The 72,089-nt window shown below is 41.1% G+C and overlaps 1 protein-coding gene and 2 long non-coding RNA genes across 3 annotated transcripts; all 3 read left to right on the top strand.

The window, feature by feature from the left end:
- Positions 1-22,827: 22,827 nt before the first annotated feature.
- On the top strand, positions 22,828-24,081 carry LOC143414711 (uncharacterized). The gene is made up of 4 exons (XR_013095398.1): positions 22,828-22,940; positions 23,270-23,332; positions 23,547-23,609; positions 23,721-24,081. It is a non-coding gene; the product is annotated as an uncharacterized LOC143414711 (long non-coding RNA).
- Positions 24,082-33,469: 9,388 nt separating this feature from the next.
- Positions 33,470-40,054, top strand: LOC143416962 (uncharacterized). Its single transcript, XR_013097202.1, has 4 exons — positions 33,470-33,555; positions 34,787-35,044; positions 39,313-39,570; positions 39,800-40,054. It is a non-coding gene; the product is annotated as an uncharacterized LOC143416962 (long non-coding RNA).
- A 5,610-nt stretch (positions 40,055-45,664) lies between these two features.
- LOC143414710 (uncharacterized) lies at positions 45,665-71,032 on the top strand. The gene is made up of 12 exons (XM_076879547.1): positions 45,665-45,954; positions 46,456-46,713; positions 46,968-47,216; positions 47,384-47,491; positions 50,165-50,227; positions 50,326-50,385; positions 64,538-64,597; positions 66,327-66,389; positions 67,022-67,081; positions 67,419-67,481; positions 67,735-67,800; positions 67,906-71,032. The coding sequence occupies exons 2-11, from the start codon at positions 46,605-46,607 to the stop codon at positions 67,785-67,787; spliced, it is 888 nt and encodes a 295-aa protein (XP_076735662.1). The 5' UTR covers positions 45,665-45,954; positions 46,456-46,604; the 3' UTR covers positions 67,788-67,800; positions 67,906-71,032.
- Positions 71,033-72,089: the final 1,057 nt, after the last annotated feature.

The raw sequence follows: 72,089 nt of genomic DNA, 5'->3' as shown, positions 1-72,089 counted from the left end.
TATTTATTTATGGTGAAACAGTGGTGGAATATCGCTGTTGCTTTCGTATACATGAAGCGGACATACCTGCGTGGCCGCGATCTAATCCTGTTTACATAAAGTAAACCTGCTCCCGAGCAGGTTTACGCTTACGGCTCTGTTGCTATGGCAGCAAGTCCCGGATGAGCTTCGGGGAACCGAACGATCCAAGATCACGCGAAATCGTCAACAATCAAATCCAGCTAACTTACTTAGCGAGGTACGAAGAACGGGCCCCAGGTCAGAGATACTAAGGTGCCAGGGTATTGAGGGATTTGTAAGTAAGCTCAGAACCTTGGGGCACACAGTGGTTAACTGGAGCAGAGATGGAGCTGAAGTCTCCCATGGTGACAAAGGCAAACTGTGCTCTGTTGGAGAGGTTTGACTGATAGCAAGAGAGCACGGTACCAGTGAGAAGATTATGATTGATTACGCAGGAAGGAAGGATGGTGTGAGGGCTGCAGAGAGGTCCAGGAGGATGAGGATAAGAACAGTCTCAGTGCTGTGTCGTGTTCTGAAGCCAGATTGGAAGAGTTCATAGAGCTCATGGTATGACATGTGTTGATGTGGTGGCCACTGCTCTTTCCAAGGATACACAGGCATGGGTACACCTGCACAGGAACACAACAGGGTCAGTCATAGAATAAAGTGATGCAGTCATCATTCAGGAAACTGCTGAGTTTATAAATTCAGAAGAAAAAAAGATTCTCCAAACAGATGAGGAGATTGATTTAGAAACCAGCGTTTATACCAGCTGTAAATGTGCACAGTTCACTGAATGATGTAAGTTCAGTAAATCTTCTTGATGCTATCTTCAGTTCATGCGTAGACACATTTGTGTATTTGAGGATGACTTTACTTGTTTCAAGAATTTTACATTTGAATATCTGCAGCCACTTCTCATGTTATTTGTGCTCCTTTCCCTGATACAGAAAATATTCAATCATGTGTTTCAGCTGTGAAGTGTTCAGGATAAGACATAAAAGGCAACTACAGGGGATTATCATGTTTAAACTACAGGCAAGTGTCTCGATTAGCTGAGACACTGTTAAGTAACTGAATCCTCATAATATTAATAAAAGAGTATGTTTAAAAAGGCCTCAAGAACTCCTGAAAACTGTGGTCATAAATGTAAAGATGAAAATGCAAAAATAACGGCTCAACGTTAATAAAATAAAACTTCCTGTTACAATTTAAAAGTGGACAGCTCACACGGACAAATAACAAACTTTGTGTGTTTATGTGTTGATCTCAGCCTCACAGATCTGTGGAGTCACTCTGTTGTTTTATCCAGAATATTTATATGGTTTAATTTCTTTCATGAAAACACATCTTATTATTTTCAAGTCCAAACATCACCAGGATGCAGTAAATCTTTTGACTCTTAACAGCAGCAATAAAAATCAGGACATCTTCAAATTGACTATATGCTTCCATCAATCTCTAACTTGATGTGTTTATGTGAACAGTTCCCAATAAGCCCACCGTGATCCTCGAACCACCCTTGACTCAGATATACAGCAGTGAGACAGTCACTGTCAGATGTGAGATTCAGGAAAGTGATGGAAGCCATTCGATGTTTCTAATGTCATCAGCCAAGTTAGAACCACCGTCAACATCTGAATACAGAATCAGCAGAGCTACAGAGTCTCACAGTGGAGAATACAAATGCTGCACTTTTACATTGTGCGGTGACATCATCACACTGACTGTATCATGTAAGTTGGACTCATTTCATTCAGTAATATTGTTCTCTGTTTTATCTGTTTTATCTTAGTAGCAAAATCAGTGAGAAACAGTTGTAAATGTGGTGATAAAAAAACACAGTTATCACCAGAGTGAAAAAACTTTGTAACATAAATATTAAACACAGATGTGATGAACTCAGTGTCTTCAATATGTGCATGTGTGTGGTTTTCACCACTGCAGCTCTGAATTATGACACAATTATTGTATTTGTTTGTTTTTAAAATTTATTTTAAGCTGAACAAACATGATCAATAAATACAGAATGAGCAGAGCAGCTGTTTGAAAATACAGATGCTGAAAAAAGAAAAGGCTGATCATCAACAGAGAAGAGTTCTGTTATCACATCACAGCCCTGGTTGGGGTCGGGGATAGCATACAGTATGAATAACATCTGTATGAATTATGATGACTGATAAATGCTGCTGACTGTGCACTGGTTATGCATCTTTTACATGTGATCATGATCCTTAAAACAAGTCGGATATTTAACAAAAAGGCAGATTAACAAAAAATCTTGATGCTAAGAGCATCCACGATCAACTGGCCTCAGATCAGCTAACAGTGTATAGTTCACCTGTCTCTGCATTTAGGAGTACAGTTTGGTGGCAGAGCGTAAAAACACTCTCACCTGATTCTTGATTCACTCTGATTTTCATCATGTTATATACATCCAGTGTTAGCTCCTGGCTCTCTAGCTGGCTAACAGTTAGCTGAGATACCTGTGCTGTCCTCATGTGTGCTGCTGCCAGTTGTTGATTCTCATCAAATTTGATTTGAAGACAGTTGTTTCCTTCCATCCATCCATTTTCTTAACACACAGTTGTGAGCTCTTAAGCACTTACTGAATTCAACATATTACAAACTTCTTTATTTTTCTTGAATTCTTACTTTTTCTTTTAAAACTTAATTCACTATAAAGACATTATTCCTGAAACAAGTGACAATCTGATGCTTTCTCTTTTCCTGTAACTTCAACAGCAAGTAAACCCAGAGCCACACTGACAGCACAAAGTTCAGTCATACCAGCAGGGGGCAGTGTGACACTGAGCTGCTCTGTGGAGGGCTCTGCTGGCTGGAAGTTTGACTGGTTCAGACGTGATTCAGAGTTTTCTGGAGCTCAGAAAATAGGAGCTGGAACATCAGAGCACACGATCAGTATTTCAGAAGAAGGCATCTATTACTGCAGAGGAGGGAGAGGAGATCCAGTTTTCTCCACAGAGGACAGTGCTGCAGTTACAATTCAGAAACAAGGTGAGGGTGAAATTTTGTTGTGAAATAAAACAAATTCACGTTTAAATTAAAGTCAGACTTAATATATTTAAATTTATTTTTGGTCCCACATGATTTGTTTCTGTTTAATGTTTATTTGTGTTTGTTGAACAGTTTTGGCTGCTGTGAAACTGCAGCACAGCTGGTCTCAGATATTCACTGGTGACACAATCACTCTCAGATGTGAGATTCAGGGAGGTGAAGGAAAGGTGTGGAAATATGAATGGACAGCACCCAACACAAACAGCCCTCCAACATCCAGTGAATACAGGATCAGCAGAGTTTCAGTGTCCCACAGTGGAGACTACAGATGTCGGGGTAGCAGTGACTATCTCTTAACAGGATGGAGTGATGCCTTCACACTGACAGTTTCATGTGAGTTGGACCATGATTCATGCTGACATTTCATGTTTTCATGTTTACATCTGTCTTTGTCACGATGAGTTGTGTGGCTGGACCCAAGTGCAGGACTCGGAGACAAAACATTAACTTAAATGGCAGCTTTATTTGCTGGTGCGACAAAACTGGGAATACATAAACAAAAAATGCCAAGGAACTAAAGAGCTAGGAATACTAGCGATAGAAATCAAAACCAAGAGAATCAAAACACATCATGAAATCAAGGATAACTAATACAAACAGGAAAACACTGAGTCCACATACTCAGGACCGTGACAGTCTTAACAGGAAAACTCCAACAATGATCCAGCTGTCTGCAGGCAGCTCAGGACAACAGTTTTTCTCACTGTGCAAACAGAAAGGAGAGACACCATGGAGGCTCTTAAAGTATCAGCAGTTTAACCATCATGTTGTGTTCCGGTCAAATGTTACCGAATTGAAAGTTTTATCGCTGGGAAATTTATTTAATTTGAGCAGATTGACCTAAAATTCCATAACTTTGTCCACAAAGAGGATTTCAGCAGACACTAAAAATCTGCATTACATGAGTTCCTGGTCAAAAATGTTCAATCATTAGAAATGGATGGAGGACACAACAAGACAATGCATATACACACACACACACACACACACACACACACACACACACACACACACACACACACACACACACACCTGTCCCCACCTGAAATTCAAGATGGGCTTTCAGCCGAAAATCTCATCAGGATGATTACAGGACCTACAAAATGTTCTGTATCCTTGAGGACATCAAATCTCCGTTTGAATGGTTTCTAACTGTCTATCAAAACCAAAGAGGTAAACTTGAGCAACTTGGAGAAGAAACAGATTTACAAAGCTATTTGGAAGGAGGTAACCCAGAAAGACACTAAAGCACTGTAACGTTGGGTTGTGTTTAGTGGTTGAGAGGAGGCGGCAAAAACACTTAGCAGGAGAGTCAAAAGAATACACACTCACACTGGCGTTGGGAATTCCACAGCATGTTCTTTAATAACCCTTCTCTTCGTCAACCATATAAGCCCGGTTGAACGGCTGCAGCTTAACAAACATAGCGTGCAGTGTTCATACAACCCATAACGTTGCAAACAAAGGTGTCTGGAGAGGTAAAACATAAAATCTGTCCGTCCTCATGCACTAGCGTGCAAGCACATGTCCACACAATCACAGAGAGCAGTGGTGCATACTGATGACAACATTAACCCTGGACTTGGGTTGTCTTAAAGAGACACCACACCATTGTGACTGTTACAGCATATATGGGTCTTTTGATTTTGAGTGATGTGTACAGATCCAGAAATTAATTTACCAGCAGTTTATGAGATGCAGAGTAGTGGGACAATTTTTCAGGCCATCATGTCACCAGAGAAGTTTTACATGTTGTTGCAGGTGATTAACTTTGACAACAGTGATACAAGACCACGGCGTTGTTGACAAGACAAATCTGCAGTGATCAGAAAGGTTTGGGACAAGTGTGGAGCAGCAGCCACTCATCCATATCCCAAGTCTAAACGTGACAGTGGATGTGCGTCCGGTTGCTTTAGGGGATGCTGCCCTTTCAAACAGTATATGCCAAACAAGCTTCTAAATATGGCATAAAGATTTGGGCAACATGTGATGCCAGGACAAATTATACCTGGAACATGCAGGTTTATACTGGGAAACCTGCAGACGGTGTTGCTGAAAAGAACCAAGTGAAGTATGTGGATCTGAAGATGATTGGAGGTCTCAGTGACATAAGATGATAATTTCTTCATCTCCTACGCTCTTGGTCAGGAGCTGTGTCAGAAGCAAGTTTAACTTTGGGATCGTTTCCTCTACAAACAAATGAAATATGCCTCATCAGTTTGACCAGCAACACCACAGGTGTCACTTTGTGACTGTATATACATTTTAAATGGTTTAAAAAACAAATGTTCTTGGTAACTTTGACCCAAATGAGTCTGTGATAAACAGCATATTATCTTTTATCTGGTTATTTATTATAGTCAAAATAACCTGAAAATGATGTTTTTCACAACTCAAAGGTGCATAAACTCAGATTAAGAGACAAACAGACCATAAATAACAGACGTTCAAAAACTGTAATGCTCACAAGAACTTAAGTTGATAAAAAGACCAAACACAACAAGTGGTGATAATAAATCTGTTATTATAGTTTTATGTTTTTATAATTTTTATGATGATCTCAATGGAACGGCCATTTTTGACAGAACAAATTGTTTAACAGAAAATGAACACAACATGAGGGTTAAAGAGGAACGTACAGAGATGACAGTTTGATAAGAGAATCATAAATCAGTGAAATATTTAGTTTGTTAAATAGTCCAATGTGTCACATGCAGGGAAACTAATTTCTTTTTGTGTTTGTAGATAAATTACTCTGTGAATGTTTAAAGTGTGATCTGTACTGTAAGAAACGTATTCGTGGTGACGATTTAATGTTTTACCTATTTTGTTTCTTCAGCAGCAAGTAAACCCAGAGCCACACTGACAGCACAAAGTTCAATCATACCAGCAGGGGGCAGTGTGACACTGAGCTGCTCTGTGGAGGGCTCTGCTGGCTGGAAGTTTGACTGGTTCAGACGTGATTCAGTCTCTTCTAAAGCTCAGCTCATGAGAGGAAATGAAGCAAACAGAGTTATTAGTGTCTCACAAGGAGGTCTGTACCACTGCAGAGGAGGGAGAGGAGATCCAGTTTACTACACAGAGGACAGCAGTGACGTCACAGTTCAGGAAACACGTGAGTTTACTTTTTTTTTTATTTCTGCCAAGCTGAGAGATCATAATGTGATCTTTGATAACAGTTTTATCTAACACCTGTGAGTTTTTTAACCTTGAGATGAGGCAAACTCTGAGTTTTCTGTTCATTAAGATTATTTGTGAAGGTGGGAAATAGAAAAATAGATTTATTCAGTCTTATTTTTGATCTTTATATTTCTATTTGTCTCTAAGTGAAATCGAATTCTAACAGCACATTTGTTATTATTATTGTATGATTCAGTAAAAGCACTAGATGTTACAATCCCTGACAATGCATTTCTTTAAATGGAGAAAATCTTGGGGGATGGCTGTTATGAGGAAAAGCAGCCCAGAAACTTTACCAGTAGCACACATCGTTGTATGCCTCAACCTTCGGTCTTTTACCCAGGCTAACCTGACATTTTTCCTTGATTAGGTTTAGGGATTAGAGATCTGATCTGATTTTAAAATTTGGGACACATCGTCAGTAGTGGACCTTGGATTCATCGGGTGTTTCGGCCATTATCACTAGACACCCTCATCCAAGGAGGCTCTTCCAGCGTTGATCAGGCCCTGGATTGTGTCAGTGGTTTATGTCAAAATTGTAATTTCTCTTCTTCTTTCTGCTGTTTAGTTTTCTACAGTTTATTTTATTCTATCTACTCACTGCAACTGAGAAATACTTACCTCTTTAGCATTTATGGAGCCTCATTTCTTCAAAGGGACAGAAAAGGTGATAGAGAGAAGTAAGACAAGTAAGATAAGATAGGAGAGAGCAGAGAGGAGAACTGGAAGGGGGGGCGCCCGATCTGGCTTCCCACACCTCCCTACCGGATCGGGCTGTACGCTCGACCTCCCCACTGCCTCCCAGAAAAGGGAAGAAGAGCGGAATATTTTCTTTTCTCACGTGGCTAGGTGACTACCTTAGCTGCCCAAGTGATGTCAGCCCTTTTTAGCCATAACAAGTGACTGGTCCTCTCAGCAGTGTTAGCTAATTCTCTTATAGCCTGCTGTTGTGCCTGTCCTCTGATACCAACCTCTCTAAACAGCTTTGCTGTTGTTCTGGCAACAAAGCCCCTGCACCCCACTTCCACCGGGTGCACTTTGATCTTCGAGCCTCTGTCCTCTGCCTCAGCTGCCAAGTTGGCATACTGCAGCTTCTTACGCTTGAATCCTTCCTCAGTTGCTTCCTCCCATGGTACCATCAGCTCAATGACGTACACAAGTTTTTGGGAGTTAGACCAAAGGACGAGGTCTGGTCGCAGAGTAGCTGCTACAATCTCTGTGGGAAAAATTAGCCTCTGACAAATGTTGATGAAAGCCGACGCTCCTCTTGGTTCATGAAAGAATAGAATAGAAATCATGATATTTTTCTGTTCATCATATGTTTCTATTTGTCTCCTAACTGGATATTTTTCTGTGAACAGTTCCCAGTAAGACCACTGTGACCCTTCAGCCATCCTGGACTCAGATATACAGCGGTGAGACAGTCACTGTCAGATGTGAGATTCAGGGAGGTGAAGGAGCTCAGTGGACGTATGAATGGAGAGCAGCCAAGTCAAACACACCTCCAACATCCAATGAATACAGAATCATCAGAGCTACTAAGTCTGACAGTGGAGGACACAGCTGCCGGGGCAGAAGGGACTATTTCTTATCAGAGTGGAGTGATATCATCACACTGACTGTATCATGTAAGATCTTTCATCCAGAGTATCTAAATAAGGAAAAAGCACTTCTTGTCACGGTCCTGGGTCTCCTGACCCAGCGTTTTTAGTTCTTTGTGATGTTTGTATTATTGTACTTGTGTGATTTATTCTATGGTTTCTAGTTTCGATCCCTTGCCCTTCATGTTTCTCTGTGTCCCCTCTGTTCTGTGTAGTCTGTGTCTGCATGTTTGAGTTCCCCTCTGTGTCTTTCGGTTCTTAGAGTCCTCTGCCTTATGGTTTATGTCTCTGTGTTTCTTAGTTGCTGTCTCCACTGTGTCGAGTTCGCGTCTCTGTGTGAGCCTTCCTGTTTTACTTTGAAGGTCCGTGTCTTATGTGAATGTGTCCTGCTTTGCTTGTCTCGTCAGTCCTGATTTCTCCCAGCTGTGCCCTCCTTCTGTGTCTCATTCCCCTCGTTACTCCCCAGTGTATTTAAACCCTGTGTTTCTCTGAGTCAGTGTTGTGTTGTCCCTCATGCTGTGTGGATCTCCCTGTGTCTCTCTGTGAGTTTAGTTTGCTTTGTATGACTTTCTCCTGCCAGCGAATAAAGCTGAGTTCTTTGTGTTTAAACTTCGTGCCTGAGTGCCTGCCTTTTGGGTCCAACTCCTGCCTGCCGCACAGCGATTCATGACACTTCTCCTTTCTTACTAGAGATGGAACGATACCACTTTTTTATGTGCGATACCGATATCATAAATTTGGATATCTGCCGATACACTATATCGGATTCTTATCGGTATTTTTTTTTTAATCAATACTTTTTTTTTAATATCTTGCTGCATTTTGTATAAGTTCATACTCAAGTTAAAAAAAAACCAAAATACTAAAGCTATTCTGTTATACCTGTATGGAAAAAAATACACTGCACCCAAAATATTTAAGAGTTTAGCAACACTGATCAATCTAATAAACTTAAACCTACACATTCCTCCCTATTCTGGTATTTTAAAGAGTACTTTGCGGAAATATTAAGCAACCTAACTAATAGGGTTGCCAACTCCCAGCAAAAAACAAATGGGGAACCACCCCCCAGCCTCCGCCTCCCGATGATTAATCGACGTAATCAACTTTAATTTAATGCACGTGTTTAAAAAAAAACAATCAATTATTTTTCCACAATAATTAAATAGATTCAACATCTTTCTTCAACAGAATTGCAGACTGCACAGATGGAAAAAGTAGTATAGCTTACTAGGGTATATTAGACTTAATAGTTACTATATATAGTAATGGACTTCTATACATTTTACATCAGATTAACACTTTGGGTGTAAGATTCAGATCATTATTTATTAAAAGCTAGACATTTTAAATGAGAATATGTCTTTGTGCCCCCTTTTCCCTGTTCATGCCCTATCAGCCCCCCTGGCTAAACTTTGCTAGATCCGCCCCTGCACAGTTACCAGCCGTCAGCTACGTAGAAAAAGATCCTCGAGTAGAAAGTAATATTAAATAAATCCTAACAACAGCTTATCAAGCTTAAACGTGCTGCTGTTGTTCAGCCGCCGGTTTCCTCTTTCTGGTGCAAAGTGGGCCAAAAACAAACAAGAGAGACGGACTCGCCACAGAAAAGCCGATCAGCTGATCATTAAGCAGTTTCATGATTGAAGTAGCAGCAGGAGAGGGAAGGGGAGAAAAGAGGCAGTTGCTCCATATATCGGTTGTTAAGCTTAACGCGGGAACGCTTTACAAACATTCAGAGATGAACTTACACACCTGCTTTACTTCTCTGGGATAACTTCCTCGGAGATGAAATGCCGGTTTGGTAGCGAGGCTCCAAATGTTCAATCAGACTGCTGACAGGTCTTGCACACCATATGATGCATACATGCTCCACCGTGCTAAGGTTATGAGCTGAGTTACCCCATGTCGCAAGTTTTGTGAGGTGCTTTCGTGATATTTAAAGGATCGGATTACATTTTTTATTTCTCTCCGATATCCGATCCAGTAATTTAGGTCAGTATCGGATCGATACCGATACCTGATATCAGATCGGTCCATCTCTATTTCTTACAGCTTTATAACTGTCTTTCATGTTGGTCAGTAAAATGTTTAGTTTTTATTTCAACAACAAAAACCTGAACAGCAGCTTTTTATTCACAGTGAAGAGAACAAAACATATGAGAGTAACTTCTCTGCTGTGCAGCTCTAATACATGAAAGATGAAATGCAGAACAAATGCTGAATCTGTCTCAGCTGCTCCACCACATCCACTAAGAAACATTAAATCCACTGGTCAAAGGAGCTTGCAAAGAAAAGCGTCTGGACTTCTTTAAGTTGCTTGAAGACGTTTCACCTCTCATCCGAGAAGCTTCTTCAGTTCTAAGGTCAAATGGTGGAGAGTCCCAGATATAAACCTAGTGGGAGTATCCCCCCACAGAGGGACAAAAGGACCCCCTGATGATCCTCTAATCACCTGAGCCAAGGTGTGAAATTGGGTGTGGGACCCAATCAGCCAGAGTTTCGGGTGTGTTCATTGTGAAACCTGGCCCCACCTTGTCATGTGAATTCCTGAGGTCAGATGGCCCAGGATGTGAGTGGGCGTTAAGGCGTCTGGGAAGGGATCTCAAAACTGGATTATAGATGGCAGAGAGTTGGTGTCGTAAACCCCCGCCTCTGTTCAAAGATGGTCGCTCACAGTGGACATAGATGGCTTCTTTCACTCCTCTTTCAAACCATCTGTCCTCTCTGTCCAAAATGTGAACATTGGCATCCTCGAAAGAGTGTCCTTTATCCTTAAGATGCAGATGGACTGCTGAGTCTTGTCCTGTGGAGGTGGCTCTTCTGTGTTGTGCCATGCGCTTGTGAAGTGGCTGTTTGGTCTCTCCAATGTAGAGGTCTGGGCATTCCTCGCTGCACTGTACAGCATACACCACGTTGTTAAGTTTGTGTTTTGGCGTTTTGTCTTTCGGGTGAACCAGTTTCTGTCTGAGTGTGTTGCTGGGTCTGAAATACACTGGCCATCTGACCTCAGGAATTCGCATGACAAGGTGGGGCCAGGTTTCACAATGAACACACCCGAAACTCTGGCTGATTGGGTCCCACACCTAATTTCACACCTTGGCTCAGGCGATTAGAGGATCATCAGGGGGTCCTTTTGTCCCTCTGTGGGGGGAAACTCCCACTAGGTTTATATCTGGGACTCTCCACCATTTGACCTTAGAACTGAAGAAGCTTCTCGGATGAGAGGTGAAACGTCTTCAAGCAACTTAAAGAAGTCCAGACGCTTTTCTTTGCAAGCTCCTTTGACTACGATGACCTGGATGACTGAGAACCTTCACAGACATTAAATCCACTGATTGTTCCTCATGTGTGTTTTTAACTTAGAAATGCAGCAAATTAAATATGAAAGATTAGTGTTGTGTTTGTGTGATAGTTGTACAGTTTGTTGCAGCTTCACCATTAAAGTTATGTGATATTTATTATTTCCATATTTCCACCAAGTTATTTCAACTGGTTTGATTCAGTCATTGACTTTTGTTCTTTTTCTAAACTGAACTGCAGATAAACCAAAGGCCAAACTGAGAGCTGATAACACAGCTGTTCCAGTAGGGGGCAGTGTGACCCTGACCTGCTCTGTGAACCCATCATCATCATCTGGCTGGAAATACTACTGGTACAGAGATGAGAAATCCTCTGAAGCCCTGACCACACAAGATGCAGTTTTCCACTCAAATGGACAAATCAGTGTCTCACAGGAAGGACTCTACAGGTGCAGAGGAGGAAGAGGAAACCCAGTTTACTACACAGAGGACAGCCAGTCAGTCAGGATTGGGAAAACTGGTGAGTTTAACATAAATTCAGATAAATTCATGATTAAGGAGGAAGATGAAGAACAAATGTATTAACATTTTTGACATTCATATGGTGGAGTGATATCATCCCAGTGACTCTATCATGTAAGAATTTTTATCCAGTTTATCTGGATAAATTCTCTCAAGCTTTTAATCAGTCAATATGTACTGTTGGCCTTCCAACAAACAAAAAGCCCAAACGTTTTTTTTTTTTCTGAATTAAATTTGAGGGGAAATTTTGCTTTAAAACCATGAATGAAAGACTCACTTGTTGAAATCCAAATATTACAAATTTGTAAAGGTTTTATTTTTTCTTGTAAATTTTTGTTGTTCTTGTTATACAAAGTTTTTCCTGAAGCAAGTGACAATCTGATGTTCATCTTTTCCTGTAACTTCAACAGCAATTAAACCCAGAGCCACACTGACAGCACAAAGTTCAGTCATACCAGCAGGGGGCAGTGTGACACTGAGCTGCTCTGTGGAGGGCTCTGCTGGCTGGAAGTTTGACTGGTTCAGACGTGATTCACAGTTTTCTGGAGCTCAGAAAATAGGAGCTGGAACATCAGAGCACACGATCAGTATTTCAGAAGGAGGCATCTATTACTGCAGAGGAGGGAGAGGAGATCCAGTTTTCTCCACAGAGGACAGTGCTGCAGTTACAATTCAGAAACAAGGTGAGGGTTAAGTTTTTTTGTGAAATAAAACAAATTCAAGATTTTATAACACTTTATAACTATATTTTTTAAATGTATTTTGTTTGCTGTTGATTAGTTTTAAAAAAATTGTGTTTATTTGTTTGTTGAACAGTTTTGGCTGCTGTGAAACTGCAGCACAGCTGGTCTCAGATATTCACTGGTGACACAATCACTCTCAGTTGTGAGATTCAGGGAGGTGAAGGAAAGGTGTGGAAATATGAATGGACAGCACCCAACACAAACAGCCATCCAACATCCAGTGAATACAGGATCAGCAGAGTTTCAGTGTCCCACAGTGGAGACTACAGATGTCGGGGTAGCAGTGACTATCTCTTAACAGGATGGAGTGATGCCTTCAGACTGACAGTTTCATGTGAGTTGGACCATGATTCATGCTGACATTTCATGTTTTCATGTTTACATCTGTCTTAACAGGAGCACTTATTGTAAATTGAACACTAGTGTATCACAGTGCAGTAAATTACACCATACACAATGTAAAATACACCATAGCAACCCTCTCTTAGTAAGCCAAAATTATAAAAAATAATAATATAATAAAATGGCAGGTTTTAGTATCAGTTCAGTTATAGGAACAACCAGCAGCACTAATACAGCCTTGTTGCAGGCCTGTACTGATGCTGGAGAACGTAGCAATGTAATAAGATCTCCAAACCGCAGTCTCTTCAGTCAAAGAGCAAAAAAAAATTAAACCTCAGTACATGGTGAAAATGTGCAACACTCACCAGATTAGTCCAGCTAACAGGTTGTCTTCAGTTCCTTGAGAAGCACAAAGATGATGAAGGTGCGTGATCTCCACGTGGTCCACAGGTATTTGTTTTCCTTTCCCACGTTGGCAGAGGTACTCTGAGCGACTCAGGCACTCGGAGTGACTATCGGGAGTTCGTCTGTCATTATCCAGTCCGGTAACGATCCTCTGCAACTTCTTGCTAACTTTTTACAACAAAGTTAGGAAAACAGCAGTCTACAGTAGTCCTTATTAGCAGCTGGGTTAGCGTCACTCTAACTAAAAAATTACAGCGGCTGCAGAAAACAAAATGCAGTCCTGCAGCTTCACACTGAAACATTACTGTGTCTTACCAATTTGCTTACAGGCACAAACTGTGATTTTTCTTGATGAAAAGTCTAAACTCACTTTATGGAAATACATCAAAACATCAAAACAACACGTATTTCCAACAATAGCTGCAGCTACTTAGTTGTAATATTACTCTTATACTATTTTATTTCTTATACTAATTTTTTTGTAATATTTCTATAATAATATAAAAATTTGATTATTTCCATATTTCCACCAAGTTATTTCAACTGGTTTGATTCAGTCATTGACTTTTGTTCTTTTTCTAAACTGAACTGCAGATAAACCAAAGGCCAAACTGAGAGCTGATAACACAGCTGTTCCAGTAGGGGGCAGTGTGACCCTGACCTGCTCTGTGAGCCCATCATCATCATCTGGATGGAAATACTACTGGTACAGAGATGAAAAATCCTCTGAAGCCCTGACCACACAAGATGCAGTTTTCCACTCAAATGGACAAATCAGTGTCTCACAGGAAGGACTCTACAGGTGCAGAGGAGGAAGAGGAAACCCAGCTTACTACACAGAGGACAGCCAGTCAGTCAGGATTGGGAAAACTGGTCAGTTTAACATGAGGTCAGATAAATTCCTGATTAAGGAGGAAGATGAAGAAAAAAAAAACTTCAACATTTTTGACATTCACGTGTTTTTATTGTACTTTCTTGAACAGTAACAGCCTCAAACAGGCCTGTTGTGACTCTGTATCCAAACTGGTCTGAGATATACAGAGGAGAGACGATCACTGTCCGATGTGAGATCCACGGAGGAGACACTGAGTGGGATTATGAGTGGGAAACAAACAGCATGATAAAAGCTCCAAATCAAAATGAATACAGGATTAGATCTGCTTCATCATCCAACAGTGGAAACTATCGCTGTAAGGGCAGAATGAAAAGTTCACAGCATGAAACAACAGAGTGGAGTGATTCAGTCACACTGACAGTTTCTGACAGTAAGTAGAGTCATAGTTCATTTAACCTGGAAATAGAAACAGTTTGTAAAAATATGTTTTTATTAGTACATGTTGAGATGTTTGACATGTTTAGATAGTCTCACTCTTAAAGTTCATCGTAAATATTTGTGAGTCAACATTTTAGTGACATTGAATCCAGAGTTAAGAGACGAAAGATTGAGAGAAAATCTTTGTTGAACAGATGAACCCCGTCCTTTCCTCACTGTGTCTCCATCATGGCTGAGTCCTGGAGCCTCAGTAACTCTGAACTGTGAGGTTGAACATCCGTCTGCAGGATGGAGCTTCTACTGGTATAAAGCTGTTCCTGATCTATCAGAGAAATCCTCCAGTTATGAGCTGCTACCTGATGGCAGTGGGACTGCACAGGACTCCTACATCATTCATGGACAGACACACACAGCAGGATATGTGTGCAGAGCTGGAAGAGGAGACCCAGAGTATCACACTGATCACAGTCGACCAAAGTTTGTTTGGTCTGCAGGTCAGTTTGAGGATTTTTAATCTTGATGTTGATGATTTGAAAGTCTGTAAATCTGGCTGCATAACTATCAGGACTCTTGTGAACCAAACAAAAGTCAAACGTATATTTCCACTGTGATATGTTGATCCTAACATCTGTGAGCTTTGTGTCTTCACTGCATGTTGTTTCCAGATGTTCATTCAGCAGCGTCTCTCACAGTGAGTCCTGACAGAGTGCAACACTTCACCTCTGACTCTGTCTCACTGACCTGTGAGGGAAACTTCACTGAGTGGAGAGTGAGGAAGTTCTCTGAGGACGGCCGACTCTCTGACTGTAGGAGAATGACTGGATCCACATGTGACATCAACACATCAAAGTCAGATACTGCAGTGTACTGGTGTGAGTCTGGATCAGGAGAGTTCAGCAGTGCAGTCAACATCACTGTACAGAGTATGTTATTATACATTTACTACTTGGATTTGGATGATTTAAACATCACATGAACTTTTGTCCCAGCTTTGCTGTATGTGAAGTCATTTTATCTGGAGAAAAATAGCAGTTTTTAAATACACAAGATCAGATCTTCATGATGAAAAACATTTGTACAATCTGTTCTTATTATTGTCTGTCAGCTCTTTCTAAAAGTGTGCACCAGCTGATGTGACTGAACCAATTGTGTGTGATTGTGTCACAGATGATGGTAATGGTCCTATCCTGGTGAGTCCTGTTCATCCTGTGACTGAGGGAGCTTCTGTTAGTCTGAGCTGCAGTTTGAGAACACATAAAATACTTTCCAATGTGTTTTTCTATCACAATGACAAACTTATTCAAAATGATCCCCGAGGGGAGCTGAAGATCTCTGCAGTGTCAAAGTCTGATGAAGGTTTCTACAAGTGTCAGTACTCAGGAAGAGAGTCAGCACAGAGCTGGATGTCAGTTAAAGGTGAGCAGGATCAAAACATCTGATGGATTTTTATAAACCAATGACTGAGAAGGAACGTTATATTGTCTGATTTAAGTCTCAAAGTCACTCGGCTCCATTTTATAAAAGTATTTTTTTTTTATAAAATTCTAATTTATTAATAATTAATTGCTATTTGTTGTTACAGTAACTGTGTCAGGAGCTGACAGCTCTTCGTCTCCTGTGTGGTTGATTGTTGGACTGGTTTGTGGAGTCTCTCTCATTATTATTCTCCTGCTCTTGTTGTATCGCTGCAGACAGTCCAAGTGTAAGAGCCTCTTTTCTGTTATTATTATTGTTATTATTAGTATTAGTATTGATATTGACATTTCATTGAGTATCTGTCACGGTTAGTAAACTAAAACACAACTTTATCACAGAACTTAGAAAATTATCCAAATAAAAAAAACTAGGAAAACAAATTTCTACAAATCTTATTAAAACAAACTTTGATGAAGGATGTGACAGTAAAGGAAGATTGAGACAGTCTATAAAACACAATATAATGAGATGATGGGAAACAGGTGGGAACACAGTGATAACTAATGCCCCTTTTCCATTAGTACATTGGTGGACAACTCCAGGCTTCGAGGACCGGTGTCCCTGCAGGTTTTAGATGTGTCCTTGAACCAACACAGCTGATTTAAAAATTAGGTCCTCAACATGTCCTGAAGTTCTCCAGAGGTAACAAACTAATAATGTGATTCAGGTGTGTTGACCCAAGGTGAGATCTAAAACCTGCAGGACACCGGCCCTCGGGGCCTGGAATTGCCACCCCTGCATTAGTACCTACTTGGATCAACTCACAACTATTCGAATCGTATTGACTGGTTTTCTATTACAGTCAAGTACCACCTAATGTGTGTGGTCGTCCTAATAGCAACGTGGCTGAGCATCCTGTGACGTAATTAGGATGCGTCAAACACACTACAATGAAGGTGGACGTTGAGGCGATGATATACCTGCTGCTCAGTCTGTGAATTTTCGTCACACTCTGGGACCACGGTGTTGCTTTTGTAGCTGTTTTCCTCATTGCTGGGTTTCAAAAATGGCTGTTTTGATTTTCATCAATGTAATACTCTCATAAGTCATTGAGTGACGCCACTGAGCAGTCAATCAGTGGGATGCAGGCTGTTGACGTCACATTTTGGGACCGCCTCGGGTCGCCTGGAACTCCGGCTGAGTAAATACTGAAAAAGTACCTGGTAACAGGAACTATGACCTGATGGAAAACCCTGAAAACCATGGTGACCTGACCTGAGTAGTTACTAATGGAAAAGAGGTTAACAGAATGACTATGGAGGATGTAAAACTAGACCCACGATACAGACGAGAACAGAGTCCAAAATAAAACAGGAAATGAGTGACACTGAGACCTGGAGTAAGACACACGAGCTTGACGCAGACAGTAAACAAAACATGGAGACCAGAGAGAAAGAACAGAGTGAGAACACAAGGGGATAAACAACCTCTCATTAACCAAATAGACAGATAACTGTAATGTAAACATAACATCATACGAGAAAACGAGAATGTCAACAATACAAAATACAGAACTATGAAACTAAGAATGATCAAAAATAGAAAACCAGAGAAACCAAAACATCAAACCCCGGGTCAACCATTCAGGGACCTTGAAGGAAGCACAGGCAGGAAGTTACCTGCTACACATTGTTACCTGTTGCACCTCCAGTGTTGGGAAGGTTACTTTTAAAATGTATTCCATTACAGAATACAGAATACATGCCCCAAAATGTATTCTGTAACGTATTCCGTTACGTTACTGTCATGGTCCTGCGACCATGACTCAGTGACTTTATGTTTATGTACTTATTGTTATTACTTTCATTATTATTCATGGCTGTTTTGGGATGGTTTGTGTTTGGGATTTTAGACACTGGGTTCTGGGTTTGTGCTCCCTCTGTTGGTCCCTGGTGTTAGTGTTCCCCTGTCTCGTCAGGTTAATCAGGTCCAGCTGTTTCCCCCATCTGTGTGTGATTTCCCAGTGTCTCTTTGTATATTTATAGCGTGTGATTTCCTCTGCTCCTGGTCGCGTCGTCTGTGTTCCTACCTGTGTTCATCCTCTGTGTTACCCTGCGTACTCTGCATCTACCCTGTGAAATCCTCTGCGTGCTCTCCCTGCTGTTCTCCCTTCGTGTTCAGGTTTGCCACTCCTTTGTGTAGTTTCACCCAGTTTAGTTCATCCGTAGTTCTGTTTTGCCATCTCCTCTTTATGTTTGTTATTATCAATAAATCACCCTCACACCTGAATGAGTGCTGCGCTTTGAGTCCTCCTTCCACTCTCCACACGGCCGCTGCCCCGGACCGTGACAGTTACTCAATGACAGTAACGTATTCTGAATACTTTGGATTACTTAATATATTATCATGCTTTTTACAACAACGTGAATGTACTATTGCTGTGTGATTTATTACTATTACTGAAGGTGCGCGACTCCGAACTGTAGTAAAGGGACCTCTGACTAATACGGCGGGGTCCCTGTCGGCTCGTAGCCAAAAAATAGCTTTACTTTGTTGTCTGGGTCAACTTTTCTTGCGAGAGACAGAAAGAGGCGTTGAAAGGCTGCTCCAACGGAACTTATTGTTTTCGGAGGAAAACACGAACACGGTGTACAGTCGAGTCTTAATAGCTTACTTACAACTGGGCTCGTCAGGCACTCTTCTTGGCTGAAGTGGTTATTATTATATTTACATGCTTCCAGCTCCCGTTTTTCCTCGATGACAACTCGTACCTTTCCACTCCCCTTTTTCTCCCTCCTCGCGCTCACAGACACATAACGTGTATGGCAGTCCATTCTCCCTGCAACACGGACTACACTGCCCATGATGCTACATTCTTTAGAGCTATGCTTGTAGCATTCTGCCTGTTAGCTTAGCACAACAACAACAACAACGAAAAGGCGCTCTCTCTCTCTTTTTTTTTTTTTTTTCTTTTCTTTTTTTGTCCCGTTTGGATCTATAGCCATCAGAATTGTTGTCTTGAGGCCAAGAAAGATGCCAAGCGGATTTATTTTACCAAGTGGATCATCATGGCCTTGCCATATTGGTCCATTTGATTGACCTTTATTATAATTATGAATTTATTTTATTTTTAGTTGCAAACGGGACAGACATGACTGGGGGATAGGACAGGGGGAAAGAATGAAAGAAAGAGGGGGAGAGAAAGAAAGAAAACCAAAGGGGAGAAGAGACGGTGAGAAGGGGGGGAAGAGAGAAAAAAACAAACAAACAAAAAAAAACAAAACAAAAAAAAAACTCCTGGGTCACCTGTATGGAGAAAAAAAACAGAGGAGACAGCAAACAACAAAGAGCAACATAATAATAGAAAAAAAAACAGCACCATCACAATAAACTAGCCAGCCATTGATATCAATAGTTACTAAATAATAAACGATATTGTGCAACACGCAAGATAGACAGCACACAGTGTGCTTTGAGGCAGCAGCCAAGAAAGCTGTAGTCCGCGTCTGTGAATACCCATGTGTACACCTGTGTGCATACCTGTGTGGATCAGCATGCTTGCATTCCAAAGGTTTCTCCATGTAATGATCTGCTAGGGAGTGTGGGGAGCCACAGCCCTGTCCTTTATGGTATCAAGCAGGTATGGAGGAGATCAAAACTCCAGACATCCAGAGGCCCCCAGAACACAAGAGACCAAGGAAGACCCACAGAGGGGCAGCTGCGCCACTGTCCCAGTAAGAGCTAAGGAGAGTCCCAGATGAGGGCTCATTCAGCAGCCGCGGAGCAGAAGCCAGGGGGAGTTGCAGTGACGCGCCCATGAGCTCCGCCGGCAGCCAGCTGTGCCTGAGTGACCGAGCCCCAGGCCGAGAGGCCGGGGGCACCCCACCTCCGAAATGGCCCGAGCGAGCCCCAATAAGCGGCCGCCAAGGAGTGAGCCGGTGTGTACCCGGACGCCCACCCCCAGATACAAAGAACAACCAACGCACGACACCTGAGGGAGTCCGCCACCGGTAGGGGAAGTGGTGGTGGGTGGAGATAGGCCTCCAAACCTTGGAGGGCCCGAGATGTCCCCAGAGAGGTGGCGTCTGATACCCAACCTGACATATAGACACAAACATACAGGCACACACATCCATTCCCACCCTCATGCTCTCATATGCACTTCACACTCAACCGACGTGGAGACAGACATAAAGAGACGCTGTATACACGATCACACTCCCCAAGCGTACTCTACAAACCGGGTCTAGGTACCCTTGCCCCTGGAGGGGGGAACCGCACCCAGACCCAGGTGGTGTTACCCTTTTCCCTGCGGTGGGGAGAGGCAGACCGCCCCGACTCCGCAGCAGCAGGGAGGCCCCACACCCCAGACCGCAGCCGGACGGCCAACTCCTCCTAGCCCCCCCGCTCCAGCAGGCCGCAGAGAATGGGGGTGAGAGAAGACTCCAAACCTCCCTCCACCCGCTCATAGTAGTGTTGATGCATGTGTGTTCTAAGGTGCAATTAAAACCCAGGAGGGCATGGAGCTACCTGCCAAGGAGCAGCAGGTAAGCGCATAGTTCCTCCTGCTAGCCCTCAATGTCTACGTGCATAGCTGGACTGGCCATCGGGCATACCGGGCATTTGCCCGGTGGGCCGCTGGTGATTTTTTGTTTTTATGGGCCGATCGATTTTTTTTTTTTGGAAGGGTATAAATAATGAAAGGTGTTGGATTGGCCAATTGGTCATGATCGACTCTGGGCTGGACCAATTACAGCTGAGGAGGTCGGATGCACCCGCCCCCTTGTTTAGCAATCTTATAGACGAACTAAAGAAAATGGAGAACAAAAAAGGAAAGGAGGTGCAGAAAAAATTAGGGGCAAAAAGAAACAAGCCCTTCAGGCAGACGCTGCCAAATGTGTAAAAATAACTGAATTGTTTGGCGGTGGCTATGACAGAGCTTCCACAGATTTAGCAACATCAGCAAGTGGCGGAGGCCAGCAGGTGGATAAGGGAAAGGGGAGGCAGGAGGAAGAGAGACCGAGGTGGCCGCCGGTCATAGTGGCAAGTGAACTGAACTTTAGGTAAGAGGTTATGACCTGCTGTCTATCTGTGTCAGATATAAACCAAGTTTAGTTGGAGTTTGTTTTCGTTGTGCTGACTTTTTACAGTCGCTTAGAATAACTGGTACTGCGTACTAGCTAGCATGACGGCGTTTATATACTGCTGGGCGGGTGCTATGAAGTTACTGATAGTAAATTGTATTTTATGCTTAAGGTTAGTTTCTCAAACTCCTCACAATCTTAACAAATTGTGCCAATCCTTACATGTTGCATCAGGCTGATTTATCATCAAAAGTGGAGAAGTCCGTGACAGGAGACAGAAGAGCAGCAGAGAGAGATGGAGAGATGACTTTATGTCATCCATGAGGGATGCATTTGACATATGTTTCACATATTATAGCCCAACAAGTTACTCATAGCAATTTAAATACGAGCAATCAATTTTTGGCAAATACCGGAAATCACTTTTTGGCACAACACCGGCTATTTCAGTTAATAATACAACAGCTTCTTGCCATTTTTTGTGTTTCTTTTTATAGCTGTGTAACTGAGTTCAATTGAAAGCCTGCATGCGCTAGTACCTGTTTGCCACAAGTTCCCAGAATCCTTTGCGGTTTCTGAATGACGTCACATTTTTGGTGGGCCGGTCTCTAGTCAAAATGCCCGGGCCGATTTTTTGTCCCAGTCCAGCCCTGTCTACGTGTATTTAAAATTGAGAGGTGGGCAATGATTCTTGGGGTGAGGTGTACACCCTGATGGTAACTTGGACTCCGTGTATTGTGCCCACCCCCAAGATCCTATATGTATGTGTAATGAGGGTGTGAGTAATGTGAATGTCTAAGTTGTGGGATCGCCCAGGAAACACACAGTCGCAGAGAGAGAGAGAGAGAGCGTCGCCCTGTAACCATGGCAACCGTAACGCTGCCGCCTGGAACAACAGAACGTAGCTGTCAAACAAAACCCAATCAGTCCTGACCCGCGACAAAATGAAACAGGAAAGTACCGCAGTGTAATCCATTTATTTCAACAAAGTAACTGTATTCTAAATACCACCTTTTTAAACGGTAACTGTAACGGAATACAGTTACTCATATTTTGTATTTTAAATACGTAACGGCGGTACATGTATTCCATTACTCCCCAACACTGTGTACCTCCAACAGTTACATCATGGTAGCTGAAGGGTCATCAGCTGGGAGCCACCCTTCATTGATGTTTTGCTCCATTAATCATGGAACATCTTGTGGTGGTGGAGCAATGGGTGGAGGTCTCCCTACTGTCCCTGCAGCTGACCCTAGGACGCTTGTCTTCCCCACAGCTGGTCTTTCCAGATCTCCATTAACTTTCACATGTCTTAGATTCAGTTTGTGCTCAGTTTTTATTAAAATCTAGTTGCACAAACATCTAAATAACTGACTGACTACATGCACAAAAGATCAGAAACAAACAGGATTTTACAACCTGATTGTATCTTTAACTCGACTGAAAGAATCCACAAATGTTATTGTTTCATATCAGAACAACACAAACAGTAACACCATGATGGGTTCATGCTCTGAAAATATCTGATAGTCCTGTTGTTGATTTAAACACAACTAATGAAACTCTGTAAAAGGTTTTTCTGTTTTTTCATTTATCTTTGAAAAATGTGTCATGTTGGTTTTCATGTGTGAGGCACTGAAACACTGGTGCAGTACATCATGTGAAAAGCACAGAGCAGCTAGAGATGAAACAGTCTTTTAATTTAAGGAAACTGGCACCATGTCATTGGTTTACAATTGTGTAACTAAAATATGAACATTTCAGGTGCAGATAAACCCCCAGATGTCATTTACTCTAATATTGAACTGGAAAACTTTGGAAATAAGTGTGAGTATACAAAACATATAGAATGTAGAAGAAAAGCCTGGAAAGTTTTTGAAAAGTTTAAAAATATATTAAATGTTTTTCTTTTGTGGATTCGATCATCTTCACAGGGAAGCATCATAAACCAGAGCAGAGTGCTGTTTACTCTGAGGTGAAGACGGGAGCTGCAGGTACAGTCACAACAGTCTCATTCAGTGTTTGTACTTGAACGTGTCATCACATCATTATATTGCAGGTAATTATCGGTCAACATGGAGTTTAGTTATTCACTTACTAATCAGTGTTTCAGCTTTACTGAATCACAGCATCCACAGATTCTGACCCAGACCTCAATCACAAAACACACACATGCAAAGCTGAAGTGTCACAGGCAACAAATGATTTTTACTTAGATTTCTTTCACTGTAGTTGTAAAAAGTTTAAAGTCCATATGTATTCAACATGTTTGTATCATATCTGTGCTGAACAAATGTGTCCTGAGCTCTGACGTCTCTTTTAGAGGACAGTCTGATGTATGCTGAGGTCAAACAGCCCAAAAAAGAAAAAGCCAAGAAAAACAAAGGTGAGCAAAGTCTGCCATCATCTCCACTGAATATTGTTCATCATGTTTATCTGCTCTTACAATGTAAATCTGTTTATTTTAATATTTATATTTATGTATTCACACTTTGTCAGCTATTTAAAATCTTCTTTTTTATCTTTGCATCAGTGGAGACGTCAAGTTTCCTCCTGGTTAATGATATTATTGTTTTCAATGATCTTCTCGTCATTCACAGGAACATCAAGTCCTGCAGCTGATGCAGCAGTTTATTCTGAAGTCACATCAGGAAGCTCTCTCAGTAATTCTGCTGCCATGCAGGCTGATTTATTCTTCACATTATTAAATGTCTTCAGCTCATAATATCTTTACATGTTGGAAATCACTTTGTCTTTTTGTGCTTGTCTTACAGGTCAGTGAGGAGAGCTGTAGCAGCAAAGCCAAGAAGAAGCTTTTTATGAAGCCACTCTTGCTCCTCTGCTGCCCAAATATCAGACATGCTCAGCTTTATGTGCAGTTACAATATTACATCATAATATCATATAGAGTTAGTACTCTCTTATAGCATAAAGCATACTGTGTTCTATATAGTCAGCTGTTTTTATATTCTTAAAGCTTTCTGTATATAAAACTTAACTGAATGTTTCCTGTTTCAACATCAGTGAGAACAAAGTGTGAAATATGTGATCTTTAGTAGCTGATAGCACGACTTTAAGTCAGCAGTGTTACATTAAAAAGTACTGTTATGGGCAGCAACACATACTTTTACTGTATTTGTTTAAAAATCTACATTATTTAAATAAATGATCTGATCAGTACTGTGTGAATTTGAATGTAATGAATGTATTTCTTGATTTCTTTTCTTTTTTGTTTTGGGGGTTTTTGCTTTATCTTAAACATTTTTATTCATTTTCATGCATTTATAGTTAGATTGAATCTGAATTGCTCAACTTGAATAAAAGCTTCTAAAACTGAACTATATTTTTAACATTTAAAACAGATTTGAAGGATGGGTCGGGTGTATCCTTCGTGGCCCAACCTATCCCAAAATTCATAGCGCGGCCCAGCCAATTCCAGTTTCCAAGAATGGCGGCAGCTACTTAGTTTTAATATTACTCTTATTACTCTTTCTGGGTTACAAAATAAACTTTTAAGATATTTTCAGCTGAGAATGTAGCTGTGTGCACTTCAAATATCTGCTCTGTTTATCAAGACATCACATATTGGCAAAAGTGCTCCTTTTTGTTACCCACCAGCTCGATAGCTAGCCGGGGTTTCAAGGCTCACAAGAGCCGGCGAGAACACTGAACTCCCCGGCACATCATTTTCAGATCCCTGCGGTCTTTGGCTACTCAGGTTAAACATGATCTAAGTCACTTAGATGACTTAAAAAAATATATTTTTTTGGCTTTTCTCAGTGTTTTATTTGTTCCTGAGTAAATCGGTTTGGCTGAGATTAAAGTTATAGTTTTTACACAGCTGAATAAACATCACACAAAACTGATTAAAAAGAGTGAGATGGTAGAATTTACTCCAGTGTCCTGTTATATTTTAGATAGCAAGGAGCAGACGGCTGAGTTTATTATTAAACTTTACTGAGACAATCTGCAAATTTCATTAAAGTTTAATAAACTATCATCTAGTCTTTATTTTTAGTTAGCACATATCTTAAACACGTAATGCTGTAAGCTAATGATAGTTATATAAGAGCAGATGCTGCTGGTGCAATAAGCTGCACGTTTTACGATCCAATGGATGCATGATCTGATTAGTCAACTATCAAAATAAGCATTTGTGGCAGCCTTAGTCTGAAGTCATAAAACAAGAATTGTGTATATTTTTTGATGGGTGTATTTTAAAACTGGAAACATGACGATAGAGAACAACCTCTTTGTTCTTCTGAGTGGTCTGTCGTCCTTACACGTGTGTAACAAACTGTTTATTCTGCTGTTTGTCTTTTTATCAGAGGAAACTGAAACATCTCATGATTTCTGGCTGTGCCTGTGGGTTGAGCCACAAATCTTCTGTTCAGCAGATTTGATGTTTTCAGCAAACTTCACACAGCAGAGGAAACAAGGAATTCAAAGAGCACCGTGGGAATTTCATAAGCAGCTGTTTTCCTGATTGTTGATTTGTGATTTGCTCATTTAGTGCTTCTGTGTTCAGTTTGTTTGCTACCTGATGTGTTACTACAATATTTTAAGTTATTTATTGCAAGTATTCATTATCAAAAATACATTAAGTCATCGTTTAAGGACGTTTTGTGTAGTACTTTAGTACAAAATATAATCACTGGGTTGTGTTTGGAGTTGGTTGCCAACAGAGGGAGTCATTTTATTATGACTTCATCTGCTTGGCTGGATGTTAAATATTAGAAGATAAAAGTTGAAGACTTTGACTTCAGAGTCTATTATTTGCCATGTCATGTTGCAATAAATAAATACAATACACACAGTTTTCTGTGTCTATAAAAAACAAAGTGTGATGAGCCTTAAAAGTGAAAGAGGATGAATTATTTCTTCTGAGCAGCCTTCAGTGCTTTTGTCACTTGGTGGAAATGATTTTAGTATCACACTCTGTGTTAGTTAGTACACTTTTGCAACATATGTATTTTGTTTGTATGCTTTTATTTTGAAAAGTAGTTTTGTTACTTCCTAACCTCATCCTCTGAACGCAATGAGGTAAACTTAAACTTAGAGCAAAGAGGACATAAAGGAAGTCGCGGCAGGAGGCCGTGGAGCTGTTTCTTTGGAACCAGTGTCAGACCTGGAGGAGGAGCCAGACCCAGTAACAGGTGATATACAACTGATAGACGACAGAGTATATCTTTACCATATTATTCTGATTTATTTTACGGCTGTTGTCACTTCATGCATAGTATTCTCTTTCATTGCTAGTTTGCTCTGTGTGATTTTATTTTTCATTGCATGGCTTGTTTTTATTGTTTTATTTAGGAAGAGTTCATCTTTTAGTTGGCTTTAAAATACAGGAATTAACTGTAAATAAATAGAATTTTATTAACTACTGCTCTGTATGCCTTTACTGCTACCCCTTTAAGCTGCTCTAGTCTTCTGTATCTCTTTTTACACCTACATGTGTGTAAATGACTGTTGGTGGTTACTTTCTATCCTCTCAGAGGCTTTTTTTTATCCACTGAAAGGCCTCGTGGTTTGTGACCACCTAGAAAAGAGGAAATGCAGCCTGTGGTTTCAGCCTGAAGTCTTCTGTGTTACAGATATGCTGTTTTATGTTATCAGCTCATAGCAGAGAATTAACAGGGAATTCACACAAAGGTCACAGTGGGAATTTCACTTTGTTCTCTGTGTGCATGACACATGTTTATATTTGCTCCCTGTACCCGAATAACAGTAATAATTTTCTCTGGTACATTTAAGTATGGATGACAGTGTGTGACAGCAGATTAAAAATGGTGTCACTGCAGTGATGACACATACTAAACTAAAGGGAAAAAATGACGTGCTGTGAAACCATGAAAATAAATTTCTCACACTGCCTTCATACAGCTGCCTTCAACTGTCACCACAAAACAGGCGTTTCAAAACTTTTGCTCCAGGTTTTTGGTATTTTTAGGTTCATCTCAAAGTATCACGTCTACCCTGTGAATGTTAATAACTGTTAATAAGTTCACTACATCACCACCATCACTCCTATTAATGGAGCCCACTCATCCCCAGACTCTGAATCCTCTATGGAAGGCTTTTCAATCAGATCTTTGAAGTATTCCTTCTACTGCTTACAATATCCTTGGTTGACATCAGTGCTCCAGGTGTACTATAAACTTTTTACTCTCCTACCACAACTGAGTTTTAGTTTCAGCTGCAGCCAGGGTTGCAGTATGCTTGGCCTGCCTGTACCTGTTAGCCTCCTCCAAGGTGCCACAAGCTAATAAAGCCTGAGAGTTTGACGTCTTCAACTTGATGGCTGTCTTTACCTCTCAAGTCTACCATCTGGAATACCACCACGACAGGCACCAACAACCTTGCAGCAGCAGCTCTGTGCAGCTGCCTCAGTAATAGAGCAGAAGAACACGATGCAGTCAGATCCCCAGCCTCCTTCAGAATCCTGATCCAACTCACCACCAGGTGGCGATCATCTCAGCTTCTTGCTTCATCTGAGAGTCCAGAACATAGGGCTGCAGATCTGATCATATGATTACAAAAGTGATCATCCTTCGATCTAGGGTGTCCTGGTGACATGTGCTCCTCAGGATCAAAGTTGGTGTTCATTATGGTCAAACTGTGATTAGCACATTAGTCTAATAACAAAACATCGGACAGGTTCAGCTGATGCAGAAGGTGAGATGATTCTCACATTATGGACATGTGGCAAAAAGCAAAAAGCTGGTCCGGTGCTGATTTTTGCTGTCAGCTGTTACCCGTTTAGCTCTGGGGCAATGATGCATCAGCTTCATGTATCCTTGAAGTCAACCCACCATGTGTCATTACACAAGGGAGGCACTTAAAGTCGAGCAAGGTGGACCAGAGAATAGGGCTGTACCTGACTTACTTCTACTTAAAAAAAACCAATATTTATTTATTTATTTTTGTTTTGCTTTATTTTCTTTCTGATACAGCTTACCGTGGTTGTGCCAAGTAGATTTCATCACAAAGTTTTGAAGACATCCCACAATCAGAGCATTTGGGTGTTCATAAGGCTTACAGTTATATTCAGAACTATTTCCTTTGGCCTTGACTGAAGAAAGATGTATCTGATAACATTACAACATGTCACATGTGTCAACCAGGCTAAAAAGCTGTCTCCTATTCCAGGGATTTAAACGTTGTTGTCACGATGCAGACTCAGGCGCAGACCAGGGAAGGGAAAGGTCTGGGAAAGAGCTGCACAAAAAATCTTCAGTAAGAGATGAACTGACGGAAACAACTCACAGATTCCGATTTTCAGGCTACTGAGCAACTGACGCTGATAGCTCAACGATCCAGCGACGAGTAGCACAGTGCTGCCTATTTAAGTAGGGCTCGGGATTACGAAGATAGGCAGCAGGTGTGGAAATGGCAGGTGCGTGGACCAGGGGCAGGAGCCTGTAATGTGCACCCCCTCTGGTAGGAGAGAGAGAGAGAGAGAGAGCAAAACAACAAAAACACATGTTGCCTAATACGTATCAGCTGGTGAGGCACAGGGACCATGACAGTTCTGCTGTCCATGTGCCCATTTCCACAGTGTGGAAAGAATGATGGTTTTTTGAAAAAGGGAAATGTGTAAAAAAAACCCTTTCATGTTCCACCTGTGCTGCTCCATCTGCTGCTCTGTGAGTTCCACCTGTTGACATTCTTTTGGGAACTCTGCCATTGATCAGTATCCATTGCTGCCAACTACGTAGAGGCTTATGTAGTTCCTGGGGTTGGTTGGGTTCTGTCATCATGAAGTTCATTAAAAAATGTTTCATGAATATTTGCTCTGACTGAACTTTTGAAGGCTGGACCAGTGTGAAGTTTGTCTCATTTTAAGCTTTAGATGATAAAACTTTCCTGTTCTATTCTGTTTTCTCTTCTGGTCCTAGAAGCACAATATTTGAAAGTGGAATCAGCTCTGTTTCACCAAACTTGTGATACTTGTATTTTCAAACTGAACTTCAGCCCACCTGTGTTACCTTCATGGCCCACGAGGGGGCCCTGACCCACACTTTGGGAATTACTGGAGCTGACAAGGTGGTAACTCAGAATACAGTAGTTTATTTGTAAAACATGTATGAAAATAACATGTTTGTCAGAATCAGTGGTGTGAAGCATGTGTGGCAGAGCTGAGAGAGATTCTCTGTTTGTTTCGATACAATGTGATGGTAAAATAATGTTTGCCTGCTGGCTTTCACAGAGGTGTTATATCTGTCACTGTGAGTCAGCACTGAGCTGCCGAGCTCGCTTCAGTAACACAATGATGACTTAACTATCTTTTTCTTCTGCTGCAGAATTAAAATGAGGAAGAACAATTTAAGCTAAATATGCGTGTTGCCTTCCAGAAAACATGTTTTATCTCTGACAGCTGGCAGCAGAGAGAGCAAAATGCAAAGGTTTAAAAACTCAGTTTTTTGTCTTTGCTGGTTGTCATCTCTTGTAGGAATGAATTGTTATTGATTATCCACTTCCTCTTTCCTCTCTCAGTTATGTTAAAAGCATCTTGCTAACTATGTAATATGTTATGTATGTCTATGTATGTCATATATGTGGGCATATGGCAGCACGGTGGTTAGCACTGTTGCCTCACAGTAAGAAGATCCTGACTTCAATTCCACCATCAGGCCGGGGTCTTTCTGTGTGGAGTTTGCATGTTTTCCCCATGTTTGCGTGGGCTCTCCTCGGGTTCTCCGGCTTCCTCCCACAGTCTAAAGACATGCGTTCTGTGGGGATAGGTTGATTGAAAAATCTAAATTGCCCATTTAGATTGTGAATGTGCGACTGGTTGTCTGTCCCTGTGTGTTACCCCTGCAACAGACTGGTGACCTGTTCAGGGTGTTCCCCACCTGGGATAGGCTCCAGTACCCCCAGCGACCCTGAAAAGGATAAGCGGAAGCGAATGGATGGACACATGTATTTAGTTACCAAGTATATTTTAGATTGTACAAGATGTGCATTCAGATTATTTTTTTAAAGTTTCACAGTGTGATATTATATATATGGCCAAAAGTATTCACTCACATCCAGATCACTGAATTCAGCTGTTCCAGCTTCTTAAATTCTAAAACCAAATGGTGGAGTCCTGGGTATTTACACCCTAATGCAGGTTGTTGCTTAACAGGGTCGTTGGCCCACTATTAATCATGTGACTCAAGTTGTGAAAAAAGGCGTGGATCACTATCGCCAGAGGTTTTGGGTAAACCATAAAATTGTGTGACCTTGCCTCAGAATTTCATGTGAGCTATCGTCACCTAATGCAAGATGTGCCTGGGCATATGGGAAAGGGATCTCAAAACTAGATTGTAGGTGGCAGATGGTTGGTGTCATAAGCCATCCTCTCTGTTCAAAGATGGTCGTTCACAGTGACATAGATGTCCTGTTTCAAACGATCTGTCTCTTCTGTCCAAAATGTGAAGATTGGCGTCCTCATTGGCATCGTTCATCTGACCTTGAAGTGAACTACTTTTGGTATCAGAGGCTATGTCTACACTTCGACCTGTTGTTATTTCTGTCTGCTATTTATTTACTTTCTGGCTCTTTGAAAGGTCGCGCCAAAATGGACTAACATTCATCGTTTTAAAAAGTCTCAGTTTACGCCGACCACACTGTGCCGCGAAAACTGCGTGTTTCAAATTTATCCACTTTGGAGAGCGTTTTCAATTTTCCTTGATTGAAAAGGCCGTCTCAGTGTGGACGGAAGGCCAAAAGTGAGAGAAAAAGTTGTTTTTGTGTTCCATCCCCATCCAGGAGAGCATCCTTGACGGCGTTTTCAGTCAAGGTCAGCTGAGCTTTTTGAAAACGCTCTCCAAAGCGGATACATTTAAAAATGTCGTTTTCACGACGCAGTGTGGTAGCTTTTATTCAAATTCTTTAATTCTCACTTGCTCTTGCAACTTTGTACTTTTGTGTTACTCGCAGCAACAACTCCACCTCATTGTTAGTCCATTTAAAAAACTCTGTGCTTTTCCTCTGTGCTGGGCCTCAGTTTGCCGCGGCGTTTCAAAGAGCTGGAAAGTAAATAAGTGGGAGACAGAAATGTCTTGCTTTTCACGCATGCGCAGTACTGGAACGTAAGTGTTTTTGGCCGTTTCAATGTAGATGAACAACTCAGTGAAAACGCATGAAAACAATAGTGTGGACGTGGAGCGTTTTCAGACAAAAACGCCGTTTTTAAATTTATCCAGGCTAGTGTGGACGTAGCCTTAGTGTGGACATGGCCAAAGTGAATTTACTGTCTGCTCACTGCTCTAGTGAGTATGTGGCAGCTATTACACCTCTTTATGTGTAAACGGGGAACAGGAAGTTCAGTCAAATAAAACTGTTTAACACAATAAAGCAATGCATGCTTGTTGCTGTGCTTTGTATAATTGCTCAGTATGCATCATTCACTCAAGTTACTGCTGCTACAGGACTTAAAACCAAAGTTAAACATCAACTTTAAAAATAAATAAACTTTAATTAATGTAACAGTGCTGGAGCCATTAGGATGGCTGTAGCTGAGGAGGCAGAGCAGCTAGAATCTTCTTATAATCAGAAGGGTTGAGGTTCACTTCCTTCAAGTCAGAACAACTTTGAGTTTAGTAACAGAACAGGTTTGAATAGAAAACAAAAATGGAACCACACAAGAAGCAAGCTGATCTGTTCTGAATATACAGGAACTGCTGCAGTCGAAGCTACAACTGCTGTTTGAGCTCAGTGTGAAAAGGAAGGAAGCAGAAAGAGTCAGAAGAAGAAGTTACACTCGTATCTATATAAATAACAACATCTCTTTCTTCTGCTTAATTTTTAGTACAAAGTAAAACAGTTAAAGCAGCAGAGCTGGATGTGAGGATGAGGCGCTCTTTGCTCTGCGTGCTGGAGTTATTCTGTAAGTACATCACTGACTTTCTCTGTTTGCATGTTACTGATTAAAGAAACTATTTAAATATCACGAGGAGGTGAAAAGGTTTGTCTAAGAATGTGATTGGTGCTGACTTGGCTTGTTTTAACACTGTGTGGGATACACTGCTGTTTTACATTTAAAGTCTATACTTTATGAGCTCAGAAACTGATTTGAGGATGAACATCAACTGAAAATGCACATTTTTCAAAGAGTTGGATGATGTTTCAATCTTGATTTCAGGGCTCAGCACACTCTTCTATGGAAATGCTGAAGGTAAGATTTTGCTCTTTTTTCTTTTCTTCCTGTTTATAAAATCTGAACAGTATCGATCTGTATCTGTCATGATCCTGGATTTTGGACCAAGCATTTCAGTTTTGGACTCTCAGCGATTGTTTGATGTTCTCTGTTTCACTTGGTTTGTTGTAGTTTTTCAGTTTTTAGTTGTTCTAATATTAAAATTTTTCTTAGTTTATGTTTTCATTCATATTCTGTGTGTATAGTTATCTTTTCAGTTATTCTTCAAGCTTGTTTCCCATCCTGCTGTGTTCCCTGAGTCTAGTCTGTGTTTCTCTTAGATCTCCTGTGCTTAGTCAGACTTGTCTTCATGTTTGTTTACTCTTTGTCTGGGTCAAGTTTGTGTCTTAGTCTCTGCTTCAGTGTTTATGCTTCCTGTTTTATTTTGACAGTCCCTTGTCCCATGTCTTGTTTTCAGGTGTTTCTTCACTTTGTCTTGTCTCCCTGATTTAGTTCCCTGATTACTACATGTTAGAGCCAATCTAAAGAAAATATTAGTTTAGTTTAGTTTAATGTGTTGGGTAAGAAAACATTAGATCACATGTGTGGTAGCAGGTTAGAATGAGCCAGGACGGCAATGGAAATGTGGACTGAAGCAGCAAATCGTTTTTTGACCGTGACATCGTTTGTTTGTATGTACGAGTCAGAAATAAATCTGGACATCTCACATTAAGAAGTGGAAAAATTATGTTTTCAAAGCTTGGGAGAGAAATTCGCCACTACACTACATGTGTGTACTTCAGCCTTTGTCGTGATTTGTCTCATAGGTATTTTCCCTGTTTGTTCTGTATTTCTTGGTTAGTATCCGAGTTTTTTGCACTCAGCCCTCTCTGGGTTTTCGGTTTTCATGTGAAGTTTCATCAGTAAAGCTGTTTTGAGTTTAGTTCTGCTTCCACTGAACTAACTGTGGTTAGAAATGGCTGTTATTCTAAAACAATTCATGATTTATTTTATTTTTTTTTGGTAAAACTCATTGAGTAAAAGCTTAAAGTCTGCACTTCAGTCACATTAATTATTTGATTTACTGTGGTGGTGAACAGATGCAGAACTACAAATCTAGTAAAACATAATGGCCTTTTTAAAATTCTCACTAAACCTGCAGTGACAATAGTTCTCTTGTTTTGGGGGGATTTTTATTTTTTTTTTGTATTTCTAACTTACAGTACAGGACAAGCCCGTACTAACAGAAGACAGTACAACCGTACCAGCAGGGGACAGTGTGACACTGACCTGTGATGTGAAGGACTCTGCTGACTTAAAATATGAGTGGTTCAGACAAACGTCATCTGAAGAAAAGTCCATAATAACTGGTGAATCGGGCAGAACGATCTCTGTGTCTGAAGGAGGCACGTACACCTGCAGGGCTGAAGGGAAAAATATCATCATTACAGAAAGTGACTCAGTCACAATTCAGAAAACTGGTGAGTTTAAACATTTCACTTGAACTAAAACATTTTTTCTGTTATTATTATTATTGTTTTTGTTGTTGTATTTGAGGTATTTTTAAAGACAAATCAGCATTTATTCACATAATTATGATAAAACCTGCTGCTGGAAACAACTTTTTGCATTATCTTTTTTTTGTTCCCTGTTTTGTTGTTGTTGTTTCTTTTTTTAACAATATTTGTTGAACAGTCTTGGCTGCTGTGAAACTGCAGCCCATGTGAGTTTATCTACAATTCAAACTGAAGTTTCCTGTTTTCATTTATACGTCTGTTTAAACAGGACATCAAGAAACAATTATCTTCCCACCAACAGTTAAAACCCTCTAAAAACTCTAACAATGATCCAGCTGTTTCCAGGCAGCTTACTATTTTATATTTGGTGTTTTTGGCCAATTGTTTGTTGTTGTTGTTTATTAAAATCTTTGTAAAATCAGTAACCTGAAAGTTGCAAGACCCTTTACCCTTTGTTTTATTAAAGCTATCAAACCACATTTCACAGTGAGCAGGTGGAGCAAAGAAAAAAGATCATTCAGGTTCATATTTTTATGAAAGAAATTGTTTTGTTTTTCAGTTTGGTTTTGACTGTTGGAAAATACATTTGTTGACATCTTTTACAACACTGAGACTTTGTATTTTGAGAGTTTAACAGAGTTGTTATGAAACGACAGATAAATGAGCACGCAATAAAAAAGATCATTCATGTAAACTAAGGTTGGGCGAGTATTTATCGAGCATCGACGACAGGCTGAGGCTGACACTGGTCGTTTTTACAAGAGCGATTTATTTATCTGCCCATGAGTAAGTTTGCTAATAATGTTGGTTAAAGCTAAGAGAAGCAGTCAACAGGAGAAAAAAATAACAGGGCTGTTTTAACAGCAGCATCTTCCAGCTGCAAGCAAATGCACTCTCGTCAGTGTGCCCAAATGCAGCAGCCACTTTGTATTTTTTTGGCAACTAGTTCCTCCATGTTTAGATTTCTTCTGTGTTCTAAATGCACAAATCAGTCCGTGCATGATTAATTGCTCAGCCCATCAAAAAGTCACCTGTGTGTATTTATCGCTTATTGTTACTTACTGGACTGATGAATGTTGTTTGGAAAAATATATGGCTGAAAAAGCAGTTAAATAAATTTCCCCTTTTTTTCTTCATTCTCATCAAACATGCATTGACATTAATTTTATTGGTTTGTCGTATGTCCGACTTACAGTACAGGACAAGCCCGTACTAACAGCAGACAGTACAACTATACCAGCAGGGGGCAGTGTGACACTGACCTGTGATGTGAAGGAATCTGCTGACTTAAAATATGAGTGGTTCAGACAAACGTCATCTGAAGAAAAGTCCATAATAACTGATGAATCAGGCAGAACGATCTCTGTGTCTGAAGGAGGCACGTACACCTGCAGGGCTGAAGGGAAAATTATCATCATTACAGAAAGTGACTCAGTCACAGTTCAGAAAACTGGTGAGTTTAAACATTTCACTTGAACTAAAAAAAAATTCTGTTATTATTATTATTGTTTTTGTTGTATTTGAGGTATTTTTAAAGACAAATCAGCATTTATTCACATAATTATGATAAAACCTGCTGCTGGAAACAACTTGTTGTATTATCTTTTTTTTGTTCCCTGTTTTGTTTTTGTTGTTTCTTTTTTTAACAATATTTGTTGAACAGTCTTAGCTGCTGTGAAACTGCAGCCCATGTGAGTTTATCTACAATTCAAACTGAAGTTTCCTGTTTTCATTTATACGTCTGTTTAAACAGAACATCAGGAAACAATTATCTTAATTAATTTCAATTAAGACCCTCTAAAACCTCTAACAATGATCCAGCTGTTTCCAGGCAGCTTACTATTTTATATTTGGTGTTTTTGGCCAATTGTTTGTTGTTGTTGTTTATTAAAATTTTTGTAAAATCAGTAACCTGAAAGTTGCAAGACCCTTTACCCTTTGTTTTATTAAAGCTATCAAACCACATTTCACAGTGAGCAGGTGGAGCAAAGAAAAAAGATCATTCATGTAAACTAAGTGTCAACAAATGCTTTAAATATGTTTTATGCTCGTTTTAGTTCTTCTGATTTTAGCGAGGATATTTTGGAACTGAAACGGAAACTGAGAGATACTCAGCACTTTATTATTGAACTCAGCGATGTTAAAAAGGCCTTTCATACAGTCAATGTGAACAAGAGCCAGGGTCCTGATAATATTAGTGGCCGCCTAATTAAATCTTGTGCTGATGAACTCAGTCCTATATTTCAGGTTATTTTTAACAAATCCTTGCAAACACAACATGTGCCCTCTCTTTGGAAAGAAGCAGTCGTGGTTCCTGTCCCTAAATCTAGTCGTCCAAAAATTCTAAACGACTTCAGGCCTGTTGCCCTCACTTCAGTTGTAATGAAAGTCTTTGAAAAAATCATCAGAAATGTGATTATGAAAGAGACTGAAGGTCAGCTGGATCCAATGCAGTTTGCATATAGGCCCAACAGAGGAGTGGAGGACGCACTTTTGACTTTACTAAATCTAATTCTTAAACATGTAGAGAGTAAAGGGACTTTTGCAAGACTTCTTTTCATTGATTTTTCTTCGGCTTTTAATACAATACAGCCCCATATTTTAATTAAAAGACTTTTAGAACAGTTTGAAATCAGGAAAAACCTGGTGGGCTGGATTTTAGATTTTCTAACTGACAGGTCACAAAGAGTGAGAATAAATGGGGTTCTGTCTGACCCAGTGTTCTCCTCAAGGGTGCGTTCTATCGCCCTTATTATTCACTCTCTATACAAATATGTGTCAGGGCAGACATGAAAACAGGGTCATTATTAAATATGCAGATGACTCTGTTATTGTCAGCTTACTGAAAGAGGGTGAAATTAACCACGGTCCAGTCATTGATGACTTTGTTCAGTGTGTGAGGAGTCTTATCTCCAGCTGAACATATCTAAAACAAAAGATATGGTGATTGATTTTAGGAAACAACAAAATGGGCACAGAGTCACTTTAATTAAAGGTCAGAAAATAGAGCAAGTACAATCATATAAATATCTTGGGACCATAATAAATGAAAAACTGAACTTTGATCAAAATTGCAAATCAGTTTGTAAAAAGGGTCACCAGCACCTTTATTGCCTTAGGAAACTTGTTCATTTCCACATTGACCAAAAAAATTTAACTTTGTTTTATCGTTCTTTTATTGAGTCAGTTTTATCCTTTTGTTTGGTGGCATGGTTTGGTCAGACCTCTGTCACAGAGAAAAACTCTCTAAATCAGATAGTGAGATGGTCCAGTCGTCTGATAGGTGAGCCACAGTCTTGTTTAGCCTCCCTGTACTCTAAGTGTAGCCGCTATGACTGGTGGACCTACATCTTCACCACCACGTCTGTATGTACAAGCAGAAAGGGGAGTGAGCGGATCAGCGCTCAGAAACTAAGCTGGCTTCAAACACCATTTATTTCCATAAAAAAAAAAAAAAAAAAAAAAAAGCCAGAGTCACAAATACAAGATAAAATTCCCCGTATACAATAAAAATAGTGTTGCAACCTGCTAAAAACCCTGCCGGCAGAAATAACTATACACTATTAAAACAAGGCTAAAACATGTTTTCAATATACTAAAATTACCCTCCCATAGTCCCATAATTCCACAGTCCAGCCACACATGGGCGAGTGGTCCTTATATAAAAGGAGACAGGAGAGGAACTTCTCTTCCAGTATGATAAAACTCGTCAGCAGTAGACCAGGGAGGAGGCTCCTATCACAGACCTGTCTCCTCCTGACAGCGCGTCGCCGCACAGTCCCGCCCCACTCCACACCTGAACACGGCATCCCTCGTCTCACCGTCAGATGCAGGCAGAAGGGCATCCCTGCCCTGTTGTGAATTGCGGCCATCGCCACCCACTTTTGCTGTTCCTGCCGTTGGGACTGGATCGCCGAACGACTCGCGGCACCCCACAGTCAGGCAGCAGTTCCTTCCACACACGTGCAGGCTTGCACGCGTTCCTTTTTCTCCTGCTCACCTTTCGTGCGTCACTCCTCTTTTTGTCTCTGCGCTCGCTATCCCCTTTAACAGGTCAACCTGGCGGCTGATAGGCCACCTTGGGGAACGCCCCCACCTCACAGGTGCCTACAATTGTCTGTTTAGTCCACAGTGGATTAAAGGAACATGGTACAACATTAACACACATAATATAAATATGAGGATAAAACCATGCCGTATAAATATAAATAAACAAACATGCAATATAAATATCACAATAAAATCATGCAAATAAAATCAACACTATGTACCAATACACAGATTGATAAAACATAAAAACACAAATTTCCACTGTGTGACATAAGCAGGTACAGAGGATGGCTTTATCAATCCTTAAAAATGGTTCCCATCCTCTAAGGGGTGAATTTCAGCTTCCTCCCTCAGGACGGAGGTTTCTATTTCCGAGATGCAGGACAAAGCGTTATAAAAATAGCTTTGTCCCCGTTGCTGTCACTGAATTAAATAAGAACTGTTTTTGATTCGAAATATTAAAGTATGTGTCACAGTGAGTTTTATATATTTACTAGGTATGTGTGTTTTTAAAGGGATGTCAAATGCTGTCATTTTTCTGTAAAGCAAATTTACCTTGCCTTTGGGTATAAATAAAGTTACCTTACCTTACGGTTCTGGGTCCGTTGGACCCAGTATTTTGAGTTTATCATGCTTGGTTTATTTTTGCATTATGGATTGTTTTCTGATGTTCTGGTGCTTTGTTTATTATTATCATTATGGATCTGTTTCTGTTATTCTTGGTGAGGGATCAGTTCTTAGGTTTTGGGTTCTCATGTGTATTGCAGTTTCTGTTCAGTGTCTAGTCTGTCTCTCAGTGTCATGTCTGCATCTGGTTTAGTACTTCTTGTTTCCTGTCTTATTGTGAAAGTCTTTGTCTTATGTTAGTGTGTGCAGCTTAGCTCCCCCGTCTCGTTAGCCCTGATCTCCCCCAGCTGTGTCTCCCTTCTGTGGCCCATTCCCTCATTACTACCCTGTGTATTTAAGCCCTGTGTTTTCCCATGCTCGGTGTTGCGTCGTACCCTCAGATTATGCCTGTGTGTTCCTGTTCTCCGGTTTCAGTGGTCACTTCATGTTTTGTTTTCGTACCAGCAATAAAGCTGAGGTTTTTGGGTTTCACGTTAGTGTCTGAGTTCTGCGTTTGGATCCTCCTCTCCGCCTGCGCGCACACAGAACCCTGACACTAAGGTTGGGCGAGTATTTATCGACCATCGACGACAGGCTGAGGCTGACACTGGTCGTTTTTACAAGAGCGATTTATTTATCTGCCCATGAGTAAGTTTGCTAATAATGTTGGTTAAAGCTAAGAGAAGCAGTCAACAGGAGAAAAAACTAACAGGGCTGTTTTAACAGCATCTTCTTCCAGCTGCAAGCAAATGCACTCTCGTCAGAGTGCCCAAATGCAGCAGCCACTTTGTATTTTTTTGGCAACTAGTTCCTCCATGTTTAGACTTCTTCTGTGTTCTAAATGCACAAATCAGTCCGTGCATGATTAATTGCTCAGCCCATCAAAAAGTCACCTGTGTGTATTTATCGCCTATTGTTACTTACTGGACTGATGAATGTTGGTTGAAAAAATATATGGCCGAAAAAGCCATTAAATAAATTTCCCCCTTTTTTTTTTTTTCCGTCATTCTCCTCAAACATGCATTGACATTAATTTTCTTGGTTTGTCGTATGTCCGACTTGCAGTACATGACAAGCCCGTACTAACAGCAGACAGTACAACTATACCAGCAGGGGGCAGTGTGACACTGACCTGTGATGTGAAGGAATCTGCTGACTTAAAATATGAGTGGTTCAGACAAACGTCATCTGAAGAAAAGTCCATAATAACTGATGAATCAGGCAGAACGATCTCTGTGTCTGAAGGAGGCACGTACACCTGCAGGGCTGAAGGGAAAATTATCATCATTACAGAAAGTGACTCAGTCACGGTTCAGAAAACTGGTGAGTTTGAACATTTCACTTGAACTAAAAAAAAAAAATTCTGTTATTATTATTATTATTATTATTATTGTTTTTGTTGTATTTGAGGTATTTTTAAAGACAAATCAGCATTTATTCACATAATTATGATAAAACCTGCTGCTGGAAACAACTTTTTGTATTATCTTTTTTTTGTTCCCTGTTTTGTTGTTGTTGTTTCTTTTTTTAACAATATTTGTTTGTTGAACAGTTTTGGCTGCTGTGAAGCTGCAGCACAGCTGGTCTCAGATATTCACTGGTGAGACAATCACTCTCAGATGTGAGATTCAGGGAGGTGAAGGAAAGGTGTGGAAATATGAATGGACAGCACCCAACACAAACAGCCCTCCAACATCCAGTGAATACAGGATCAGCAGAGTTTCAGTGTCCCACAGTGGAGACTACAGATGTCGGGGTAGCAGTGACTATCTCTTAACAGGATGGAGTGATGCCTTCAGACTGACAGTTTCATGTGAGTTGGACCATGATTCATGCTGACATTTCATGTTTACATCTGTCTACTACTCTTTGGTGTTCATTCAAAACTGAACTGGTATTTGAAGTTTGAATATTTATTCTGTTGTTAATTAATTCATTTTGTTATTGTTATTTTCCCCGAAGTAAATGATAACATGATGTATGTTTTCCTGTAACTTCAACAGCAAGTAAACCCAGAGCCACACTGACAGCACAAAGTTCAGTCATACCAGCAGGGGGCAGTGTGACACTGAGCTGCTCTGTGGAGGGCTCTGCTGGCTGGAAGTTTGACTGGTTCAGACGTGATTCAGTCTCTTCTAAAGCTCAGCTCATGAGAGGAAATGAAGCAAACAGAGTTATTAGTGTCTCACAAGGAGGTCTGTACCACTGCAGAGGAGGGAGAGGAGATCCAGTTTACTACACAGAGGACAGCAGTGTCGTCACACTTAAAGAAACTCGTGAGTTTAAGCACCCCATTTAGAGTAAAAAATAAAGTCTAAAGTTTAAAATCCAGACTCATTATGAGATAGTTCCGTCTTATTATTATCATGATTGCAGATTTTTAATGCAAAATAATTATTTTTAAAATAAAATACTTAAAAATCTCTGTTACTGAAAACCAATCAAGTGTCCTGCAGAGTAATCAGCGATGATAATGATGTTATTGATCTGAACAGGAAATTTTATATAACTCTCAAGGCTGCAACAGCAGTAGTGTGGAAGGTGAGAGAAAGGACCGAAGAGCAGGCACTGAAAATGACTTATTGGGAGAGAGCTGTATTTACAGTCGTGAGATACAAACAGAAGCAGTGCCGGGACAAAAGAAATGCCTAAACTGGGAAAACTAAAAATCATACAAAATGGCCTGCATGTGTATAGCACTTTACTCAGTCCCTAAGGACCCCAAAGCGCTTTACACGACATTCAGTCATTCACCCATTCACACACTGGCAATAGCAAGCTACTTTGTAGCCACAGCCACCCTGGGGCGCACTGACAGAGGCGAGGCTGCCGGACACTGGCGCCACCGGGCCCTCTGACCACCACCAGTAGGCAAACACGGGGTTAGTATCTTGATATTTGGCATGCAGCCAGCCTGGGATCGAACCACCGACCTTCTGGTTAGTGACTGACCTTCTCTGCCATCTGAGCTACAGCCACCCCATACAAAGAAACAAAAAACCCGGGACATAAACCCAGTACATGACCCATAAAGACCTGAGATATGGAACAGGGAGCCTTGAATGCAGAAAGACAGGTGGATAACAGACACACAAACCAGCAAGAAACAGAGGAAAACACTGATCTTAAATACACTGGCAGTAATGAGGGAGTGAGAAACAGGAAGGAAGCACAGCTGGGAATAATTAGAGATAATGAGGCAAGTGGAAAGCAAAACTAGACACACTGCACACAGGACGGGCTATCAAAAAAACCCAAAAACATGTAGCATGACATTCATAAAGATGCAGAATAGACACTGAGACATGAAACACAGGGAAGACGTAGAGACAGAGAAACAAGACAAGCATTTAACACATGGAGACAAAAGGAAAACAAGGATACAGAACAAAACCTTCACTAGAGACATGACAGCAAGAACACAGCGAAAGGCAAAGAACAGAACAAGAAACCAGAAACTATAAATACGAATAATCCCAGAAAACAATAATTCAAAGAATATAACTTAAACCAAAAAACAAACAGTGGGTCACCAGAGCCAGGGCTGTGACAACAGCACATTCATTTCAGGTTGCCAAATCTGCTTTCTTTAAGATTTAAAATTTAATATAGTTTAAACTTTGACGTTGACATGTTTTTATAGAAGTCATTTTGCTTTGACATTTCCAATCAGCTCACAGAGAAACCAACACACAGTCAACTACAGCTTATCAAAATGTCAAAGTACTCGAGCACTACGGCTGCAACTGTTCATCGAGTAATTCTCATAAAACGATTATAAAAAAGCTTTCAGTTTTTTGCTTTGATGCTTCGTTTAACAAACAGCTCTGTAGCGTTCAGTCGTCACCATGTGAACTCGAGTGTTTCACCCACATTTGCATCTATAAATAGACCTGCAATAGAAACATATTAAGAAGCACGCCTGTTGATAACAAATATGACAACACTGAACGCATGCAGACCCAGTTTTCCAACAAAAACAATCATAAAAAACAGCAGCAGTGATGATGATGCTGACACAGTTTAACATGCAGTCAGTCTGCACAGATGGAGCAAAGAGGTGGAGCTGTTACAGAGACGGTGAGCTCAAGCTGAGTGAAAGAAAATGTGTTTCTAGTGTGTAAAACAGGAGCGCTGTCCCTGTCTTCACCATTAAAACCTTTCCTGGGAAAAAGCTCAGAAGTCCTTCATCAAACCTCCTTCATCACCTGATCAATGAACTCTGACTTGAGGAAAAGTGAACTTTTTAGCTGCTCCATCCACGGCTGTTTGTTTTACACAGGAAAAAAAGAATCTGCATTAAAGATGCAGAAGTCACATTAAAATATGCAGATGAACTGTTAACTTGCCTGGTGTCATGTTTAAATCAGGCAGCTTACAGAAAGCTCACAGCAGCTCTCCAACATTTTATACCAGTGATAACTGCAACAAGAAGGGAGGAGTCTAAAGGGGGGCGTGGGGTGTACCATGACCATATTTATTCCAAGGCTTTCATTACATTATTTTTCCAATTTAAAATAAAGTAATACAAAATATTAATACAAATGCTGTAATATTTAAAATTATAAATATAAAGGTTTTTTGCAGGCCAAAATAAATATTCATGGGCCAGTAAAACTCAGACACTGACCTGGGGCTGTTAGGTTTGAAACTGAATTATTATTAACATTTGCATCATCAGAACCTCGTTTACATCAATGCAAGAATTTGCCTGAAAGGACAGAGTAAACCTCATTACGCTGACTTTTTATCATTGCAACCAACACGTTGTCTGCACACTGAAATTAATTCTAACACTAATCATTCAAATAATTATGATAATACGCTGCTGCTGGAAACAGTGATGTCTTTGTTTTTCTCAGTTCGTAACAGGATCACAGTGAAACTGCAGCACAGCTGGTCTCAGATATTCACTGGTGAGACAATCACTCTCAGATGTGAGATTCAGGGAGGTGAAGGAAAGGTGTGGAAATATGAATGGACAGCACCCAACACAAACAGCCCTCCAACATCCAGTGAATACAGGATCAGCAGAGTTTCAGTGTCCCACAGTGGAGACTACAGATGTCGGGGTAGCAGTGACTATCTCTTAACAGGATGGAGTGATGCAATCAGACTGACAGTTTCATGTGAGTTGGACCATGATTCATGCTGACATTTCATGTTTACATCTGTCTACTACTCTTTGGTGTTCATTCAAAACTGAACTGATATTTGAAGTTTGAATATTTATTTTGTTATTAATTAATTAATTTTGTTATTGTTATTTTCCCTGAACTAAATCATAATATGATGTATTTTTTTTCCTGTATCTTCAACAGCAACAGCAAGTAAACCCAGAGCCACACTGACAGCACAAAGTTCAGTCATACCAGCAGGGGGCAGTGTGACACTGAGCTGCTCTGTGGAGGGCTCTGCTGGCTGGAAGTTTGACTGGTTCAGACGTGATTCAGTCTCTTCTAAAGCTCAGCTCATGAGAGGAAATGAAGCAAACAGAGTTATTAGTGTCTCACAAGGAGGTCTGTACCACTGCAGAGGAGGGAGAGGAGATCCAGTTTACTACACAGAGGACAGCAGTGACGTCACAGTTACAGAAACTCGTGAGATAAATAATTTTATTGCTGCCAAACTGAGAGATGTTATGTTGTGTTCTGTGCTAACAATTTCATTCAACAACTGTGAGTTTATTAACCCTGACATGAGAGACAACTCCTGACAAATAGAAGAATTTATTCCGTCTTATTTTTTTATCTTTATGTTTCTATTTGTCTCTAACTGGATATTTTTCTGTGAACAGTTCCCAGTAAGCCCACTGTGACCCTGCATCCATCCTGGACTCAGATATACAGCGGTGAGACAGTCACTGTCAGATGTGAGATTCAGGGAGGTGAAGGAGCTCAGTGGACGTATGAATGGAGAGCAGCCAAGTTAAACACACCTCCAACATCCAATGAATACAGAATCATCAGAGCTACTGAGTCTGACAGTGGAGGATACAGCTGCCGGGGCAGAAGGGACTATTTCTTCTCAGAGTGGAGTGATATCATCACACTGACTGTGTCATGTAAGATCTTTCATCCAGAGTATCTAAATAAGGAAAAAGCACTTCTTCTTTCTTACAGCTTTATAACTGTCTTTCATGTTGGTCAGTAAAATGTTTAGTTTTTATTCCAACAACAAAAACCTGAACAGCAGCTTTTTATTCACAGTGAAGAGAACAAAACATATGAGAGTAACTTCTCTGCTGTGCAGCTCTAATACATGAAAGATGAAATGCAGAACAAATGCTGAATCTGTCTCAGCTGCTCCACCACATCCACTAAGAAACATTAAATCCACTGATTGTTCCTCATGTGTGTTTTTAACTTAGAAATGCAGCAAATTAAATATGAAAGATTAGTGTTGTGTTTGTGTGATAGTTGTACAGTTTGTTGCAGCTTCACCATTAAAGTTATGTGATATTTATTATTGACATATTTCCACCAAGTTATTTCAACTGGTTTGATTCAGTCATTGACTTTTGTTCTTTTTCTAAACTGAACTGCAGATAAACCAAAGGCCAAACTGAGAGCTGATAACACAGCTGTTCCAGTAGGGGGCAGTGTGACCCTGACCTGCTCTGTGAACCCATCATCATCATCATCTGGATGGAAATACTACTGGTACAGAGATGAGAAATCCTCTGAAGCCCTGACCACACAAGATGCAGTTTTCCACTCAAATGGACAAATCAGTGTCTCGCAGGAAGGACTCTACAGGTGCAGAGGAGGAAGAGGAAACCCAGTTTACTACACAAAGGACAGCCAGTCAGTCAGGATTGGGAAAACTGGTGAGTTCAAAGTTAATGAACCCCAAATCACTACCTGATGAAAAGTATCTGATGGAAATTGACCCCTTTTCTCATTCACTTGTTCATTTCCTGAATACAGTCCCAATCAGACCTGTTGTGACTCTGTATCCAAACTGGTCTGAGATATACAGAGGAGAGACGATCACTGTCAGATGTGAGATCCATGGAGGAGACACTGAGTGGGATTATGAGTGGGAAACAAACAGCAGGATAAAAGCTCCAAATCAAAATGAATACAGGATTAGATCTGCTTCATCATCCAACAGTGGAAACTATCGCTGTAAGGGCAGAATGAAAAGTTCACAGCATAAAACAACAGAGTGGAGTGATTCAGTCACACTGACAGTTTCTGACAGTAAGTAGAGTCATAGTTCATTTAACCTGGAAATAGAAACGGTTTGTAAAAATGTGTTTTTATTAGTACATGTTGAGATATTTGACATGTTTAGATAGTCTCACTCTTAAAGTTCATCATAAATATTTGTGAGTCAACATTTTAGTGACATTGAATTCAGAGTTAAGAGACGAAACATTGAGAGAAAATCTTTGTTGAACAGATGAACCCCGTCCTGTCCTCACTGTGTCTCCATCATGGCTGAGTCCTGGAGCCTCAGTAACTCTGAACTGTGAGGTTAAACATCCGTCTGCAGGATGGAGCTTCTACTGGTATAAAGCTGTTCGAAATCTATCAGAGAAATCCTCCAGTTATGAGCTGCTACCTGATGGCAGTGGGACTGCACAGGACTCCTACATCATTCATGGACAGACACATACAGCAGGATATGTGTGCAGAGCTGGAAGAGGAGACCCAGAGTATCACACTGATCACAGTCGACCAAAGTTTGTCTGGTCTGCAGGTCAGCTTGATTCTATTGTAACCAGTGCAGCTGTTGTTTACCTCCAAAGGAGAATTGAATCTTTTCATTTCTGATTGTGATTAAAGTCTTTATTTAAAACTTGTTTAATGTTTAGCTCAGTGAAATAAGTAGGCGACCCTATATGCCGTATGGCTAGGCAGCAGTCCGACCTGTGTCCCTTTGCTGCTTGTCTTCCCCCTTCACTCTCCCTGCTTTCCTGTCTCTCTACACTGTCACTATCAAAAAAAAGTAAGAAGCTTTGTGTTTATTAATTGAAATTATTTTCACTTAGATAAAAGTGCATGTACAGATAAAACAGCCAAAAATACAAAATTTTAAAAAGAAAAGATCAAGAGAGAATGCTAACTAGTTAACGGCTCTGACAAAGATGAGGAAAACCCTGACAGATAAGGAGATAGGTAATCGTTGCCATTAAAAAAAAAAAAAAAAAAAAATCCTAACATCTGTGAGCTTTGTGTCTTCACTGCATGTTGTTTCCAGATGTTCATTCAGCAGCGTCTCTCACAGTGAGTCCTGACAGAGTGCAACACTTTACCTCTGACTCTGTCTCACTGACCTGTGAGGGAAACTTCACTGAGTGGAGAGTGAGGAAGTTCTCTGAGGACGGCCGACTCTCTGACTGTAGGAGAATGACTGGATCCACATGTAACATCCACACATCAAAGTCAGATACTGCAGTGTACTGGTGTGAGTCTGGATCAGGAGAGTTCAGCAGTGCAGTCAACATCACTGTACAGAGTATGTTATTATACATTTACTTCTTGGTTGTTAATGATTTAGACGTCACATGAACTTTTGTCCCACCTTTGCTGTATGTGAAGTCATTTCATGTGGGAAAAATAAAACACATACAGCAGTTTTTAAATACACAAGATCAGATCTTTATGATGAAAAACATCTGTACAATCTGTTCTTATTATTGTTTGTCAGCTTTTTCTAAAAGTGTGCAGCAGCTGATGTGACTGAAACAATTGTGTGTGATTGTGTCACAGATGATGGTAATGGTCCTATCCTGGTGAGTCCTGTTCATCCTGTGACTGAGGGAGCTTCAGTTAGTCTGAGCTGCAGTTTGAGAACACAAAAAATACTTTCCAATGTGTTTTTCTATCACAATGACAAACGTATTCAAAATGATCCCCGAGGGGAGCTGAAGATCTCTGCAGTGTCAAAGTCTGATGAAGGTTTCTACAAGTGTCAGTACTCAGGAAGAGAGTCAGCACAGAGCTGGATGTCAGTTAAAGGTGAGCAGGATCAAAACATTTGAGTTTTATAAACCAATGACTGAGAAGGAACATTAGATTGTCTGATTTAATTCTTAAAGTCACTTGGCTCTATTTTATAAATGTATTTATTCATAAGATTATAATTTATTAATTAATTTCTGTTTTTTGTTACGTGACTATGTCAGGAGCTGACAGCTCTTCATCTCCTGTGTGGTTGATGGTTGGACTGGTTTGTGGAGTCTCTCTCATTATTATTCTCCTGCTCTTGTTGTATCGCTGCAGGCAGTCCAAGTGTAAGAGCCTCTTTTCTGTTTTTATTATTATAATTATTATTATTATTAGTAGTAGTAGTCATAGTATTAGTAGTAGTAGTATTGACATTGACATTTCATTGAGTATTTGTCACAGTTACTAAACTAAAACACAACTTTATCACAGAACTTAGATAGTTATCCAAATAAAACAAAAACAAAAACTAAGAAACCAAATTTCTACAAATCTTATTAAAACAAACTATGATGAAGGATGTGACAGTAAAGGAAGATTGAGGCAGTCTATAAAACACAGGATAATGAGATGATGGGAAACAGGTGGGAACACAGTGATAACTAATGCCCCTTTTCCATTAGTACCTACTCGGATCAACTCACAACTATTCAAATCGTATTGATTGGTTTTCTATTACAATCAAGTATAGGGATGGGTATCGTGGGTATCAAACAGGTACTTTTGAAACGGTGCCGGTGCTCAAACGGTGCTCAAACCGGTGCTTAAAGAATGGAGAACACAAAATTGGTCCAAAAACCTCTCATGTTCAGCTGTTTTTTGTAAAAAGATAACAATGTTAGCCTTTTCTGCAGCTATGGGGCATATATGGTATCACTCTTGGCTGGAAGCAGTGCTTAAACGATGGAAAAAACACAAACTTTGTCCTAAACCTCTCGTGTTTAACTGTTTTCCACTTTTTCTTTGGTCATTTTAGCCTTTTTGGCCAGGGTGAAGGGAGTATCTGCCATCAAACAAGAAGACAGCCGCATGTAGCTATGATGATGTTTGCTAGTTCACCTTACATGCATTAATGTAATAACGTGGTTAGCCTACTCAACGTAAATTACACACGAACAACATTAAGCTACTCACGCAGAGAAGAACGGCTGCTGCTGCATCATCATCCTCATCATTTCTGCTACACTGGCAGGGCTAGGGGCCAGGACTCTCCTCTTCGTGTTTTTGGGGGATGTTGCATAACAGGCAACCCACCCCCAGTAGGTGTGCCCGGTGTGAGGTCTCGCAGCAAGCTATCAAATACGGCGCATTTCTAGGCTTTTAAAAAAAACGCTATGCGTCGCCAGGTGTTTCATCGGATTTGAGGTGTTACCTCCTTTGACAGTATCACCTTAAAGCACTTGTTGCAGGCTGCTGAGTTTGCATATTTTGCTGTGAAGTACAGCCAGACTTTTGACCGCTTCGCCTTGGACATTTTTAATCTGTAGCTCTGCTCTAAAAGAACGTACGTACCTGGGCCCGCCTACTATCCTCGGAAAGGTAAAATGATTGGCTAGAAGTGTATCACAGCTCAGGAAAAAAAAAGCACCGAAATAAAGCACCGAAATGTGCGCTGCTTTTCGGTCTGGTTACTACCGTTTATGTCAGAACCGGTGCCATCATGGCACCGGACACCGGTACCCATCCCTAATCAAGTACCACCTAATGTGTGTGGTCGTCCTAATAGCAACGTGGCTGAGCATCCTATGACGTAATTAGTATGCGTCACACACACTACAATGAAGGTGGACGTTGAGGCGATGATAAACCTGCTGCTCAGTCTGCGAATTTTCATCAGACTCTGGGACCATGATGTTGCTTTTGCAGCTGTTTTCCTCATTGTTGGGTTTCAAAAATGGCTCTTTTTATTTTCATCAACATAATACTCTCATAAGTCATCAAGTGATGCCACTGACCAGCCAATCAGTGGGATGCAGGCTGATGACGTCATATTTTGGGATCGCCTCGGATTGCTTGGAACTCCGGCTGAGTAAATACTGAAAAAGTATCTGGTAACAGGAACTATGACCTGATGGAAAACCCTGAAAACCATGGTGACCTGACCTGAGTAGTTACTAATGGAAAAGAGGTTAACAGAATGACTATGGGGGGTGTAAAACTAGACACACGATACAGACGAGAACAGAGACCAAAATAAAACAGGAAATGACTGACACTGAGACCTGGAGTAAGACACACGAGCTTGACGCAGACAGTAGACAAAACATGAAAACCAAAGAGAAAGAATAGAGTGAGAACACAAGGGGATAAACAACCTCTCATTAACCAAATAGACAGATAACTATAATGTAAACATAACATCATACGAGAAAACGAGAATGTCAACAATACAAAATACAGAACTATGAAACTAAGAATGATCAAAAACTAGAAAACCAGAGAAACCAAAACATCAAAACCCGGGTCAACCAGAGAAACCAAAACATCAAAACCCGGGTCAACCAGAGAAACCAAAACATCAAAACCCGGGTCAACCATTCAGGGACCTTGAAGGAAGCACGGGCAGGAAGTTACCTGCTACACATTGTTACCTGTTGCACCTCCAACGGTTACATCATGGTAGCTGAAGGGTCATCAGCTGGGAGCCACCCTTCATTGATGTTTTGCTCCATTAATCATGGAACATCTTGTGGTGGTGGAGCAACGGGTGGAGGTCTCCCTACTGTCCCCACAGCTGACCCTAGGACACTTGTCTTCCCCACATCTGGTCTTTCCCGATCTCCATTAACCTTTACATGACGTAGGTTCAGTTTGTCCTCAGCAGTTTTTTGAAGAACATTTATCAAAATTCAGTTGGACAAACATCTAAATAACCAACTGACTACATGCACAAAAGAATTTAAGGTAACTGGTACGTTGTCATTGGTTTACAATTGTGTAACAAAAATATGACATTTTAGGTGCAGATAAACCCCGAGATGTCATTTACTCTAATATTGAACTGGAAAACTTTGGAAATAAGTGTGAGTACACAAAACATATAGAATGTAGAAAAAATGTTTTTGAAATGTTTAAAAACGTATTAATTATTTTTCTTTTGTGGATTCGATCATCTTAATAGGGAAGCATCATAAACCAGAGCAGAGTGCTGTTTATGCTAATGTGAAGACGGGAGCTGCAGGTACAGTCACAAGTCTCATTCAGTGTTTGTACTTGAATGTGTATATACAGGGTGGGCCATTTATATGGATACACCGTAATAAAACGGGAATGGTTGGTGATATTAAAGTCCTGTTTGTGGCACATTAGTATATGTGAGGGGGCAAACTCCTCAAGATGGGTGGTGACCATGGTGGCCATTTAGAAGTCGGCCATCTTGGATACAACTTTTGTTTTTTCAATAGGAAGAGGGCCATGTGACACATCAGACTTATTGGTAATGTCACAAGAAAAACAATGGTGTGCTTGGTTTCAACGTAACTTTATTCTGTCATGAGTTATTTACAAGTTTCTGACCACTTTTAAAATGTGTTCAATGTGCTGCCCATTGTGTTGGATTGTCAATGCAACCCTCTTCTCCCACTCGTCACACACTAATAGCAACACCGCAGGAGAAATGCCCAGTATCTGTAGTTTCAGGTGCTGCACATCTTATATCTTCACACCATAGTCAATTGCCTTCAGATGACCCCAAAGATAAAAGTCTAAGGGGGTCAGATCGGGAGACCTTGGGGGCCATTCAACTGGCCCACGACGACCAATCCACTTTCCAGGAAACTGTTAATCTAGGAATGCTCGGACCTGGCACCCATAATTTGGTGGTGCACGATCTTGCTGGAGAAACTCAGGGAACGTGCCAGCTTCAGTGCATAAAGAGGGACACACATCATCATGTAGCAATTTCAAATATCCAGTGGCCTTGAGGTTTCCACTGATGAAGAATGGACCCACTATCGTTGTACCCCATATACCACACCAAACCATCACTTTTGTTGTTCCAACAGTCTTGGAGGGATCCATCCAATGTGGGTTAGTGTCAGACCAATAGCGGTGGTTTTGTTTGTTAACTTCACCATTCACATAAAAGTTTGCCTCATCACTGAACAAAATCTTCTGCGTGAACTGAGGTTAGCTGGAGTTTGTAAGGGTGGCATTTGTGAGTAGCTAATATCCGCCGAAGGGATGTTCGACTAATGCCACTCTCCAGTGACATGCGGCGAGTGCTACGCTGTGGGCTCTTGCTGAATGAAGCTAGGACAGCCACTGATGTTCCTTCATTAGTGACAGTTTTCTTGCGTCCACATTTTGGCAAATCCAAAACTGAACCAGTTTCACAAAACTGAGCAAGCAGTTTGCTAACTGTAGCATGGGAGATGGGTGGTCTCGTAGGGTGTCGCATTGAAATCTGCTGCAATGACCCGGTTACTGCGTTCACCAGATATCAACACAATTTCGATCCGCTCCTCACGTGTTAACCTCCTCGACATGTCAATGGCTGTGAACAAAGAGAAACTTGTAAATAACTCATGAAAGAATAAAGTTACGTTGAAACCACGCACACCATTGTTTTTCTTGTTACATTACCAATAAGTTTGATGTGTCACATGGCCCTCTTCCTATTGAAAAAACAAAAGTTGCATCCAAGATGGCCGACTTCTAAATGGCCACCATGGTCACCACCCATCTTGCCCCCTCACATATAATAATGTGCCACAAACAGGACTTTAATATCACCAACCATTCCCGTTTTATTACAGTGTATCCATATAAATGGCCCACCCTGTGTGTGTATATATATATGTGTGTATATACACTCAACAAAAATATAAACGCAACACCTTTGTTACCGCTCCCATTCCCCATGGGATGGACGTAGAGACCTAAAATTCATTCCAGATACACAATATAACCATCCCTCCCAAACAGTGGTCACAAATCAGTCCAAATGTGTGGTAGTGGGCACATCTGCCATATTGAGATAATCCATCCCACCTCACAGGTGTGCCACATCAGGATGCTGATCTGACATCATGAGTAGTGCACAGGTGTACCTCAGACTGCCCACAACAAAAGGCCACCCTGGAATGTGCAGTTTTGTCTCACAGCAAAATGCCACAGATGCCACAAGCAATGAGGGAGCGTGCAACTGGCATGCTGACAGCAGGAATGTCAACCAGATCTGTCGCCCGTGCATTGAATGTTCATTTCTCAACCATAAGCCGTCTCCACAGGCGTTTCAGAGAATATGGCAGCACATCCAACCGGCCTCACAACCGCAGACCTCGTGTAACCACACCAGCCCAGGACCTCCACATCCAGCAGGTTCACCTCCAAGATCGTCTGAGACCAGCCACCCAGACAGCTGCTGGAACAATTGGTTTGCACAACCAAACAATTTCTGCAAAAACTGTCAGAAACCGTCTCAGGGACGCTCAACTGCATGCCCGTCGTCCTCATCGGGTCTTGACCTGACTCCAGCTCGTCGCCGTAACAGACTTGTGTGGGCAAATGCTCACATTCGATGGCGTCTGGCACGTTGGAGAGGTGTGCGCTTCACGGATGAATCAGGGTTCACATTGTTCAGGGCAGATGGCAGATGAGAATGTCCCAGTTCTTGCATGGCCAGCATACTCACCGGACATGTCACCCATTGAGCATGTTCGGGATGTGCTTGACCGGCGTATACGACAGCGTGTACCAGTTCCCATGAATATCCAACAACCTCGCACAGCCATTGAAGTGGAGTGGACCAACATTCCACAGGCCACAATTGACAATCTGATAGACTCCATGCGACGATGTGTTGCACTGCATGAGGCAAATGGTGGTCACACCAGATACTGACCGGTTCTGGGTCCCCAGACCCCCAATAGCGCAAAAAACTGCACATTCCAGGGTGGCCTTTTGTTGTGGGCAGTCTGAGGTACACCTGTGCACTACTCATGATGTCAGATCAGCATCCTGATGTGGCACACCTGTGAGGTGGGATGGATTATCTCAATATGGCAGATGTGCCCACTACCACACATTTGGACTGATTTGTGACCACTGTTTGGGAGGGATGGTTATATTGTGTATCTGGAATGAATTTTAGGTCTCTACGTCCATCCCATGGGGAATGGGAGCAGTAACAAAGGTGTTGCGTTTATATTTTTGTTGAGTGTATATATGTATGTGTGTGTGTGTGTGTGTGTGTATATATATATATATATATATATATATATATATATATATATATATATATATATATATATATATATATATATATATATATATGTATATATATATGTATATATATATGTATATATATATATATATATATATATATATATATATGTATATATATATATATATATATGTATATGTATATATATATGTATATATATATGTATATATATATATATATATATATATATATATATGTATATATATATATATATATATATATGTATATATATATATATATATATATATGTATGTATATATATATATATATATATGTATGTATATATATATATATATATATATGTATGTATATATATATATATGTATATATATATATATATATATATGTATATATATATATATATATATATGTATGTATATATATATATATATATATATATATGTATATATATATATATATATATATATATATATGTATGTATATATATATATATATATATGTATATATATAAGATACTGTCCAAGATTACGTGAAGTACCCTCAGAAGGTCTGCTAGATGATGTTAATGCAGCACTACGGACAATACCTACAACCACGATTACCGACACTAACAAGCTGATCTACAATACGGCAGCAGTGATCAGTGAGACGCTTGGCTACAAGTTGAACAGCCACAAGGGGCAGTACCCTCCATGGAGAAGGAGGCTAGAGGGCAAGATCAAAGTAGCACGGAGGGAGGTTAGCCAACTAACGGAGTTGCAGAAAGGTGCGACAAAGAAGGTGCATAAGAAATACAGCAAGCTGTCCATACCTGAGGCCTTGGAAACTGCCAAGCAAAGACTCACAGCCTTGGCCAGCCGCTTGAGGAGGTACACCAGAGAGATAGAAGGCAGGAGAATAAACCAGCTGTTCTCCACAGAACCAGCAAAGGTGTACTCTCAGTGGCAAGGGAACAATAAGAGAACAGCACCACCAAGGCTGGAGACGGAGCAATACTGGAAGAGCATATGGGAGAAGGATGCAACCCATAACGGCAATGCTCAGTGGCTAGTGGATCTGAGGGCAGACCACAGCGACCTCCCTGAACAGGGTCCAGTAACCATCACAGTGGCAGATATCCAAGAAAGGGTCTCCAGTATGAAGAGTTGGACAGCACCAGGGCCCGACATGGTTCACGCCTACTGGCTAAAGAAGCTGACTGCACTCCACGAGCGTCTGGCAGCACAAATGAACCAGCTGCTAGTTAACGAGAGACACCCGGAATGGCTAACCGAAGGTCGGACGGTCCTGATCCCCAAGGACCCCAAGAAGGGACCGGTCCCCTCCAACTACCGACCAATAACCTGCCTCAGTACTACATGGAAGCTCCTGTCAGGCATCATATCGGCTAAGATGAACAGGCACATGGGTCAATACATGAGCGGGACACAGAAAGGAATTGGCAAAAATACCAGAGGCGCAAAACACCAGCTACTGGTAGACAGAACAGTCAGCCGAGACTGCAAGACCAGACTGACCAACCTGTGCACTGCCTGGATTGATTACAAGAAGGCCTATGACTCAATGCCCCACAGCTGGATACTGGAATGCCTAGAATTGTACAAGATCAATGGGACCCTAAGAGCCTTCATCAAGAACTCAATGGGGATGTGGCGCACAACACTAGAGGCCAACTCCAAGCCCATAGCACAAGTCACCATCAAGTGCGGGATCTACCAAGGGGATGCTCTGTCCCCACTGCTGTTCTGCATAGGCCTGAACCCCCTCAGTGAGATCATTAACAAGACTGGCTACGGATACCGACTACGGAACGGAGCAGTTGTCAGCCACCTCCTGTACATGGATGACATCAAGCTGTATGCCAAGAGTGAACGAGACATCGATTCACTGATCCACACTACCAGGCTATACAGCAATGACATTGGAATGTTGTTCGGACTGGAGAAGTGTAGTCGGATGGTAACAAAGAGAGGGAAGGTAGTCAGAACTGAGGGGATTGAACTACCAGAAGGCAACATTGCAGACATAGAGGACAGTTACAAGTACCTGGGGATCCCGCAGGCGAATGGGAACCATGAAGAGGGCGCTAGAAAGGCTGCAACCACCAAGTACCTGCAGAGGGTCAGGCAAGTCCTGAGGAGTCAGCTGAATGGTAAGAACAAGATCCGGGCCATCAACACGTACGCCCTGCCCGTGATCAGGTACCCTGCTGGGGTAATAGGCTGGCCAAAGGAGGAGATAGAAGCCACTGACATAAAGACAAGAAAGCTCCTTACCATGCATGGAGGGTTTCACCCCAAGTCCAGCACCCTGAGGCTGTACGCTAAGCGGAAGGAAGGGGGCCGGGGACTGGTGAGTGTCAGCACCACAGTCCAGGATGAGACAACGAACATCCAAGAATACATTGGGAAGATGGCCCCAACTGACCGAGTGCTCAGTGAATACCTCAGGCAGCAGAAACCCAAGAAAGAGGAGGGAGACGAGGAACCATCATGGAAGGACAGGCCCCTGCACGGTATGTACCACCGGCAGATAGAGGAGGTGGCTGATATCCAGAAATCCTACCAGTGGCTGGACAAAGCTGGACTGAAAGACAGCACAGAGGCACTAATCATGGCAGCACAAGAACAAGCTCTGAGTACAAGATCCATAGAGGCTGGGGTCTATCACACCAGGCAAGACCCCAGGTGCAGGCTGTGTAAAGATGCCCCAGAGACAATCCAGCACATAACAGCAGGGTGCAAGATGCTAGCAGGCAAGGCATACGTGGAACGCCATAACCAGGTGGCCGGCATAGTGTACAGGAACATCTGTGCCAAGTATAACCTGGAAGTCCCGAGGTCAAAATGGGAGATGCCCCCAAGGGTGGTGGAGAATGACCGAGCTAAGATCCTGTGGGACTTCCAGATACAGACGGACAAAATGGTGGTGGCTAACCAACCGGACATAGTGGTGGTAGACAAACAGAAGAAGAAGGCCATAGTGATCGATGTAGCGGTTCCGAATGACAGCAATATCAGGAAGAAGGAACACAAGAAGCTGGAGAAATACCAAGGGCTCAGAGAAGAGCTCGAGAGGATGTGGAGGGTGAAGGTAACGGTGGTCCCTGTGGTAATCGGAGCACTAGGTGCGGTGACTCCCAAGCTAGGCGAGTGGCTCCAGCAGATCCCGGGAATAACATCGGAGATCTCTGTCCAGAAGAGCGCAGTCCTGGGAACAGCTAAGATACTGCGCAGGACCCTCAAGCTCCCAGGCCTCTGGTAGAGGACCCGAGCTTGAAGGATAAACCGCCCGCAGGGGCGTGCTGGGTGTTTTTATATGTATATATATATATATATATATATATATATATACATACTAGGGGTGCAACGATACTCGTATCGATATTGAACCGTTCGATACAGTGCTTTCGGTTCGGTACGCATATGTATCGAACAATACAAAATTTTTTATTTATTTTATCAACTTTCCTTCTGACGATGCTGTCTGTGTTGAGTGCTCAGTGGATCTGCGCTCGACAGTGCAGCCTAGGCGGAGTAGTCGAACGCAGATTCACTGAGCGCAGGGCAAGCTAGCGAGACAGAAGTTAAGCTCTCCTTGCAACATGGCAAATTGAACCTCCCCCACCCTCATTCAGATGTGGCGTTTGGAACTATTTTGGTCTTCATGTGACGTATGACCCTGAAGGTAAGCGCGTCATGGACTAAAGTAAAACAGTATGTTGGATGTGCCACGCAATGCTCAATTACATGGGTGGGAAGTAGTGTGTTAGCGCAGTTAGCTCGTTAACGTGTTGGCCGTCCAGCCCCAGGCAAAAGACAAGTGGAAGCAGACAAAAACAACAAGCAGGCATACTACAAACTTTACCCGAGTCATTTAGACAGCCGTTAGCACATAATTCTCCTTATGGGGACCTAATATGTTGAATATAGCCCAGAAGAAGCATATAGTATAGCTTTTATTTTGGAAAGAGCCATTTCTCTGTAATAAACTCTCTTTTCCAAAGATGAGTGATTCCTCAATCAGATACAGGACTCGCAATATCGCTAGCCCGACGTCCCGGGGCTAGCGATTTTTCCAGTCGGGCTACCAAAATCTACCTCTGCCCTGCCCGTCGGGCTATCGTAGGAAGGAAAAATATATATCAATGCTTTTGCATTCTTTCGGAAATGTAGCTGGGTAATTATGTCATTGGCATCAGTGAGCCACCGTCAATATGTGACATATTGAAATCGCGTTTGAATTTGCGCTTGTTTTTTGCTTTCACTTTGCAATCGGGCGAACTGTGTATAGAGAGCGTCAGCACTGATTGGTGAGTGACGATAATTTGCGCACCAATTCCTCTGACATCGTCTTATCAATCTCCCGCAGCAAGCTTAAACATGTGAGAGGTTGATCGCACAGAGAATCGCTGAGCGTTATGTGAGTGCGTGTGTAAAAGCAGCAGGATATATATTTTAGTTCTGCTGAGCCAAATAAGACAGGTCAGGGTGAAGAAGTGACACCCAAAGAAAAGCTTACCACAAAACGGAAAAGTTATGACAAATCAGACTATAAGGCAAAAAGAAAGTGCATCTTTATGGCTTAATGGACAAAAGAATTTCTGTGGCTGCAATATGACAAGCTATATAACCAGGGGTGCACATAAGTGGTCCGCAGGTGCGCATTCGCTGTCAAAATAAAAAACGCGCACAAGATAAGAAGTTAATATTATATAATTATACAATATTATACTTTAATGTATAATATTGTAAAGGAAACAAAGCAGGAAACCTAACACCAATTAAAAAATTGCTCTCTTTTTTATTCGGGCTACTTAAATTTATTTTGGGCTACCAAAAACTGAAGAGTCCCTGCCCGAAGGGCTACCAGGGATTTTGAAATTTTGCGAGCCCTGAGATATATTTATTTGTTTTATTACTTTTTTGTTTCAGCAACAAAAAATTTAAAAACTGTACTTTTGAGTTAAAATATATATTTATAATTTTAATAAATGACAAATTAAAAAGGCATGAACATTTTTTTTGTATCGAAAAGATATCAAACCGTGACACCAAAGTATCGAACCGAACCGTGAATTTTGTGTATCGTTGCACCCCTAATACATACATATATACATATATATATACACATATATACATACACACACACACACACACACATACATACATACACACACACACACACACACACACACACACACACACACACACACACACACACACACATATATATATATATATATATATTAGGGGTGCAACGATACACAAAATTCACGGTTCGGTTCGATACTTTGGTGTCACGGTTCGATATTTTTTCGATACAAAAAAAATGTTCATGCCTTTTTAATTTGTCATTTATTAAAATTATAAATATATATTTTAACTCAAAAGTACAGTTTTTAAATTTAACCCTAACCCTTGTGCGTGTTTTTTATTTTGACAGCGAATGCGCACCTGCGGACCACTTATGTGCACCCCTGGTTATTTAGCTCATCATATCGCAGCCACAGAAATTATTTTGTCCATGAAACCATAAAGATGCACTTTCTTTTTGCCTTATAGTCTGATTTGTCATAACTTTTCCGTTTTGTGGTAAGCTTTTCTTTGGCTGTCACTTCTTCACCCTGACCTGTCTTATTTGGCTCAGCAGAACTAAAATATATATCCTGCTGCTTTTACACACGCACTCACATAACGCTCAGCGATTCTCTGTGCGATCAACCTCTCACATGTTTAAGCTTGCTGCGGGAGATTGATAAGACGATGTCAGAGGAATTGGTGCGCAAATTATCATCACTCACCAATCAGTGCTGTCGCTCTCTATACACAGTTCGCGCGATTGCAAAGTGAAAGCAAAAAACAAGTGCAAATTCAAACGCGATTTCAATATGCCACATATTGACAGTGGCTCACCGATGCCAATGACATAATTACCCAGCTACATTTCCGAAAGAATGCAAAAGCATTGATATATATTTTTCCTTCCTACGATAGCCCGACGGGCAGGGCAGAGATAGATTTTGGTAGCCCGACTGGAAAAATCGCTAGCCCCGGGACGTCGGGCTAGCGATATTGCGAGCCCTGTATCTGATTGAGGAATCACTCATCTTTGGAAAAGAGAGTTTATTACAGAGAAATGGCTCTTTCCAAAATAAAAGCTATACTATACACTTCTTCTGGGCTATATTCTCAGCAGCATATTAAACATATCAGGTCCCCATAAGGAGAATCATGTGCTAACGGCTGTCTAAATGACTCGGGTAAAGTTTGTAGCATGCATGCTTGTCGTTTTTGTCTGCTTCCACTTGTCTTTGCACTAGGATGATGTAAATGTTCAGTCATATTCGTTGTGTTCCCACTAGTGCTTTCAGGTTAATGTCGTTGAAATGACCTTAACGCCACAACACGGCAAATCTCCGTTAACGAGCTACCCCTGATCGCCCCGTGCATGGGGCTAGACGGCCAACACGTTAACGAGCTAACTGCGCTAACACACTAGTTCCCACCCATGTAATTAAGCATTGCGTGGCACATCCAACATACTGTTTTACTTTTGTCCATGACGCGCTTACCTTCAGGGTCATACGTCACATGAAAACCAAAATAATTCCAAAACGCCAGATCTGAATGAGGGTGGGGGAGGTTCAATTTGCCATGTTGCAAGGAGAGCTTAACTTCTGTCTCGCTAGCTTGCCCTGCGCTCTTCCTTCTGATGATGCTGTCTGTGTTGAGCGCTCAGTGGATCTGCGCTCGACAGTGCAGCCTAGGCGGAGTAGTCGAACGCAGATTCACTGAGCGCTCAACACAGACAGCATCGTCAGAAGGAAAGTTGATAAAATAAATTACAAATTTTGTATTGTTTGATACATATGCGTACAGAACCGAAAGCACTGTATCGAACAGTTCAATATCGATACAAATATCGTTGCACCCCTAATATATATATATATATATATATATATATAACACCCAGCACGCCCCTGCGGGCGGTTTATCCTTCAAGCTCGGGTCCTCTACCAGAGGCCTGGGAGCTTGAGGGTCCTGCGCAGTATCTTAGCTGTTCCCAGGACTGCGCTCTTCTGGACAGAGATCTCCGATGTTATTCCCGGGATCTGCTGGAGCCACTCGCCTAGCTTGGGAGTCACCGCACCTAGTGCTCCGATTACCACAGGGACCACCGTTACCTTCACCCTCCACATCCTCTCGAGCTCTTCTCTGAGCCCTTGGTATTTCTCCAGCTTCTCGTGTTCCTTCTTCCTGATATTGCTGTCATTCGGAACCGCTACATCGATCACTATGGCCTTCTTCTTCTGTTTGTCTACCACCACTATGTCCGGTTGGTTAGCCACCACCATTTTGTCCGTCTGTATCTGGAAGTCCCACAGGATCTTAGCTCGGTCATTCTCCACCACCCTTGGGGGCATCTCCCATTTTGACCTCGGGACTTCCAGGTTATACTCGGCACAGATGTTCCTGTACACTATGCCGGCCACCTGGTTATGGCGTTCCATGTATGCCTTGCCTGCTAGCATCTTGCACCCTGCTGTTATGTGCTGGATTGTCTCTGGGGCATCTTTACACAGCCTGCACCTGGGGTCTTGCCTGGTGTGATAGACCCCAGCCTCTGTGGATCTTGTACTCAGAGCTTGTTCTTGTGCTGCCATGATTAGTGCCTCTGTGCTGTCTTTCAGTCCAGCTTTGTCCAGCCACTGGTAGGATTTCTGGATATCAGCCACCTCCTCTATCTGCCGGTGGTACATACCGTGCAGGGGCCTGTCCTTCCATGATGGTTCCTCGTCTCCCTCCTCTTTCTTGGGTTTCTGCTGCCTGAGGTATTCACTGAGCACTCGGTCAGTTGGGGCCATCTTCCCAATGTATTCTTGGATGTTCGTTGTCTCATCCTGGACTGTGGTGCTGACACTCACCAGTCCCCGGCCCCCTTCCTTCCGCTTAGCGTACAGCCTCAGGGTGCTGGACTTGGGGTGAAACCCTCCATGCATGGTAAGGAGCTTTCTTGTCTTTATGTCAGTGGCTTCTATCTCCTCCTTTGGCCAGCCTATTACCCCAGCAGGGTACCTGATCACGGGCAGGGCGTACGTGTTGATGGCCCGGATCTTGTTCTTACCATTCAGCTGACTCCTCAGGACTTGCCTGACCCTCTGCAGGTACTTGGTGGTTGCAGCCTTTCTAGCGCCCTCTTCATGGTTCCCATTCGCCTGCGGGATCCCCAGGTACTTGTAACTGTCCTCTATGTCTGCAATGTTGCCTTCTGGTAGTTCAATCCCCTCAGTTCTGACTACCTTCCCTCTCTTTGTTACCATCCGACTACACTTCTCCAGTCCGAACGACATTCCAATGTCATTGCTGTATAGCCTGGTAGTGTGGATCAGTGAATCGATGTCTCGTTCACTCTTGGCATACAGCTTGATGTCATCCATGTACAGGAGGTGGCTGACAACTGCTCCGTTCCGTAGTCGGTATCCGTAGCCAGTCTTGTTAATGATCTCACTGAGGGGGTTCAGGCCTATGCAGAACAGCAGTGGGGACAGAGCATCTCCTTGGTAGATCCCGCACTTGATGGTGACTTGTGCTATGGGCTTGGAGTTGGCCTCTAGTGTTGTGCGCCACATCCCCATTGAGTTCCTGATGAAGGCTCTTAGGGTCCCATTGATCTTGTACAATTCTAGGCATTCCAGTATCCAGCTGTGGGGCATTGAGTCATAGGCCTTCTTGTAATCAATCCAGGCAGTGCACAGGTTGGTCAGTCAGGTCTTGCAGTCTCGGCTGACTGTTCTGTCTACCAGTAGCTGGTGTTTTGCGCCTCTGGTATTTTTGCCAATTCCTTTCTGTGTCCCGCTCATGTATTGACCCATGTGCCTGTTCATCTTAGCCGATATGATGCCTGACAGGAGCTTCCATGTAGTACTGAGGCAGGTTATTGGTCGGTAGTTGGAGGGGACCGGTCCCTTCTTGGGGTCCTTGGGGATCAGGACCGTCCGACCTTCGGTTAGCCATTCCGGGTGTCTCTCGTTAACTAGCAGCTGGTTCATTTGTGCTGCCAGACGCTCGTGGAGTGCAGTCAGCTTCTTTAGCCAGTAGGCGTGAACCATGTCGGGCCCTGGTGCTGTCCAACTCTTCATACTGGAGACCCTTTCTTGGATATCTGCCACTGTGATGGTTACTGGACCCTGTTCAGGGAGGTCGCTGTGGTCTGCCCTCAGATCCACTAGCCACTGAGCATTGCCGTTATGGGTTGCGTCCTTCTCCCATATGCTCTTCCAGTATTGCTCCGTCTCCAGCATTGGTGGTGCTGTTCTCTTATTATTATTGTTCCCTTGCCACTGAGAGTACACCTTTGCTGGTTCTGTGGAGAACAGCTGGTTTATTCTCCTGCCTTCTATCTCTCTGGTGTACCTCCTCAAGCGGCTGGCCAAGGCTGTGAGTCTTTGCTTGGCAGTTTCCAAGGCCTCAGGTATGGACAGCTTGCTGTATTTCTTATGCATATATATATATATATATATATATATATACATACTAGGGTGGGTTTTTATAATCGATTCATCGATTAAAATCGATTCTGGCTTGGATAACGTAAAATCGATTCATTAAAATCCCGAATCGATTTTTTTAATATAAATTTATTTTGCCCGAAATGCCAGAATCTCTGGTGACATCTCACAAAATTTCAAGAACCACCAAACAGTTAAGACAGTAAATGAGAGCAGGTACACGGATTCTGCACATAGACTTAAACACACAGCGTGACCCGCGGATCAGAATCAGTTAGATGTCGCTTTTCTCAGGTCGGGGCTGAAAGCCGACAGCTCGCTGATTCTGATCTGTCGGCGGGTCCGCGCTTTGTGTTTACGCCCTTTATGAGCCGATTCTAAAGCTGTTAGTTTGATCTCTCTCCAAACAATACTGACCGAACCAGCAGCAAAAGAAGATCCAAACGCTTCACATAAACATCGTCATGAATTCACTCTGACTTTTACTGTTTTGCTTCCACCGCGATGCACATCTCTCTGTCTCTCTCTCGAACAGTTTCCCTTTCTTCATTATTCGCTTGCTTGTTACGCACAAGTCTACTGTTGTTTACAGCGCTGTCAGCCGCTGGTTTTTTCCCTTTTACATTCTTCCGAAAAGAAAACCTAATTTCTGCTGTTCAATACTGAACAAATTTAAACTGTTTTTTTTTTTTTTTTTGCCTGTCCCGTTTGGCTCTTTTGCCATCAGAATTATTGTCTAAAGGCAAAGAAAGATGCCCAACGGATTTACTTTACCAAATTGACCATCCCAGCCTTGCCATAATGGTCCATTTGATTCACCTTTTATTGTTTATTTTATTTTCACTTGCTGAATACGGGACAGACTTGACTGGAGGAAAGAAGGGGAGAAAGAAAGAGGGAAAGAGAAACAGCTGAGAAGAGGGACAGGGGAGAAGGGCAAAAAACAAAAACCAACAGAATGGGCAGGAAAAAAAAAAGAAAGAAAAAAAAAATGCATATATCGATCACCTGGATCACCTGTTGAGAAAGAAAAAAAGAAAACAAGCAGAAGAGAACAAGAGTAATAGAATAAACAACATCACAATGATATATGGGAATATGACAGTAACAAATTTAAACTTTTTAAAATTATTCAAAATGCAAAACGCTTAACCGTGTCTCTAATAAAACCGCTGTAACGTCAGAGGTAATGTTCATATGTTGATTAATGGTTTTCTTTCGTTTGTGATGTACTGCAGAATATTTTTTATAAAATCCCAGGCCAGGAAAATCACCTTCATGTTTTTCTGTGTTTTATCTTCAGCTGCTTTGACACAAAGGCATCTGCTTACACCTTTGATAAAGTCTTGCGTGTGTCAGCTTCCTTTTTATTGATACAAAAATATGTAAATGTACTGATCTGAATTATAATATTTCTGACTGTCAAAATTTCCCAGATTTAAATCGAATCGAATTAAATCGAATTAAATCGAATCGTGGATCGAATCGATTCGGGACCTTGTGAATCGGAATTGAATCGATTCTAGAAATCAGTGACGATACCCAGCCCTAATACATATATATATATATATATATATATATATATATAATATATTATTTTTTTTTTTTCCTTTGTGGATTTCATTATCGTGACAGGGAGGCTTTGTAGAGCGGAGGAGAGTGCCATTTACTCCGATGTAAAGATGGGAGCTGCAGGTAAGGTCACAACAGTCTCATCCAGTGATCTGGTCGTTGCATGTAGTAGTACTGATCACTAGAGTTGAATCTTGCGCACATGTGGAAATTCATATCCAAAAAACAAGAAGTCTACTTTGTTTAAAATATGTTATTTTTATTACATCTAAAGTATGATTTTAGAAATGGTTTCCAGCTGTTTCTTAGAGATATTCCCCCATATTTTTTGGGGTTTTTTTTTTGTTTTGTTAGTTTGCGTGTTTTAGGGGAGACCAGGTATGGTTGTAACACATTTTGCTCCAGCACCCATAACACAATTAATTTTTGTGCTAGAGGTCACAAACCTTTACACAAATTACCCATTTTTTCCCTATAAATGTCAACCATTCAAAGCCCTGCAAGAATACCACAGACCTTGTGTGTTAATGTTAAATACATGGTGTTCCTTTGTTATCACCTACTCCACAATCAGGGTGGGTTGTAACACATGCTGGGGAGAAGTGTAAGTCGACACCAGAGAATGTGCTTCAAAAAAGTGATGTATTGGAATAAAAGAACAGTTTTTGTCTCTATTTCTCTGTGACTGACCATATCTCAAACACACCCTGGCATGTGCAGCTGTGTACATTAGTTTAGTAGAGCAAACTTTCATAATACAACAGACACTTAGTAAAAAGTTAGTACAATGCAAGTCTGTGTGGTGGAGTGTGGTCTGAGCATGAGAGAAGAAGAGGCAACTGCACAGCAAAGACACATAATAACTCCAGCTTTGTGTCTTTTTAATTTCAGCTAAGGTATGGAACAAATCGCTTCCTTTTCAGCTCAATACAAAACGCGTAATATTTTCTTTGAATACGGGACGAAACTCCGTCATGCTAGCTAGTACACAGTACGAGTTATTGTAACTGACTGTAAAAAGTAAGCATAACGAAAATAAACTACACCTGAACTTGGTTTACATCTGACCCAGATAGACTGCAGGTCATAACTTCTTACCTGAAGTTCAGTTCACCTGACAATGGGACCGGTGGCCGCCTCCAGTCTCTCCTCCTCCTGCCTCCCATTTCCCTCATCCACCTGCTGGCCTCTGTGGAAGCTCCACCATAGCCACCACCAAACAACTGACTTATTTTTACACATCTGCCAGCATCTGATTATACCATTTAAAAAAAAACCCAACAACAAAAAACCCATAAAGACGGAAAATGACCATCGGCCCGCCGGGCAAATGCCCGGTATGCCCGATGGCCAGTCTAGCTATGGTGCTATCATCATACTCATGTATCCAGTATTTTTACAGTAGCTGCCAGGGCCAGAAAAGGAGACTGGTAGCTGTGCATGGGTCAAATTTGCTACAAAAAACAAAACAAAAAAACTTTTGTATGTCACAAGCAGTTTGTTCTCAATAAAATCTGCATACACTTGCAACCATGACAAGCACCATGTGAAATCAGGGATGGAAGTGGGTAAAAACTGAAATCATCATATGACTCCTATCTCATCCCTGAGATAGATAGGATGAGATTAGTGGCGTTACAACTCTCCCCATGTTACAACCATACCCAGTCTCCTCTACATGAACTTATCTATATCTTTAAATATAAAGCACATTGTATGTCTTTTGTCTAAGACAGCTAAGCATACATAAAGACAACAGTTGATTTTCATTTCAGTTTCAGTCAACCTCTTGTCCCTTCAGTGAATAGCTACATATCATATTTCTGCTGAATAAATATCACTTCTCTTTTAGAGGACAGTCTGATGTATGCTGAGATCAACCACCACAAAAAACAAAAAGCCAAGAAAAACAAAGGTGAGCAAAGTCTGCCATCATCTCCACTGAGTAATGTTCAGTCTGTTTCTTATCTTAAAGATGTAAATCTTCCTATGTTACAATTTCTATTCACAGTTTACATAATTTAATAAAAGCTTATTTTTTATCTTTTTTAATTGATATAATCTTTTTTATATGAATTGTTCATCTAAGTACAAGTACATTGATTTTTTTTTAATATAAAATATATCTTATAGATTACTGTTGTAGCAGTGTAGCAGTAGCAGTGCATAAATAATCACATTAGGAAGCACTTTTATTAGTAGTAATAGTAATAATAATAAGAAGACGAAGAATCAATTCCATTCTCTGTTTCAGCACAAGTAAAATCAGGTGCATTCATATCTAATGACTAATCAGTTTTTAAAATTTAATTTGTTTTAATTATTAATTTATTTTATATTTCAAGGCGTCTATATAAAACTTTGATTTGATTTCTCTTCCATGCAGCAAAAAAAGCCCATGTTTTTTTTTGTTTGTTTTTTTCTATTTATTTATTTTTTTGTGCTGTTTTATTTTCTAATTTTTGGACAACTACGATATAAAAAACAGTTATTGATTTTAATTATGAGAATATGAAGAAGTTTAAATAATTGTCTTTCTACTTACAGGAAAATCAAGTCCTGAATCAACCAATGTTTACTCCGAAGTCAAATTAAAAAGAGCTCTAGGTAATATGAAAATATAATTATTAAATCTAACTATATCCTCACTTAACATTTTTTGCATAAAACTTTGAAGGCAAAAGTTAGATATGTCATCTTTAGTATTTGAGCTTTAAAGTTAAGATTTTGAACATTTTTGCAAAGATATATGTAAAAAATGTGTAATATTTAGGTACCGCTGTGTCCAAGCTACTTGCACTTTCTTTCTTCACTTGTGAGATTATCTTCAGACCGTTGTAAATTTCTTATATTTTACCTCCATCCACCTTTTTCCGTTGATCCATCAGCTGTATGTGATATTTGTGTTGCACAAATGTATGCTGAAATCTCATATCTCTCTTAGAGGACAGTCCAATGTATGCTCAGGTCAACTACCGGGATAAAGGAAATACTAAGACAAACAAGGGTGAGTAAAGCCTGCAATCATTTACAGTGATGACATGGATAATTTATTATAATGATTTATGATTAAATTTAAAAATGTAAATCTGTTTGTTTGTGTGTGTGTGCATTTTTGTTTATATCACTAATAAAAACAGTGATAAAGAAAACTTTGTTAACCTGTGGTTTAAGAAAATTATTGTTGTTTTTGTTGTTGTTGTTGTTGTTGTTGTTATGAGACTACACAAGTCTTTTAAGTAAACTTCTCTCCATTACAGGAAAATCAAGTCTTGTGTCAGCTGATGAAGCAATTTACTCTGAAGTCAAATGAGGGAGCACTCTAGGTATTTATGCTGACATGATGGAGTATGATGTGATGATTTATTCTTGTTCTTTAGCTCATAATATTGTTTCAAATTGGAAATCTTGTTGTCTTTTTTGCTTTACAGATCAGTGAGGAGAGCTGTAACAGCAACCCCAAAATGAAGCTTTTTATGAAGCCACTGTTGCTCCTCTGCTACCCAAGTGTCATACACACCCAATAAGTATAAGAGTTATAGGTCATCATCATTATGAAATACAATATCTGTATTAATAACTGTAGACATATTACTGTATTTTAGCACAAAAAAGTACAAACTGGTGTGCTTCTGTTTAGTTTCATGCTCTCTCTATTCACTCAGTGATAATAACAGCATGACTTACAGTCAGCTTTTTCAGTGTTACATATGGTTTATTAATGTTTGGGCAATAAACACGGTATACTTTTGTATGCAATAATCTTCTACATTATTAAAAGAAGACTGATATAATATGATATATATCTGACTGTATTTGTGCAAAATACTAATGAACCTGTTGATGTCAATTATGGAATAATTTGCTTTTTCTCCATGAAAATATGCGTTCATATTATAATATGTGTGTCTGTGGTTGTGTGTGTGTGTCTGAGAGAGAGAGATACATACATATAAACATGCAGAATGTGAGATGCTGTGTTTGCTCCAGTTCAGTGTGGTGGCAAGGCCCAAAAATAATATCTGCCCGGGACTTTTCACAGAGTCATGAAAGACCTTATCTTCATCTCTTTGACTACAGAACTAAAATGACAAAGAACAATCTAAGCTGAATGTGTGCAAGTGTACTTAGGTACTTACAAGCTTATGGAAAATATATTTTAGCTCTGACAGCTGGTAGACAGAGAGCATAGACACAGAACAACTGTCTGTGACTCACCGGCTGAAGAAGTGGAAGAGTGAGAAACTGAAATGTCCAATCTGTGTTCTTTTTGGAGTCCGGAGAATTGCTGGGAGCAGAAAGGCAGAAACAGAGTTGTCCCCAGGAGGGACAAACCAGGATTCAGGGACAGGAACAGAAAAACAGCACAACATGACACTCAGTCTGGGCCTGTATAGGACCTCATATGGGTATTCTGTAATTAGTGTTGCCAACTGTCCCATTTCAGCTGGCACATCCCATATAATGAGCAAAATTGGTTTGTCCCTTATTCTACCAAATATCATGAAAATTGATGGTTACCCGCAATGTCACACACAGTGCATTTTTACACTATGCCCAGCTTGTTGTGCACTGTGCTTCTGGCACGCCACGGTGTCCCTTATTTGATATTTAAAAGTTGGCAACCCTATCTGTAATTGACATATCATTTACATATCCACGTAGGCTGCCCTACATCAAATGACCAGCATATCTCTGTACTTCCAAATGAGCTGTTAAAGGGGTCTTTGTGTGATCTGTCCTTGGTGAAGCAAATGGACGAAAAGATTTGACACATTGACAGAGCTTCTCTCCACCACTGCAGCACCAATGTAGAAAGATGTCCTGGTCCACCACTTCTCCTCTGCTTAGGCTTAGCCTTTCACCAGCCCCTCACTCTTCATCCTCCATGCTCACCATTTCTTCTTTTCTGCCAGTACTTGCATCTCGCACGATGAAGAAGCTCTTGATGCTGAAGTAGTAGTTACCAGCCCAAGACCTGCAGCATGTCTGGGGAGCTCACCTTTGCCCATTTTTCTGGAAATTCCTGACTCAATGTTGGCCAGCTCTTCTGGCTTGATGATACCAAGCAGTTCATTGGTGGTTCTGCACCTAGTTAGTCTGAGGCATCTGCAACCTTAACTCCTCGAGCTCCCTCTTCCAGGTAGAAGCTCCCACCTATGTTGCCCAGGATAATTGCTAATCTGTGAGCCCTGTGCAGCTCAAGCTTTAGAAACCCAGGCTACCAAAGCCTCCTGAGCAGCTCCAGGTTCCCGAGTCATCTCTGAAGCCTTCAGTGCTGCTCTAGTCACCAGTCATCCCATACAAACAGAATCAGAGCCCATGGGCCCTGAGCAACCAGGACCAGACGCCATGGATTTTTCGCCACCGAGTTCAGAGGGCCTCTGTGTTCCTGCGCTGCTACAGTTGACCTCCAACCAAGGCACCTAAGGTTCATTGTTCTGGTCCCAGTCCCTTCCAACATCTTCATCAAGATGATAGAGAATTATGTGTGGGATCACATTTTTTTTATATTTAAAATTAAATGTCTATCTATGATTAGCACACTTGGCTCGCAGTACTAACCACAGCCTGCTCATATATTTCTCTGTGGAGTTTCCCACAGAGTAAGCCAGAATAAACTTTACTCTGACTTCCTCTGACAGACCAAAGATGTCCTTGAGAATGGCTGATTCTCTCTCTCTATGTTGACCCTCTGATAATGTGGCGACCTTTCCAAGATGTACACCACTTTTTGTCCCTGTGTCACTTTGAATTAGATAAGAGGTTAAACAATTGATTGGATGTTACTGTTTTGACAGTGTTGCACTCTCTGACTTTTGATGGGAGCACTGTATCCCTATACACTGTGATCATGTCAGCAACAACAACTTCACCTGTAGAGTTCAAGACTTTGCAGATGATAAATGCTGTATTCTTTTTAATAAAAGTAACATAATCAGTACAGTAAATTGTACTACTTTCTTTTTGTGTCAGCTTTGCATATGTGCATATGTAGTTTCTGTCCATTCTGCTATACTTATTTTTATGTACTGAAAGTGACCTGATGAATTACGTCATCTAGAGAAAAGGAAATGCAGTCTGTAGCTTAGAGCTGCTTTTATGTTCACCAAATTTTTAAGCAGACGATCAAAAAAGGAATCTAGTCAAGAAGAGCACAGTGGGAATTTAATGGTGCTCCTTTTGCACTGCGCTACCCATAGTGTTAATGCAAGGCTATGAAAAATTTGAGAGAACTGGAGTGACTATGGCCATGACACATATCTTTGTGTGTGTGCGTGTGTGTGTGTGCATGTGTGTGCATGTGTGTGTGTGTGTAGATGTGTAGAGAAGCTGCAAAGAGTGCGTTTGTCAGTCAAACAAATGGCAATTTTTCCTCATTGTTTACTGATGTTTAATATTGTAACGAGGAAACAAATGTAATCACACTAGTCCACGTAGTAGTTTAGATGATGCATGTATTTCATAGTGAATTACCAATGATGGGAACCACTGCAACCAGAAAGTAGTGCTATGATCACTGTAAATGATAATTACATAAATAAATGCAGAACATAATGTGACTGTTTTGACCTTTCTTGGCACAAGAAGCAAGCTGATGTGGACAACAAATGTCAGCAGTGGAACGGTGCTGCTGTGGTTTGTGTAGCTGTTTATAGTTCTATGAGCTCATTATAAAGGGGAAGGAAGCACAAAGACACTTTACAAGGAAACAGCTTCACCGTTAGAACACGTTGACTTTAGCACTGCAGCAGGGTTGGGTGTGACAATGAGGCACTCTTTGTTCTGCATGCTTGATTTATTATGTGAGTACATTAATAACTGTGTCTTATGAGTATCACAAATTATTGAACATGTTTCTGTATTATTGTAGGGTCTTTATCTTACAATGTAAAGTGCCTCGATGTGGCTGTTGTTGTAATTTGAAGCTAAATAAATAAAACTGAACTGAACTGAATTATGAGAATTACAGTAAATTTCCAGACAATACAATTTGTCTTGAATGTAGCACATTTAAAGTTTATTTCAATATAATTATATTGAGTGATTCCTTAACTTCATCAAAAACAGGTTTAACAAAATCTGATCAGGTTTCAATCTTCATTTCAGTGCTCAGTACGGTCTTCTATGGAAATGCTACAGGTGAGATTTTTTCTTTCTTTCTTGTTTTCCTCAAATGTAATTCAGTCTTTATTTATTTATTTTCGTATTTATTGCCATTACCTCTTGAATGAAATTAATCTCTTGAATTTGCCAAATGTCCTAATAATGAGATACTGCACATGTAAAGTACTTTGAATATTAAGAAGAAGAATCGAGACTTTTTTTAAATCAAGAAGAAGAGGAAGCGACTGAAGGCAAAGGGAAGAATTAAATGGTGAAAGTTGAAGGAGGAAGAATGCTGCACAGGGAGGAGTTGAGATAGATCTGGGTGGTAGGCAAGAATTACCAGACGGCTGGGAAAGTACAATTGTAGAGGTGAGGGAAACCATGAGGAACATATTCGATGTATTCTCTTGACAGAAGAAAAAGGACAAGGAGACTTAGCAGTGGAATCATGAAGTATAGGAAAGTCAAGTCAAGTCAGCTTTATTTGTATAGCACATTTAAAAGA

This window comes from Maylandia zebra, linkage group LG3 (genome assembly GCF_041146795.1).
Source record: "Maylandia zebra isolate NMK-2024a linkage group LG3, Mzebra_GT3a, whole genome shotgun sequence".
Lineage (NCBI taxonomy): Eukaryota > Metazoa > Chordata > Actinopteri > Cichliformes > Cichlidae > Maylandia > Maylandia zebra.
Note: the sequence above shows the minus strand (reverse complement) of the source record. Positions and strands in the feature narration are given on the sequence as shown.

Coding starts and splice junctions, on each gene's coding strand:
- LOC143414710 (XM_076879547.1), top strand. CDS start 46,605: ATGACTGGATCCACATGTAACATCCACACATCAAAGTCAGATACTGCA. Junction 46,714..46,967: donor AGTCAACATCACTGTACAGA/GTATGTTATTAT, acceptor ATTGTGTCACAG/ATGATGGTAATGGTCCTATC. Junction 47,492..50,164: donor TCGCTGCAGGCAGTCCAAGT/GTAAGAGCCTCT, acceptor ATGACATTTTAG/GTGCAGATAAACCCCGAGAT.